At 40.6% G+C, this 72,089-nt stretch overlaps 1 long non-coding RNA gene across 2 annotated transcripts; it reads left to right on the plus strand.

Annotated features, from left to right (window-relative positions):
- Positions 1 to 19,689: 19,689 nt before the first annotated feature.
- LOC133561455 (uncharacterized) lies at positions 19,690 to 52,317 on the plus strand. 2 transcript variants are annotated; one of them, XR_009808703.1, is made up of 4 exons: positions 19,690 to 19,748; positions 21,524 to 21,621; positions 50,094 to 50,305; positions 52,083 to 52,317. It is a non-coding gene; the product is annotated as an uncharacterized LOC133561455 (long non-coding RNA). The 2 variants fall into 2 exon arrangements; XR_009808704.1 differs by lacking the exons at positions 50,094 to 50,305; positions 52,083 to 52,317 and adding an exon at positions 24,360 to 26,002.
- The last annotated feature ends 19,772 nt before the right edge of the window (positions 52,318 to 72,089 follow it).

Consider the following 72,089-nt stretch of genomic DNA (forward strand, 5'->3'; position numbering starts at 1 on the left):
ATCTGGTCCTTACGGGCGACCTGGTGCCCGCGGGCACCGCCTTGGTGACCCCTGGGCTAGAGTATACAAATGTGTTTTAAGATGAGACTTAAATGCTTCTACTGAAGTAGCATCTCTAACTGTTACCGGGAGGGCATTCCATAGTACTGGAGCCCGAATAGAAAACGCTCTACAGCCCGCAGACTTTTTTTTTTCCTATCTTTATTTGTCGTTATTTATATTTTCTGAATGAATTATGTGATAATGTTCAACAGTCAACTCATTGGTGTTAATTTTCAACCTGTAAAGATAACATAAATTATATCAAAATCCAATTACAGTATGTTATTAATGTAGGTTGATCATATTCCTCGACTGATGTAGAAGCATTTAAGTCTCACCTTAAAACTCATCTGTATACTCTAGCCTTTAAATAGACCTCCTTTTTAGACCAGTTGATCTGCCGCTTCTTTTCTTTCTCCTATTTCCCCCCCTCCCTTGTGGAGGGGGTCCGGTCCGATGACCATGGATGAAGTACTGGCTGTCCAAAGTCGAGACCCAGGATGGACCGCTCGCCTGTATCGATTGGGGACATCTCTACGCTGCTGATCCGCCTCCGCTTGAGATGGTCTCCTGTGGACGGGACTCTCGCTGCTGTCTTGGATCCGCTTTGAACTGAACTCTCGCGGCTGTGTTGGAGCCACTATGGATTGAACTTTCACAGTATCATGTTAGACCCGCTCGACATCCATTGCTTTCGGTCCCCTAGAGGGGGGGGGGGGAGGGGGGGGTTGCCCACATCTGAGGTCCTCTCCAAGGTTTCTCCCTCAGTAAGCATTGTCACTGGCGTCCCACTGGATGTGAATTCTCCCTGCCCACTGGGTGTGAGTTTTCCTTGCCCTTTTGTGGGTTCTTCCGAGGATGTCGTAGTCGTAATGATTTGTGCAGTCCTTTGAGACATTTGTGATTTGGGGCTATATAAATAAACATTGATTGATTGATTGATGTACTAACATCAGGTGGTTTATTTTGTACACATGTAGCATCATCTACAAAGTTACAAATAATTGCTATTGTGACATCTAGTGGACAATTTTAGAACAGTTGTTTCTTTCATTCAAAAACTTCGGTTTAATTTGTATACTTGGCTAACTCAAACCGCGGGCCGGACAAAACCTGTTGCGGGCCTGATCCGGCCCTCGGGCCGTATGTTTGACACCCCTGATGAAGACATTTTTTTTAAGAATTGTGTTGATCTTTTGAAAGGAGCAAACAGTCTAAATGTGCTGTCTTTACCTTCGCGCTTTATAATATGCACCAGCAACAAGACTAAAGCTGACCTATACAAAAATTTACTTTTGTTTTCCAACTTTACGTATGATAACCACAGAAATGTTCTATCCAGGAACTTATTAACCTGAAACTAAAATCATGACCACGTCCTTAATTGAACATGTGGGCATAAATACTGTATTTACAGTGTAGACCTCAGGGAGCTCTTGAAGTGCGCTTGTTGACAAAAATGTTTTTTTCTCTTTTTGTTATTTTCTGCTGATTTTTGACTCCCTTAGTTCCTGTTGTTGTGCACGCTTGAGTTTGTTTAGTTACCATGGCTACTTATTATTTTCACCTGCCTCTGATTGGTGTTCGGGAAACAGGTGAGCGTCCCGAACAACAATCAGAGGCAGGTGAAAATAATATGAGGCCATGGTAACTTAACAATCTCAAAGGTGCACAACAACAGGAACTAAGGGATTCTAAAATCAGCAGAAAGTAAAATCATGACCCAGGCCACATTATCTGCTTTAATTTTGTAAAGTTAATTTACATAACAAGCCTGGAAAATGCATTTATTTAGCAATGGTATGTTTAGCATTGTACTTTACAGAAAATAAACAAAACGTATTTAAACTGGGGCTGTCAATGTTAATCAGATAAAACTATAACATCTTTTAAAACGGCGATAATTTATTTGACACGCAATTAGTGCGCATCGGTCCATTCTGTAGACCAGGGGTCACCAACGCGGTGCCCGCGGGCACCAGGTCACCCGTAAGGACCAGATGAGTAGCCCGCTGGCCTGTTCTAAAAATAGCTCAAATAACAGCACTTACCAGTGAGCTGCCTCTATTTTCTAAATTCTATTTATTTACTAGCAAGCTGGTATCGCTTTGGTCGACATTTTTAATTCTAAGAGAGACACAACTTAAACACAACTTGAAAATCCAAGAAAATATTTTAATGACTTGGTCTTCACTAGTTTAAATACATTCATTTTTTTTTTTTTTACTTTGCTTCTTATAACTTTCAGAAAGACAATTTTGGAGAAAAAATACAACTTTAAAAATGATTTTAGGATTTTTAAACACATATACCTTTTTACCTTTTAAATTCCTTCCTCTTATTTCCTGACAATTTAAATCAATGTTGAAGTAATTTATATATTTTTTTATTGTAAAGAATAATAAATACATTTTAATTAAATTTTTCATTAGAGCTTCTTTTTTTTTGACATGGACTATTTGTGAAATATCTCTTCAAACTTATTATGATTAAAATTCAAAAAAATTAGTCCGGCAAATCTAGAAAATCTGTAGAATCAAATTTAAATCTTATTTCAAAGTCTTTTGAATTTCTTTAAAAATGTTTTTTCTGGAAAATCTAGGAGAAATAATGATTTGTCTTTGTTAGACATATAGCTTGGTCCAATTTGTTATATATTCTAACAAAGTGCAGATTGGATTTTAACCTATTTAAAGCATGTCATCAAAATTCTAAAATGTATCTTAATCAGGAAAAATGACTAATGATGTTCCATAAATTCTTTTTCAAAATTTTTCAAAAAGATTCGAATTAGCTTGTTGTTCCTTTCATTTTTTTCGGTTGAATTTTGAATTTTAAAGAGTCGAAATTGAAGATAAACTATGTTTCAAAATTTAAAATATAATTTTCATTTTTTTCCTGTTTTCTCTTCTTTTAAACCATTCAATTAAGTGTTTTTTTCATCATTTATTCTCTACAAAAAACTTTCCGTAAAAGGAAAAAATGGAATGACGGACAGAAATACCCATTTTTATGTATATATAATATATAGATTTATTTATTGAAGATAAATTGAGAAAATTGGGTAGTTTGTGCAATTTTTTTAAGTGTGTATCAAACTGGTAGTCCTTCGCATTAATCAGTACCCAAGAAGTAGCTCTTGGTTTCAAAAAGGTTGGTGACCCTTGCTGTAGAGTGAGAAAATGTAATGTAGTTGAGTTACTATTGAGCCACAAGCGGGAAAATAGCGAGCAGAAAGGCACAAATGAAAGGGTAGTTATTGGAAATCTCAGATCCAAAGCAATGGCAACTCGATCTACCAACATGGAAAGACTATTCTATCTTTGTGAGACGACATCATTGGAGCGACTGAGTGCTGGTGCCGCTTGTAGAGAGTAAGAGCTTTTTTACTTCTGTTTTTGGATTACGGTTGAGGGCATTTAGGGCATAAAGTGTGGATTGTTACCGTGATTGGTTTTGTAAAACAGGGTTAAAGTTTTGCAGAAAGGAAAGACAGAGGCAGGAAGTCTTCAATATTTCTTTTTGTCACGACGAGGAAGTCTTTAATATTTATTTATTTTTTGTTTGTCCAGACGCTTCACAATAATAGCGCTACGCGTCACATCCGGTCTAACTACCATGACAAAATTGAAAATTGTCTTAGATTCCAATAGTGCTTTGATAGTCGGGATATTTTGTGGTTTAATCCGTAATATTTCTACCAAAATAAATGTTAGTACACAAGTTGAGAATAATAAAGGCAGACATTTTGTGGCAGATTGAAATAAAGTGTATATTCATTTATAACATGCTCTGGTTGATAGTCCTCAGTTACAGAATGCTTAGCAGACTGAATATTTTACACTTTATTAAAACCTTGTCATGGAGTGCTATGAACATAATTAACTTGTACAACAGGAGCATTTAATCAGGTAGAAAAATCACGGATTAAATTATCAAACATCCTTGATATTCAAAGCACTGTATAAACAAACAACATTTTGTGTTATTAATGCATCAAACTGATATCTAAACATGGTGTAGCTCCTACTATGAGTGCACGTGCTTCTAGAGCAGAAATACAGAATCGTACAAAATACAAAATCTGGCAAGTAATCAACAAACTGCAGGTATTTAAAAAAAAACATTTTAATTAAAAGTGTGTTTATGTCCATTTTGTGTTGAACTGTTTAAAAATTATAATGTTTAATATACAGTAAAGGCCAAAAGTTTGGACACACCTTCTCATTCAATGTGTTTTCTTTATTTTCATGACTATTTACATCAGGGGTCTCAAACTCAATTCACCTGGGGGCCATTGGATGCAGAGTCTGGGTGAGGCTGGGCCGCTAGAAAAGAAAATATTGCAGCGTCCCGGAAGAGTTAGTGCTGCAACATGTTCTGGGTATTTGTTCTGTTGTGTTTATGTTGTGTTACGGTGCTGATGTTCTCCCGAAATGTGTGTGTCATTCTTGTTTGGTGTGGGTTCACAGTGTGGTGCATATTTGTAACAGTATTAAAGTTGTGTATAAGGCCACCCTCAGTGTGACCTGTATGGCTGTTGACCAAGTATGTTTTGCATTCACTTACGTGTGTGAAAAGCCGTAGATATTATGTGACTGGGCCGGCATGCAAAGGCAGTGCCTTTAAGGTTAATTGCCGCTCTGTACTTCTCCCTACGTCCGTGTTCACAGCGGTGTTTTGAAAAGTCATAAATTGTACTTTTTGAAACTGATACCAGAGGGGGGGGGTTGCCCACATCTGAGGTCCTCTCCAAGGTTTCTCATAGTCAGCATTGTCACTGGCGTCCCACTGGATGTGAATTCTCCCTGCCCACTGGGTGTGAGTTTTCCTTGCCCTTTTGTGGGTTCTTCCGAGGATGTTGTAGTCGTAATGATTTGTGCAGTCCTTTGAGACATTTGTGATTTGGGGCTATATAAATAAACATTGATTGACATTGATTGATACCGATAATTTACGATATTACATTTTAAAGCATTTATCGGTCGATAATATCGGCAGTCCGATATAGTCGGACATCTCTACAAATAACGTTTTGAATTGGTCCAGGTTATCGGGGACTGTTATTACTGACGGACAGGTGTCGCGGTGTGACTGCAGTCGGGCACGTAAGAAAACCTCTATCTCCATGGCAACATCTCTGTCGCTTCCACTGATTTTCCGCTTTTCCACTAATGCAGGGGTAGGCAACCCAGAACGTTGAAAGGGCCATTTTGGAGTCAAATAACACAACGTTGTCATGCGCCATTCATATAAAATTCGTGGGCCGCACTAACATGAGACTTTCATATTAAGGTGGGGGCCGCAAAATACCATCTAGCGGGCCGCGTGTCTCAGACCCCTGATTTACATTGCAGGTCGACACTGAAGGCATAAAAACTATGACTGAACACATGTGGAGTTATGTACTTAACAGAAAAATGTGAAACAACTGAAAACATGTTTTATATTCTAGTTTCTTCAAAATAGCCACCCTTTGCTCTGATTACTGCTTTGCACACTCTTTCCATTCTGTCGATGAGCTTCAATAGGAAAGGTTTTTCACTTCACAGGTGTATTCGTTTTGATGCCTTCAGTGACAATCTACAATGTAAATAGTCATGAAAATAAAGAAAACACATTGAAATTCGAAGGTGTGTCCAAACTTTTGGCCCGTACTGTATATGTCATTAGAGCAAACTAATGGTCCAGTCATGTTAATATGAACGTGAAAATCCTCTGTCTGGGGTACACTTATCAATGAAGAAAAATCTATTTGCGATTAATCATGATTAATTTTGAGTTAACTATGAACAAACTGTGTTGGACAGCCCTAATTCAAACACATGAAGCATACACGGTGATACCTCTGTTTGTACGCCCCGCTTTATGTATTTGTAGAATTACATTTGTAAATCAAGGTTCCTGCGTACCTACATTTCCTACAATTCTTTTCTGACCTTTTGGAATGAATTTGTTATAATCCGTTGCCCGGATCGTAATTTATTTGCGTTTTTGATTGACTTGTTGTTTAAGTTCTGTTTCAGCACCCCGGTTTTGTGTCTCCTTGGTTGCAATGGCTATTCATTGTTATCAACTGCCTCTGATTATTGTTCGGGACACTTACCTGTTCCCGGGCACTAATCAGAGAGTTATTTTGTCCAGCCTTTCCCCGTCACTCAGTCTGGTGCTTGTGTTTGCTCTATGCAACTGTTATGTGTATCCCCTTTGTTTCTTGTGCTAAGTTCCGCCTTAGCTTTCCCTGTGAGCTCCCCTGTTAGCTTCCCCTGTGTTAGGCACACTTGTTTTGTTTGTTTACTGTCTTTTTGTTTGATTTATATACTAAATCAGTTTTCTTACCCGCAAGCTGCTCCCTTTTGTTCCGCCGCATCGTATAAGGACGACTCCCGGCATTGTCATGCCACGACCACGTCACAGGATTCCTAATAAAAACTGAAGTACAGTACTACTGCGCTAAACTCGTAAAATATGTATCAAACAAATGGACTCACACGGCCCCAGAAACATTCAGCTTGATTTGTTGCCTCGAACACTCGCTGTCGCTTGTGTGCGTTTTTCTAAAGTTGTTACTGAAATGCAGGGTCCAAAACAATCGACTTTATGTGTAACAGTACCAATCATTTGGTACCGGTACTACAATTTTTTTGGTACTTTTCATTACTTTTCTATATGAAAGGGACCACAAAAATGTCAGTTTTTAGCTTTATTTTTACCAAAAATGTTATGGTACATTAAACATATGTTTATTATTGCAGCTAAGTCCATAAATGAAATAGTGAACATACAAAACAACTTGTCTTTTAGTAGTAAGTAAGCTAACAAAGGCTCCTAATTTAGTCTGCTGATGTATGAAATAACATATTGTTTTATTTATCATTCTATTATTTTGTCAACATGACTAAGGACAAGTGGTAGAAAATGAAATATTAATCTACTTGTTCATTTACTGTTAAAATCTGCCCACTTTCTCTTTTAACATGTTCTATCTACACTTCTGTCAAAATGTAATAATCACCTATTCTTTTGTTGTTTGATACTTTACACTAGTTTTGGATGATACCACAAATTTGGGTATCAATCCAATACCAAATCGTTACGGGATCATACATTGGTCATATTCAAAGTCCTCATCCATCCATAGACATATTTACTGAGTTTATAAACATAAAAACAAAAAAAATGTTGTGATAACAAAAAATATCAACATAATCATAGTAGTATTTACTAAATACTTGATATCATTATAGTGGATGTCAGGTATCGATCCACCAATGGCATTTGTTTACATTTTGATGGTGTTGAGCTACGGTGTGTAGTGAAGCATGTTTAACTATTCCTCGTCCTGCTGGGATGATACTTGTAAGAAACGTACTTTATTTGTCGGCATGTAGGCGAGGATTAGTGGTTTAGAAGTAAATTAAACAATGCCGACGGCAGATGGACGTTAGCTGCTAGCCAGCTAGCCATGTCTTAAAGCACTTCTTCCTGAGGGCGTTTCAGTGTTATAACTTTACCTTTATCATCAGTTTTTAAGCCAAAATGTGTCCGTTCTCCCTTTTCTGTCTACACACTGTGTCTGCTTGTAAGTACTCCTTGATTGTGCGCTGCCGAACACGCTCCTCTGCTCGTAAATCAGGAATGACACGACGTGGGGGGATTTTTTTTTTGGGGGGGGACGACAACGATACTTTTCAGAGGCGGTATACTACCGAATATGATTCATTAGCATCGCGGTACTATAATAATACCGGTATACCGTACAACCCTAATATACACTAAATGCTTATTGGATTTTGAACATTTCAACCATTAAGCAAAAATGTAAATTCACCTTTATCGTTAGTTTTTAAGGCAAAATGCGTCCGTCCTCCCTTTTCTGTCTACGCACTATGTCTGCTTGTAAGTACTCCATGATTGTGTGCCGCCGGACATGCTTGTCTGCTCGCAAACCAGCAATGTCACGATGCGAGGGGGGAGCGGGACTGGTACTTTTCAGAGACGGTATTGTACCGAAAATGATTCATTAGTACCGCGGTACAATACTAATACCGGTATACCGTACAACCCTATGTGGGATACTACAATGGATTTGCTGATGATGTCAACGATTATTCCAAATGGTGACAAAGCTATAGCAGGTCTCATTACCCCTGCCACCGGTGCAGAATTGTCACTTTCATACGAGTTAAAAACATTGAACCCTACACATAAGTTAAACTGTGGGTCCCAGAAGAAAAACAGAACCAATCTCCTTTGCCACTCGGTGTTGTAATCAAGCCCACAGCTGGCAGTTCCCATTACGCCATCAGAGCAAGCAGGCCAACCCGGCTCGTGGTACCACAAGCCCTCCGCCTCACCTCCCTACGACGCCTTTCCCTCTCCTTGGCACCTGTACATTGTAAAGGAGCGCCGTGTCGGCCAAAACAAGCCCGTAGCGAACATTCTGATGGCAATGAGAGTGTTTGTTGCGAAAAAACTTTGGCATTAACACATCATCATCCCCCCTCCTCTGTGTACATTTTCCCATTCGCCGACTGTTTTTGCCAAGTCCAGGTGGGGGGGGGGGGGGGCCACACGTGGCTCTGGGTTGAGTAAAATTCACTCCGGCCTTTTATACCTAACAGGAAACGACATGGAAATGTGGCATAATAGAGAACAGGCAAGTGGTCGGGACAATTGCTCATGGGGGCGACAAAGCGTTAAAGCCTAAATCTTTGTCCGCCTTCCCTCTCACGTCACGGGACAAGAGCGTCATGTTCGCGCAAGAATTTTAATGTTGTGCCGTTTTTGAGTTTGCCCATACCACACCCAAGTCAGGCCGGTCCCTGAAGGCTGACGCTCTCCTGGCCAAGATCAGCTGTCTGACCACAGAGCAGCTTGCTGTAAACACTGGCCAGGTTACCACACACGCACACACACACACACGCACACGCACACACACACATACGGACACAAACCGGTTATTATTTGGAATGGGGAGCAAGTTTTTGATCATCACTTGTGGGGACCACCCTTTCTACAGGTTGTGGAGGCATGAAAAAAATTTGGTAAAATGGCCACTGCCCAGTTAGCTCATACACGTCTTTAAATCTCTGGATTGATGAAGTAATGTGCTGATCATTCTTACTGGGGACCCTGGGGGGAAAAAAAGAGTTAATATGGTTCACAAGGACCAAAGTTAAATAATTTTGCATAATTCACTCACATTTGTACGTGACTAGTGAGGACCATTTAAAGGAGAACGTTATCACAATTTCAGAAGGGTTAAAACCAATAAAAATATGTTCCTAGTGGCTTATTTTATTTTTCAATTTTTTTTTCAAAATTTTACCCGTCCCGGATTATCCCTAAAAAAAAGCTTTAAAGTGCTTGATTTTCGCTATTTGCTTAAGCCACTGTCCATTTCCCTGTGACGTCACATAGCGATTCCAATACAAACAATGGCGAATAGCACAGCAAGATATAGCGACATTAGCTCGGATTCAGACTTGGATTTCAGCGGTTTAAGCGATTCAACAGATTACGCATGTATTGAAAGAGATGGTTGGAGTATGGAGGCAGATAACGAAAACGAAATTGAAGAAGAAACTGAAGCTATTGAGCGAGTAACTATTGACGCTATTCGGCCATCTTTGCGTTAGCATCGCCGGTAAAATATGCAGACCAATCGATCAGGACTTTCGCATTGACACTGGATCAACTTAAATCCGTCGATTGGTAAGTGTTTGTTTCGCATTAAATGTGGGTGGAAGGAAACGCTGGATGTAAATATAGTTTCAAATGTACATACAAGTAGCCTAAATAGCATGTTAGCATCGATTAGCTGGCAGTCATGCCGTGACCAAATATGTCTGATTAGCACATAAGTCAATAACAACAACAACACTCACCTTTGTGATTTCGTTGACTTTATCGTTGGGAATGCATCTGCTTTGAGTGTCGCAGGATATCCAGACATTTTTTCCATCTCTGTGCCATCTCTGTCGTAGCATCGCCGGTAAAAACCAAACGGGGGACTTTTGCATCCCTTGACACTGGAGCAACTTAAATCCGTCGATTGCTAAGTGTTTGTTTGGCATTAAATGTGGGTGGAGGGAAAGGCTAGATGTAAATAATGCTACAAATGAGGCATAATGCTGCAATATGTACACACAGTTAGCCTGAATAGCATGTTAGCATCGATTAGCACGCCGTGCTAATCGATGCATATTCTACGTAAATCAACTTGAATCCGTGCCTGATCGTGTTGTTACACCCTCCGACAACACACCGACGAGGCATTATGTCTCCAAGGTATCGGAAAACAGTCGAAAAAATGGAAAATAACAGAGCTGATTTGACTCGATGCGTCTGATGTGTAGGGAAAAATGGCGTTGAGTACCGATGTGACGTCACGTTCTGACGTCGTCGCTCAGACAGGCATAAAAAGAAAGGCGTTTAATTCGCCAAAATTCACCCATTTAGATTTCGGAAATTGGTTAAAAAAATATATGGTCTTTTTTCTGCAACATCAAAGTATATATTGACGCTTACATAGGTCTAGTGATAATGTTCCCCTTTAACCTTCCTCTTGTGTTAAATTATAATGTTAACGGGTCATTTTTCAAGCGGGAATATGTAGAACAGACAACCGTAATTTGTCAAGTGTGGTGCTAAAAAGTTGCTACCAAAAGTAACATTACTGCTAATATGTAGCATCAATTGCTCGAGAAAGAAGAGTGCGTACTCTGCATGTCAACATCTCCTATAGCCCTATTTGCCCACATAATCATGAACAAAAGTGGACTTTGTTTGTTTTACACTATTGTAGTGGCGTTCGGTGCAAAAAGTGCACTTTAATTTAGTGTTGTTTTGATATTTCATCTTAGGGACATCTTGCACAAAAGTGCACTAATAGCTTGTTTTAAAATTTCTCTGACAATCTTGCACTTTCTGTTTTGGAAATGACATGAATGTTTGTGCCACTGCTTGATAACTGTTTAATAAATACACTTTTGGTCAATTGACTTAATTGTGGTTTCCCTCTCTGTGTCAAGACGTGGACTTTCATGTGATTGGTTTTCCCATGGTGCAAAGCGACTGGATTGGACATGGCGTGAAGGTAAAAACGTGATTTTAATCTTAACTCGAAAAAAAGGGACAAACGAAAGGCGCTCTCAGCAGAGGTTCAAAACTTGGCTAAGAAAACAAAACTACCACAAAGGCAAAACTATGGGCATAAAACAAAACTTGCAAACTATGGCATGAATAAAGAAAACTTACTTGGAATGACAAAAGAGCATGAAAAAGAGCAGCATGGATCATCAACATGAATAACAAGGGTGTATAGAGGGTGGTGTCGCCAGGGTGACTGCCTGGCAACTGCAGGCTTAAATAGAGGTGACGTGATTAACAACGGGTGCGCGAGTCCAAATGAATCAGGTGCGTGACATGAGGACAGGTGAAAACTAATGGGTTGTCATGGAAACAAAGCAGGGAGTGAAAAAACAGGAATCGACAGAGCGCAAAAAACAAACAGAACAAGAATGTTTCATGTAGACACAGACTCATAATACTGCTGTGGTTATATGTATGAAGTGTTCTTTCAAGGCAAAATATCGAGACACAGTGGGGCAAAAAAGTATTTAGTCAGCCACCGATTGTGCAAGTTCTCCCACTTAAAATGATGACAGAGGTCTGTAATTTTCATCATAGGTACACTTCAACTGTGAGAGACAGAATGTGAAAAAAAATATCCAGGAATTCACATTGTAGGAATTTTAAAGAATTTATTTGTAAATTATGGTGGAAAATACGTATTTGGTCAACCATTCAAAACTGTCACTGATGGAAGGAGGTTTTGGCTCAAAATCTCACGATACATGGCCCCATTCATTCTTTCCTTAACACGGATCAATCGTCCTGTCCCCTTAGCAGAAAAACAGCCCCAAAGCATGATGTTTCCACCCCATGCTTAACAGTAGGTGTGGTGTTCTTGGGATGCAACTCAGTATTCTTCTTCCTCCAAACATGACGAGTTGAGTTTATACCAAAAAGTTCTATTTTGGTTTCATCTGACCACATGACATTCTCCCAATCCTCTGCTGTATCATCCATGTATCCATTAAAGTATAAACTCAACTCGTCGTGTTTGGAGGAAGAAGAATACTGAGTTGCATCCCAAGAACACCACACCTACTGTGAAGCATGAGGGTGGAAACATCATGCTTTGGGGCTGTTTTTCTGCTAAGGGGACAGGACGATTGATCCGTGTTAAGGAAAGAATGAATGGAGCCATGTATCGTGAGATTTTGAGCCAAAACCTCCTTCCATCAGTGAGAGCTTTGAATGGTTGACCAAATACTTATTTTCCACCATAATTTACAAATGAATTATTTAAAATTCCTACAATGTGAATTCCTGGATTTTTTTTCACATTCTGTCTCTCACAGTTGAAGTGTACCTATGATGAAAATTACAGACCTCTGTCATTATTTTTAAGTGGGAGAACTTCCGCAATCGCTGGCTGACTAAATACTTTTTTGCCCCACTGTTTATATCGTGTATCACGATATGGCCTAAAAATATTGAGATATTAAAAAAAAGGCCATATCTCCCAGCCCTAGGCCAAAGCTTAAAAAATGACTTAGGATCTGACTATCATTTAAAAAGGTTTCCCTTTAGGGAACTTGTTTTTTGTCCCCATACCGTCAGAGGTCCCCTGAAGGTGACTGTGTAAACAGAGCGATGTCCCTATTAAGTAAGCATTGCCAGAACACACACACACACACACACACACACACACACACACACACACACACACACACACACACACACACACACACACCGAGCATGATCAACGAAATACCTCGCCTCCAGATGCATGCTTGCGGACTTTATTGAGGCATTTAGAAAGCTTGAAACAAGATCAAATAAAAACAGTCATTGCTGGCCAAGTCCGTTTCAATCAAGCCAGCACTAAAGGTCGAGGCAGCCCCGTTCTCCCAGAATCCCCTTAATCCCATTGAGGGAGTAAAAAGCGAAGCACAACACACGTTCACTATGTTTATTGATTGGCCTAAAATGTCCCTCAACCTTAGGTTTTATCGGCCCTTCTTTGAAAAAACGGCCCAGTAGGATGTGTGTAATCCTGCAAGCAAGACTCAGTCATGAAAGCGTCGCCTCATGAGAAGAAGTAAATATGGGAAGTGTGAGGTAACGCTCGGTAGAAAAACACACGTTTGGCGATTTGCTATGAACGAGAGGTTCCAACTTTTCCCGTCGCAGCCCCTGCAGGTGCTGTGAATACACCGAGAGCTGTAAAAAAAAGGAGCCAAACATGCACCCAGGTCACGGTTGTTATTGCTCCAAGTGGCGCTGTCAGACGTAAAAATGACCCCGGGATTTTGTTGCTCCGTCACTCTTTGTTCGAGCGTGTTTGTGTAAGAGTTGCTGTCAAAACACAGCAAAAAAAGATAAATGGAGCTAATTAAACGAGGTTTTTTTCTGTCGTTGCTGTAATAGAAACCTCAATGTGGGGTGAAATTGGGTCCCATCAACCCTGGGGTGTCAAACTCATTTTAGATCGGGGGCCACATGGAGAAAAATCTACTCCTAAGTGGGCCGGGACTGGTAAAATCACGGCACGATAACTTAAAAATAATGACAACTTCAAATGATTTTCTTTGTTTACAAATAGAACAAGTGTCAGGACTAGGACTTGGGCGAGGATTGTTTTCCCGTGGTGCAAAGTGAATGGAGTGGAAACGGCGTGAAGGTAGAGACATCTTTTTATTTTGACACTATAACTAAAACAACAGAGCTTCACGGTGGAAGAGGGGTTAGTGCGTCTGCCTCACAATACGAAGGTCCTGCAGTCCTGGGTTCAAATCCAGGCTTGGGATCTTTCTGTGTGGAGTTTGCATGTTCTCCCCTTGAATGCGTGAGTTCCCTCCGGGTACTCCGGCTTCCTCCCACTTCCAAAGACATGCACCTGGGGATAGGTTGATTGGCAACACTAAATTGGCTTTAGTGTGTGAATGTTGTCTGTCTATCTGTGTTGGCCCTGCGATGAGGTGGCGACTTGTCCAGGGTGTACCCCGCCTTCCGCCCGATTGTAGCTGAGATAGGCGCCAGCTTATTCCCGAAAGGGAATAAGCGGTAGGAAATGGATGGATGGAACTAAAACAACAGGGAAAAACAAAAGGCGCGCACAATGGCGGAGAACAAACTTGACTGATGAAAAACAAAAGACGAGCACAAAAACAATTAACTATAAACAAAAACTTACTTGACACGGGACTGTGAACGGGACATGGATCAGTGCAAGGTGCGTAGCAGGTGGTAGACGTGTGAAGGTAGTGATAATCCCAGGACGAGCACAGAAACCGACAGGCTTAAATAGCAGTGACATTATAAGTGAAAACAGGTGTGAGACGTGAGGACAGGTGAAAACTAATGAGATGCTATGTCAACAAAACAAACCAGGAAGTACAAAAACGGGAACTGAGTGTGCAAAAAACAAAACCGAACATGACTAAAACAAAACATGTTCACATAGACATGACAACAAGCACATTCTGAAATTGTACAAATCATAATGCTTTTTTTTTTTTTTACCATGTTTTGTAATCCGACCAATGTCAAGGTTGAACTGTTTGTCTGTCCTAACAACACTAAAATAATCTTGGACGTCATCATGACATTATGATTGTGAAGAGCAAACTAAAAACACACACAAATTCCTCTATAAACCGTTTTATCCACATGTGCACTAAAATAGACAATCTACAACAGGGATGTCAAGGGATGTCATTTTCATTTTCCTGAGGCAACGCAATAAAGGACTATCTATCTATCTATCTATCTATCTATCTATCTATCTATCTATCTATCTATCTATCTATCTATCTATCTATCTATCTATCTATCCATCTATCTATCTATCTATCTATTTATCTATCTATCTATCTATCTATCTAACTAATTTTAGATGGGGGGGCCACATGGAGAAAAATGTACTCCCAAGTGGGCCGGACTGGTAAAATCACGGCACGATAACTTAAAAGTAAAGACAACTTCAGATTATTTTGTTGGTTAAAAATAAAACAAGCACATTCTGAAATTGTACAAATCATAAGGTTGTTGTTGTTTTTTTTTTACCTTTGCATGTTGAGTTTAATACTTTTCTATCTTTATTTGTCGTTATTTATATTTTCTGAATGAATTATGTGATAATGTTCATCAGTCAACTCATTGGTGGTAATTTTCAATCCATCAAGATAAAAAAAAAATATTAAAATATATATATAAAAATGAAATTACAGTATATTATTTATGTATTAATGTTATTTATGTACCTGCGCAGTGGCCTAGTGGTTAGAGTGCCGTAAGTTCAACCCCGGCCGAGTCATAACAAAGACTATACAAATAGGACCCATTACCTCCCTGCTTAGCACTCAGCATCAAGAGTTGGAATTAGGGGCTAAATCACCAAAAATGATTCCTGGGCGGGGGCACCGCTACTGCTCACTGCTCCCCTTACCTCCCTAGAGGGTGATGGGTCAAATGCAGAAGATAATCTCACCGCACGTAGTGTGTATGTAACAATCATTGGTACTTTAACTTCTTTTTTGAACTTAAGTTTGATCATTTTCCTTGACTGATGTACTAACATTGTGTGGTTTATTTTGTACATATACAAAGAATTGCAATTGCGCCATCCAGTGGACACATTTAGAACAGTTTTTTTTTCATGTAAAAATGAAAAGGCCTACTGAAACCCACTACTACCGACAACGCAGTCTGATAGTTTCTATATTAATGATGAAATATTAACATTGCAACACATGCCAATACGGCCGGTTTAGTTTACTAAATTGCAATTTTAAATTTCCCACGGAGTTTCTTGTTAAAAACATCTCGGAATGATGACGCGTGCGCGTGACGTCACGGACTGTCAGGAAATATTAGCGCAGCACTATTTGCGGCTAAAAGTCGTCTCTTTTCATTGTGCAATTAAACAGTATTCTGGACATCCGTGTTGCTGAATCTTTTGCAATTTGTTCAATTAATAATGGAGAAGTCAAAGTAGAAAGATGGAGTAGGGAAGCTTTAGCCTTTAGCCACACAAACACACGGTGATTCCTTGTTTAAAATTCCCGGAGGTGAAGCTTTACTATGGATCAGAGCGGTCAAGCGAACATGGTTCCCAACCACTTGTCAACCGGCAGGTTTCGGTGAGAAAATTGTGTTAAAAAGTCGCCCATTACCGGAGATCTGTGGAGTTTGCGCCGTCCTTGTATCTGCCGTCGACTTCCCTCAGACACTGGCCTCAAGACACCCGTGGACACACCCGTCTGACTATCAGGTACTATTTAACTCACTAAAACACTAGCAACACAATAGAAAGATAAGGGATTTCCCAGAATTATCCTAGTCAATGTGTCTAAAAACATCTGAATCCGTCCCAATGCAATTGCCTTTTATTTTTTTTAACTTTATTTTATTATTATTTTTTTTTTCTAGTCCTTCGCTATCAATATCATCATCCACAAATTTTTCATCCTCGCTCGAATTAATGGGGAAATTGTCGTTTTCTCGGTCCGAATAGCTTTTGCTGCTGGAGGCTCCCATTATAAACAATGTGAGGACATGAGGAGCCCTCACCCTTGTGACGTCATCGTCTGCGACTTCCGGTAAAACAAAGGCTTTTTTATCAGCAACAAAAGTTACGAACTTTATCGTCGACGTTCTCTACTAAATCCTTTCTGCAAAAATATGGTAATATCGCGAAATGATCATGTATGACCAGAGGTGGGTAGTAACGCGCTACATTTACTCCGTTACATCTACTTGAGTAACTTTTGGGATAAATTGTACTTCTACGAGTAGTTTTTATGCAACATACTTTTACTTTTACTTGAGTATATTTATAAAGAAACGCTACTTTTATTCCGTTCCATTTATCTACAATCAGCTCGTTACTCGCTACTTTTTTTTTATCGATCTGTTAATGCACGTTTTGTTTGTTTTGATTTTGTCAGACACGCATTCAAAGTAGAATCTACGCATGGCTGCGTTTCACCAATCAAATACAGTCACTGGTGACGTTGGACCAATCGAACAAAACCAGGCGGTCACGTGACCGTCACACGTCAAATCCGACCTAAAAAAGTTGAAAAACGTATTGGGGTGTTACCATTTAGTGGTCAATTGTACGGAATATGTACTGTACTGTGCAATCTACTAATAACAGTTTCAATCAATCAATCAAAAGTGTAAAGGAAAAAAGACACTTTTTATTTCAACCGTACTTCCCGTCAAAAGCCTAAAGACTAATCGCACAGTTCCTGTCTTCACAATAAAAGTGCCGCTCCATCGCGCCTGCGCTAACAAAATAAGAGTCTCCCAAAGCCAGCACTAACAAGCTAGCAAGCTACAGAGTTTGCCGCCAATGTATTTCTTGTAAAGTGTATAAAAACGAATATGGAAGCTGGACAAATAAGATGCCAAAAACCAACGACTTTCATGTGGTATTAGACAGAAAAGAGGAACTTTTTTTCTCCTCCATTTGAAAACGTGGACGTCTGATTCCAATCAATAAAAGTCATCAGAATCAGGTAATACACCAACTTATATTCTTGTCTTCATGAAAGATAGGAATCTATATGTTAAACATGCATGTATATTCATTAAAACACCTTTAACATGTCAACAAAAACGGCAAAATAAAAAACTATAAATTATATACTGTATATATATAAATATATATATATATATATATATATATATATATATATATATATATATATATATATATGTGTGTGTATGTATATATGAGGTAGATCACCTCGACTTGGTCATTTATTAAGTAATTGATTAACGTTGAAAAACTTATTCGGGTGTTACCATTTAGTGGTCAATTGTACGGAATATGTACTGTACTGTGCAATCTACTAACAAAAGTTTCAATCAATCAATCAATCAATCAATCAATCAATGCCTACTGAGCCTATGGTGCTGTTAAGTTATTGTGGCTCAATTTGCCTTATTTTTTTTATTTTAATGTATTATTATTTAATATATATTATTGTTTTAGTTGCTTAAGAGATATTCCTGGCTATGAATTTGCTCATTGCTATTTTTATGTTTTTGTGCATTATTTGTTGCTGTAATTATTAAACGAACAGGTGACTCACCAGTTACTCAGTACTTGAGTAGTTTTTTCACAACATACTTTTTACTTTTACTCAAGTAAATATTTGGATGACTACTTCTTACTTTTACTTGAGTAATGAATCTCTAAAGTAACAGTACTCTTACTTGAGTACAATTTCTGGCTACTCTACCCACCTCTGTGTATGACACATAGAATGGACCTGCTATCCCCGTTTAAATAAGAAAATCTCATTTCAGTAGGCCTTTACGGTTAATTTCTGTACTTAGCAAACTCATCCCTCGGGGCGGATAAAACCTGTTAGCGGGCCTGATCCGACCCTCGGGCCGTACGTTTGACACCCTGCATCAACCAATCACAGTACTTGAGTCGACTTAATGTGACTCTTGAACATTTTCGAAACTACTTTTTTAAAAGTCTACCGTCACATTACCAACATGAAATCATGCACTCGGGTGACACATCAGACGTGCGGAAAAGGCAGAACTCCACACTCTGAATTGAGAGGCTGATGGAAAGACTGAGTCCCCGTGAGTCATGGCCCTGTAATAAATTGGGGGGAGCCCGTGTGACCCCGTGTGAGTGTGAGCACACCTGCTGTACCTTGGTGCCGGTCGCTGAATTTCCGCCGCGAGCGTGATTCCGGCCCTGCCGTGTCAAAATGCAACATGTTCCACCTGACTGCAATTAAACGGTAAACTGGAAATACTTACCGTTGATTTAGCTGTGCATAAATTATTCCGTACTGATGAGGCACTTACCTCACCGCCTCGCCACCCCGAGAGGACGCACGAACACTTTTATGTCTCCTTACACCTGCGGAATGATTAATTTTGAGATACACTTCATACGCACCGGACTAGACGTCGATCAGGTGACACCAACCTTTGAAAAATTGCTGAGTAATACTTCAAATAATCTTCATTTTAAAGTGTTCCATGAGTTTGCCAAGTATAAAAATGAGCCAAAATGTTTTAATGACAAAAACTGCTGTTCTAAATGTGTCCACTAGATGTAAAAATAGCAAATATTTGTATCTTTGTAGATGATGCTACATATGTCAAAACTAAATAAACCTCATGATGTTAGTACATCAGTCGAGGAAAATGATCAAACTACATAAATGTAATAGTGTGATGTTGTTGCACTATATTATGAACGAGACAGAGTGTTATGTTTTATTTTGAAGTATTGGTTTTATTTTGAAGAACCGGATGTCCAGTGCAGGAAGTGACTCTGCGGTTTTTTCGGATAATTACTTCCTCTTCTATCGGACTTTTGCTGATGAGGTAATAGTTCTTCATTGCTATGTGTTCCTTGTGTAAATATTATTTCCAAACTTTCTTAATACTTTAAAAGTTAAAACATTAATGTTGTAGGCATAAGCGATGTGTTGTTTTAAGTATTTTTGTATGCCCAATTTTGTTAAGTAAGGATTAGAGCGTCGAATGTTTGAAATGTTTGGTCATATTAACACATGGTATTTACGCAGGTATCACTCCGCCAGAAAAGTAGAGACCTGTTCATGTGTTTCGTGTTTCCAAAACAGGTATGTGTGTATTTGTGTATTATTATTATTTTATTTGTGATTAAACGGTTTTGTTATGTAATTTAAATTATTATTTTTGTATGAATGAATGATGTTTATTTCCTTTTCTATCGGACTTTTGCTGATGAGGTATCACTCCGCCAGAAAAGTAGAGACCTATGTATGTGTTTCATGTTTCCAACAAAGGTGGCCAATAAATGATGAAACGACGGAATGCTGGAGTGTCTCTTACTTAAAAAAAAACTACACAACGCATAATAAGACTCACTACATAAATAACATCCTGTAATTTGATTTTGAGATTATGTTTTCATCTTGACAGATTTAAAATGAACATCAATGAGTTGACTGATGAACATTAACACATAATTTGTTCAGAAAGTATAAGTAATGTTATCAACCACAAACTGTAAGTGTAAAAAAACAACAACAACATAATATTTTCAGAATGTACTTGTTCTATTTTTAAAGCGAGAAAACAATCCAAAGTTGTCTCTATTTTTTTTAACATATATATTTTCTGAATAAATTATGTAATAATGTTCATCAGTTGTGTTGATTTTCAATCCATCAAGATAAAACAATTGTAAAAAATCATATAAAATTCAAATTACAGTATGTATTTTATGTATTTATGTACCTACTCAATGGCCTAGTGGTAAGTGTCGTAAGTTCAAACCCCTGTCGAGTCATACCAAAGATTATGAAAAGGGGACCCATCCATCCATCCATCATCTTCCGCTTATCCGAGGTCGGGTCGCGGGGGCAGCAGCCTAAGCAGGGAAGCCCAGACTTCACTATCTCCAGCCACTTCGTCTAGCTCTTCCCGGGGGATCCCGAGGCGTTCCCAGGCCAGCTGGGAGACATAGTCTTCCCAACGTGTCCTGGGTCTTCCCCGTGGCCTCCTACCAGCTGGACGTGCCCTAAACACCTCCCTAGGGAGGCGTTCGGTTGGCATCCTGACCAGATGCCCGAACCACCTCATCTGGCTCCTCTCGATGTGGAGGAGCAGCGGCTTTACGTTGAGCTCCCCCCGGATGGCAGAGCTTCTCACCCTATCTCTAAGGGAGAGCCCCGCCACCCGGCGGAGGAAACTCATTTCGGCCGCTTGTACCCGTGATCTTATCCTTTCGGTCATGACCCAAAGCTCATGACCATAGGTGAGGATGGGAACGTAGATCGACCGGTAAATTGAGAGCTTTGCCTTCCGGCTCAGCTCCTTCTTCACCACAACGGATCGATACAATGTCCAAGATAAAACAATTGTAAAAAATTATATAAAATTCAAATTACAGTATGTATTTTATGTATTTATGTACCTACTCAATGGCCTAGTGGTTAGTGTCGTAAGTTCAAACCCCTGTCGAGTCATACCAACGATTATAAAAAGGGGACCCATTAGTGTTAATTTTCAATCTATCAAGATATGAAAATGATATCAAAATTAAATTACAGTATTTTATTTATGTAGTTTGATCATTTTCCTCGACTGATGTACTAACATCATGTGGTTTATTTTGTACATATGCTATGCCCCTACTTCTCCTGCCAAAGCCTACGGTCTTCAGGCCAGGGTGTTATGATCCGATGTCCGGATCATACCCATATTCTTGTTTTTCTTCCATTGTGGTATCACTCTGTTGTTTGACGTCCTTTTTTCCTGTTTGCTTTCTCACCATGGTTTATTAGTTCCACCTGCTACTCTTGGTTCCCGCACACCTGTTAATATTGATTGCTACCTTATTTAACCTCGCCCCTTTTTGTTGTTCTGCCAGGGTTCCTAAGTAGCCTTCGTGCAACTGTGATGACTGTGTGGCATAACGATGCCGGATTTGTTCCTCCATGGATGCGTCGGGCAAGAATACAGCAAAAGGTAAGCAATGAAGGATTTATTAATGTAATATAACAAGCTAGAAACAAAACACTGGTGCTAAACAGAAAAGGTAAACACAAAGCGCTAGCATGGATGCTAGGAAAACAAACGGAAACACAAACACTAGGCACGAGAAGGGAAAATAAAACATTTAGGATCAAAGCTAGGAATAAAAAAAGGCATAGCGTGTAAGCTAGCGAGAATATAAATATAAATCAGTCCTCATTGTAGCACGAAGGCAAATTAGGAACCCAGGCAGAACAACGAAAAGGGGCGAACTTAAATAAGGTAGCAATCAATAGTAACAGGTGTGCAGGTTCCGAGAGTAGCAGGTGGAACTAATAAACAACCATGGTGACAAAGCAAACAGGAAATAAGGACATCAAACAACAGAGTGATACCAAAATGGAACAAAAACAAGAATATGGGTATGATCCTGACATCGGATCATAACACAGGGTCTTCTAAAGATCCCAAAAACTTGTTTTAAAACCCGTGGAGACCTGGCATTCCGGGCTATAGCTCCCAGACTCTGGAAAAAATTGCACCAGTCCCTCTGTGATATTGACTGTGTTGAAACTCAAGAAACATTTCAAAACTTCTCTTTTTAGTAAAGCTTTTAGTTAATGCACCTTTTTCATTTTGAATCCGTTTTGTATCCTATTTATGACGTTGCCCCTGTTTTAATTGAATTGTTGTTTTACTTCACCTATGTTTTGTACAGCGCTTTGTTTTTATCTGTGAAAAGCGCTTTTATAAATAAAATGTACTGACTTACTTACATAGCATCGTCTACAACAGACCTGGGCAAATTAAGGCAGGGGGGCCACATGCGCCCCGTTAAGCTTTTCAATCTGGCCCGCCGGACCTCCCCCAAATTTTTTTTAGATCTGTAAGATGGAAACTGTAGCTGCCATTATGATGTGTAGTGACGTTTTCAAATCACCGTAAGTCTTGAACAATACAAAGTATTTCAATGGTCGGAATCTGCGCTTTTGCATTATATACTAGTTACTATGGTAATCGAATTAGTTATTATTGTAATGTAATTAGTTACTATGGTAATCTAAGTCACAGCAGATCAGACGAGGCACCAAGCAGTGTGGGTAGGGAGCGTTTCCACAGTGTTTCCAGAGCGGCCAGCCTGAAATGCGGGTGTCATGGACAGACGCGGAAGGAGATTTTTACAACACAGTTCTAAAGCTTAGTGATATATCAGATATATCAGATCATAGGTGGTTTATTTTGACCCTTCGTGTTCTCATTTTGCTGTATTTGTTGCATTGTTGTTGCGTTTTGCTGGATTGTAAAATATGTCGATGGAGAGGAGGGGTTCATATGCTGTCAATATTCAGTGTTTTATTGTTCAAAGTTAATATCGTAAATCCCACATTCTTTATTTTCATGTACATTCTGGGTGTCTCATTCAATAAAAAAAAGTAAAATTCCATTTCGTTTTTTAAGGCGGTCTGTTGGAATGTTTTTAGTTTTCAATCAGACTTTATTGTGAGGTTTTGTATTAGTATTCCTAAAAATCGAGTCAAAATAAGTGCCCTGGCCTGGTCTACAAAGATACAATTAATTGCTATTGCGACATCTAGTGGACACATTCAGAACAGCTGTTTCTGGCATTCAAAAATTTCAAGTTAATTTTTGTACTTAGTAAACTCATCCCGCAGGCCAAATAAAACCTGTTCGCGGGCCTGATCCGGCCCTAGGGCCATACGTTTGCAACACCTGATCTACAACATTTCAGAGTATGCATTTGTCCATAACCTTGCAAACTAACAAAGTCTATTTCAAAAAGTTTTCAAGTCGGTTCGGGAGCCTTGGTTCCATCCCCCTTCTTCTTATTTATTATTTGACCCAGTAAAACATCATAAATCCTTTGTATGGGACATAGGCTGACGAGTCCGTGAGAGATTTATATACTTTGCCTTGTTTCAAATCCAATATCTCAACTTTGTGAGCAATCCTTAAAAATGTTTTGGCTGTGAATATGGTGAAGAGGCTCTCCTCAGGGGTAAGGACACACTTACACGCACACACACTGAGTGACCAGAGCAACAACAGGAATGTAGCAAGTTGCACCACATCCCAGCTGGATCGACAGTGAGAGCTGGCGGTGTCCTCCTCCACCGGAGAGGATGAAAGGACATCAACTCATTTAGGGAGCAGAAGGAACGCCTGGAATTAAGAGAAGGGGAAGCTCTCCAACAGGGGCTTGCCTGAGAAATGACCTCGGTTCACTGCAAACATAAAGACGGTGGAAAAAGAGTAGAGCGAGGACTTCAAAAACAGTCCCGACGCTGCACCTGCGATCACTTATGGTCTGCAAAATTAAAGAGTTGCTGACAAAACCCCGGCCTGTAATACTTCATAATTATAAAAGGAACATGGAGGGAACAGATTCAGACTCGAATGGAGTGTGTGCGCGTGTTTGTGTGTTTTTATGGCGTATTTAGCCATCCTACCTGAGGCTGCTGAACACTGACAAAGGGTTTATTTACGTTTGGCAAGTGTGAGCGCCCCTTCTTTGCCATGACTGGAAAAGGTGGACCGGGGCACAGCACAATTTCACATGACTCTTCAAAAACTGCGGCTCACATTTTTACTAAAAAATGCTCTTTGTAAAGCATATTCTACGTATTTTTGGTCTAAATTAAGGGTTAAATGAAGTTGACTTAATGTCTTATATGTGAACTTCTGGATATGCCTCCATTGGCCATGGACACCAGCTGCTGGGTCTCTGCCACACCAGAGTCCGTTTGGAGAGACTGTAGGAGATGCGGATGAAGAGACAGGGCTGCGGAGCTGGCGCCGAGAGCCGGGACAGACAAGCTTCACAGTGTCTTGGCTGAATGAGCAGGTATCGGACACCTCCGACTCCTTGGACGCATCCTCGCTCATCAATGCGGACTGGACACAGGCTGAGAATTTGTAGGTGGCTGAGGGTGGAGTCGGTTCTTTTGGTTGCTTTGTTGGGTCTGCTCCTGTCTCTGGCCATGTTCGTCCCACCCCAGCAGACGATGGCGTGGAACACCGCAGAGGCCACCGCAGTGTATTTGTTTTTAATTTTTTTATTTTTTACTTTTGGAGCTGTATGTAGAAATGGCTGGTTGCATCAGCTCCGTTCTTTAATGTCTTTAATGTTCTTTGTGTTCTTCGATGTTTGTTTGTTGTTTCTAGGGCTGTGAATCTTTGGGTGTCCCACGATTCGATTTAATATCGATTCTTGGGGTCACGATTCGATTATAAATCGATTTTTTTCGATTCAACGCAATTCTCGATTCAACAACGATATTTTTCCGATTCAAAACGGTTCTGTATTCATTCAATACATAGGATTTCAGCAGGATCTACCCCGGTCTGCTGACATGCTGGCAGAATTGTAGATTTAAGAAAAAAAAAAGCTTTTATAATTGTGAAGGACAATGTTTTATCAACTGTTTGCAATAATGTAAATTAGTTTTAACTATTAAACAAACCAAAAATATGACTTATTTTATCTTTGTGAAAACATTGGACACAGTGTTGTCAAGCTTATGAGATGTGATGCAAGTGTAAGCCACTGTGAGACTTGTTCTTTTTTTTTATTTTTATAAATGTCTAATGATGATGTCAATGAGGGATTTTTAATCACTGCTATGCTGAAATTATAACTGATATTGATACTGTTGTTGATAACATTCATTTTTGTTTCACTACTTTTGGTTTGTTCTGTGTCGTGTTTGTGTCCTTTCAATTGCTCTGTTTATTGCAGTTCTGAGTGTTACTGGGTCAGGTTTGGTTTTGGAATTGGACTGCATTGTTATGGTATTGCTGTGTATTGTTTTGTTGGATTGATTAAAAAAAAATAAAAAATGTATTTAAAAAAAAAAAGAGAATCGATTCTGAATCGCACAACATGAGAATCGCGATTTGTATTCTAATCGATTTTTTCCAACACCCCTAGTTGTTTCCCTCTTACACACATGCTTATGTGTGCTATGGCTATGAAGTGTTTTTTTTCCTTGGCATCAGTCTAGGCCCAGGCTTAAACTGAATATTTGTTTTCTTTCCTTCCCCAGCGTTTATTTGTTTCTCACCTTTTTTTGTAAGGGGCGCCGGAAGTTGGCACACCCGTCAGCAATCTCTAGCTTTTAACACTACGTGAGTTGTGATGTCCTCTGTTGCCCTGTGTGTTTTAAAATTTCGATTTCTATTTATTTTTTTAATTGGTTTCACCCTTAGAATCGTTTTAATCATATTTATTTTATATTTTTTTCTTATTTTTTTTTCCCAGTCATTGGTGGAGGTCAGGATAGTATTTGAATGTTGTTTTTAATATTGTTGTGCAGCACTTTGGAAACATTTTGTTGTTTAAATGTGCTATATAAATAAAGTGGATTGGATTGGATTGTTCTGTCTCCCTGTAATGTTTGTCTGATCTTGAATGTATTTGTGCTGAAAATGTTCATTTTCACCCGGGGATTACTAAAGTATTTCTGATTCTGATTATATGTATTAAGGCAGTGGTCCCCAACCTTTTTGTATCCGCGGACCGGTCAATGCTTAATAATTTGTCCCGCGGCCCGGGGAGCGGTGGCGGTTGGGGGATCCTTTTTTTTTTTCATGAAAAAGGGAGGTTTTTGTGGTTGGTGCACTAATTGTAAGTGTATATTGTGTTTTTATGTTGATTTAATAAAAAAACATATTTAAAAATAAATAAATAAAAAATTATTCTGCGGCCCGGTGGTTGGGAACCACTGTATTAAGGTACAGTATTTGTCATATTTTCTATTATTATGTTGTGGCAATCCATAAACATCATTATCAAGCAGGACCTCTGTTTCCGGGTTAAGGCTATCTATTTATCCATTCATCATTTTTCATGATGATGAGCACACAATGGCCACCTACGGGGAAAACAGCCCGATTTAGTGAGAATCACCACACTAAAATCACGATAAAATGTGATATATTATCTTTACAACCACCTTTTAGGGTTGGACAGACAGCTCTTATCTTAACAAGGGATTAACAGTGATAAATGTGCACACCCCTGCGATGATCATTACAACGATTTTTAAGAGCAACCATAAAAAAACTAAGTCGTTGCAAAGTCTAAGAAGTAAGGGAGAACGGGGGTTGGTTGTCACTCTTTCAGCAGTCATTCCTACAAAAAAAACAAGCTTAAAGGCCTATTGAAACCCACTACTACCGACCACGCAGTCTGATAGTTTATATATCAATGATGAAATATTAATATTGCGACACATGCCAATACGGCCGGTTTAGTTTACAAAATTACAATTTTACATTTCCCGCGGAGTTTCCTGTTGAAAACGTCACGTATGATGACGCGTGTTTGTGACGTTATTGGTTGGAGGGGACATAGTAGCCCAGCACCACTTACGGCTAAAAGTCGTCTCTTTTCATCGCATAATTACTCAGTATTTTGGACATCTGTGTTGCTGAATCTTTTGCAATTTGTTCAACTAATAACGGAGACGTCAAATAAGAATGTTGGTGGAAAGCGGTGGATTGCAGCTGCCTTTAGCACCGAAACACAGCTGGTGTTTCTTTGTTTGTTGTGAAGCTTTAACACAGAGCGGTTAAGCGAAAATGTTTCTCTACGTCAACCAGCAAGTTTTTGGATGGGAAAATTGTGATATTAAGTCGGCTATTACCGGAGACTTGAGTGGATTAAGCGACCTCATCCTGCAGCTCAAAAAGGCAGCTGTGATCTTGGCTCCTCGGCTTCTCTCAGAGACACCAGCGTTCACCGCAGCCATCCAACTTTCAGGTATGACTTTATAATCTCACTAAAACACTATTAACACAATAAGCAGATAAGGGATTATCCAGAATTATCCTAGTAAATGTGTCTAATTACATCTGAAACTCTCCCACTGGAGCCGTTGCCTTTTCATTATTTTTTTGTTTTTAGTGCTTCACTCTAACTTTCCTCATCCACAAATCTTTCATCCTCGCTCAAATTAATGGTGACATCGTTGCTTTCTCGTCCGAATTTCTCTTAACTGCTGGTGGCTAACATTATAAACAATGTGAGGAGCGCTCACACGGGTGACATCACGCGCACATCATCTGCTACTTCTGGTACAGGCAAGACTTTTTATTAGCGACCAAAAGTTGCGAACTTCATCGTCGATGTTCTCTACTAAATCCTATCAGCAAAAATATGGCAATATCGCGAAATGATTAAGTATGACACATAGAATGGACCTGCTATCCCCGTTTAAATAAGAATATTTATTTTCTAGTAGGCCTTGAAAGTGTCGACTTGTGTTGTCATTTTCCAACTGACACATTGACACATTGTGACAACCAACCCATCACAATAAAAGCATTCTTAAAAAGGAAAGTAAACACCTTACCTAATGCATCTTAACCCAAAAGCAAGACACATGAACAGGAAACACATCTTTGGTTCTTAACCTTTCAGACCTTGGGAACTTACTTTTCCACCACAGAATGGCCTGCGGTGTACTCAAATATTAACACAGAATTAGTCATCTTACTCTTGATTGTAACCATATTCAAAATTGATATCTAACCTATTTACAGTTTAACATGATAAACCTTGTCAAATGATATGAAACCATGTGTTAATCACAAAGATTTCTATTAAGGCTTAGGTCAGGCTGATTACAAAAATAAATACGAATCAATATACTGCAAAAGAAAGGACTCAGAAAAACTATGAAAAATACATTTACATACGAGTACGCAGTGCTGAAATTAAAAAAAAAAACTAATTTAATAATAAATGATAATAATGTATGTTTCCTAAATAAACTGTCAATAAAGTGCGGTTAAAAATACAGCTTAATCACTTTAGTCATATTTTTTGCACTGCACAAATGGTGGAAACATATATAACAACTGAGTACTGCTGTGGCCTGTACAGCTGGGAAACCGATCTTATTTTGGGAGTGCTCTATGGGGCATTCACAGCCCAACAATGGGCCCCGGGCAGTATGTGATACATACGATATGAATATATGAGAATACTTTGACAACCAAAGAGGATGTGACGAGCCACCCAAACTGGATGTGTTTGCTAGCATCAAGGCTCCAGTAACTAACATGAAACAACAAGGTTGGTCGCTAATACAAATTTAAAACTACAAACCTTGTTTCCATTTGAGTTGGGAAATTGTGTTAGATGTAAATATAAACGGAATACAATGATTTGCAAATACTTTTCAACCCATATTCAGTTGAATATGCTACAAAGACAACATATTTCATGTTCAAACTGATAAACATTTTTTTTGTGCAAATAATCATTAACTTTAGAATTTGATGCCAGCAACACGCGACAAAAAAGTTGGGAAAGGTGGCAATAAATACTGATAAAGTTGAGGAATGCTCATCAAACACCTATATGTTCCCACAGGTGTGCTGGCTAATTGGGAACAGTTGGGTGCCATGATTGGGTATAAAAGCAGCTTCATTGAAAGGCTAAGTAATTCACAAACAAGGATGGGGCGAGGTCACCACTTTGTAAGCAAATTGTCAAACAGTTTTAGAACAACATTTCTCAACGAGCTATTGCAGGAATTTAGGGATTTTACCATCTACGGTCCGTAAAATCATCAAAAAGTTCAGAGAACCTGGAGAAATCACTGCATGTAAGCGATGATATTACAGACTTTTGATCCCTCAGGCGGTACTGCATCAAAAACCGACATCAGTGTCTAAAGGATATCACCACATGGGCTCAGGAACACTTCATAAAACCACTGTCAGTAACTACAGTTGGTCGCTACATTTGTAAGTGCAAGTTAAAACTCTACTATGCAAAGCCAAACCTATTTATCAACAATATCCTAAAACGCCGCCGGTTTGGCTGGGCCCGAGCTCACCTAAGATGGACTGATGCAAAGTGGAAAGGTGTTCTGTGGTCTGACGAGTCCACATTTCAAATTATATTTGGAAACAGAGGATGTGGTGTCCTCCAGAACAAAGAGGAAAATAACCATTCGGATTGTTATAGGCGCAAAGTTCAAAAGCCAGCATCTGTGATGGTATGGGGGTGTATTAGTGCCCAAAGCATGGGTAACTTACACATCTGTGAAGGCACCATTAATGCTGAAAGGTCCATACAGGTTTTGGAGCAACATATGTTGTCATCCAAGCAAGGTTATCACGGATGCCCCTGCTTATTTCAGCAAGACAAGTGTTACAACAGCGTGGTTTCATAAAAAAAGAGTGCGGGTACTTTCCTGGCCTGCCTGCAGTTCAGGCCTGTCTCCCATGGAAAATGTGTGGTGCATTATGAAGCGTAAAAATACGACAGCAGAGACCCCGGACTGTTGAACGACTGAAGCTCTACATAAAACAAGAATACGAAAACAATTCCACTTTCAAATCTTCAACAATTAGTTTCCTCAGTTCCAAAATTTGTATTGAGTGTTGTTAAAAGAAAAGGTGATGTAACACAGTGGTGAACATGCCCTTTCCCAACTACTTTCGCACGTGTTGCAGCCATGAAATTCAAAGTTAATTATTATTTGCAAAAAAAAAAAATTAAGTTTATGAGTTTGAACATCAAATATCTTGTCTTCGTAGTGCATTCAACTGAATATGGGTTGAAAAGGATTTGCAAATCATTGTATTCTGTTTATATTTACATTTAACACAATTTCCCAACTCATTTGGAAATGGGGTTTGTATATCTTCTCCTTCATACTTTAAGGGTGAAAACTGTTTGTGGTCAAAAAAAAAAAAAAAAGACACTGTTAGTTGTTATGTACTGAGAAGGGAAGGAGGCGACAACCAAGGCAGAACTACGGTTTCACAAGGTTTATTTAAACCTTTGATGATTACGTGGCGTGTGTATGCTACTCTAAGTGAATGGGTGTAGACTATGTGTAATATTAATAATGTAGATGTTACCAGGGGTTGTTGTCAGTGAGTGTTGGTTGAATCCTTTATCGTCTCAAAAGGGGCAAGGCGAAGAGGCAGTTCGTGGACAGGCAAGAGGTCAAGGGCAGGAGCGAGGCAACGTGGTCTGGGTCCGAGCATAGAGATCGTGGATCGAGGAAGGCAGTCAGGAATCCGGAAGGATGTCGAGAGACAAGTCATGATCACGGAAGACAGGGGAGTCACTGTGGTAGAGACAAAGGACATGAACCAGGGAGACACAGAGAGAGAAAGAAAAACAAAGGTGAGAAAAGCACGGGGAAAGGGAATGCTAGACGTGATGCTTACTGGAAGGTTAGCGACGTTCTGGCAAAGGTTCCTCTGATCCGCTGGTCTTTATGTCGCTCGCCCCTCATCAAAACCAGGTGCGCTGATCAGTGATTGTCTGCAAGCTTGTTGCTGTGTGAGCTTGTTGCGCTCAGCCCGGGCAGGGGCGTGTCTGAGCGCGCCGCCAGCTGAGGTGCCAGCGGAGTTGCCAGCTGCTTCAGCTGCAGAGGAAACGTGGGTTCGACTCCGCGTAATGACATTAGTGGCCACATTCGTGGACAGCATCTTTTAGCTCTTTGTTCCAAAATTGTGAAATACTGCAGAACTGCAACGGGTTCGGGACTAACAGTGCTCGAATTATAAACATCCAAATGTAATTAGCAGCAAGATGGACAGCCGTCAACGTTGCTGCTGGCTCGCTGACTAGCGAGCTCGTTTCGGTTCTCCTGCTCGTCTCCTCCACCTGTGTTGCTCTTAGGCAAAGGGGAACAACAAATACCTGCGGCTAGGCGAGCGTTCAACAAATGTTGCTTGGATCGTACTTATATTGATATGTATTTGAAAACATCCTTTCGGGGTCGCGGGGGGCGCTGGCGCCTATCTCAGCTACAATCGGGCGGAAGGCAGTGTACACCCTGGACAAGTCGCCACCTCATCACAGGGCCAACACAGATAGACAGACAACATTCACACTCACATTCACACACTAGGGCCAATTTAGTGTAGCCAATCAACCTATCCCCAGGTGCATGTCTTTGCAAGTGGGAGGAAGCCGGAGTACCCGGAGGGAACCCACGCATTCACGGGGAGAACATGCAAACTCCACACAGAAAGATCCCGAGCCTGGATTTGAACCCAGGACTGCAGGAACTTCGTATTGTGAGGCAGACGCACTAACCCCTCTTCCACCGTGAAGCCCTATTTGAAAACATTTGAAATTAGTTTTTATTTTTGCAAACAGCTTGACTCAAGCCTTCATAAGAATTTTTCAGATCAATGCATGTGAAATTTTAATCATTCATTTTTGCAACAAGCTGGTTGCAAAAATAAAAACTAATAAAAAAAAGTGCAAAAGAAAGGACTCATAAAAACTAATGAAACATTACACGGTGCTGAAATAAATACATTGTAACTAAATTAATAATAAATAATATGTATATGTTTCTTAAAGGCCTACTGAAATGAGATTTTCTTATTTAAATGGGGATAGCAGGTCCATTCTATGTGTCATACTTGATCATTTCGCGATATTGCCATATTTTTGCTGAAAAGATTTAGTAGAGAACATCGACGATAAAGTTCGCAACTTTTGGTCACTAACAGAAAAGCCTTGCCTTTACCGGAAGTCGCAGACAATGACGTCACCCATGTGAGGGCTCCTCACATATTCACAATGTTTTTAATGGGAGTCTCCAACAAAAAGAGCTATTCGGACCGAAAAAAACGACAATTTCCCCATTAATTTGAGCGAGGATGAAAGATTTGTGTTAGAGGATATTGATAGCGAAGGACTAGAAAATAAAAATAAAAAATCAAGTTAAAAAAAAAAAAAGGCGATTGCATTGGGATGGATTCAGATGTTTTTAGACACATTTACTAGGATAATTCTGGGAAATCCCGTATCTTTCTATTGTGTTGCTAGTGTTTTAGTGAGTTTAATATTACCTGATAGTCTTAGGGGTGTGTCCAAGGGTGTCTTGAGGCCAGTGTCGGAGGGAAGTCGACGGCAGCTGTATGGACGGCACAAACTCAGCTGATCTCCGGTAAGTGGCGACTTTTTACTACAACTTTCTCACCGAAAACTGCTGGTTGACATTTGGTCGGGATCCATGTTCGCTTGACCGCTCTGATCCATAGGAAAGCTTCACCTCCGGGAATTTTAAACAAGGAATCATCGTGTGTTTGTGCGGCTAAAGGCTAAAGCTTCCCAATGCCATCTTTGTACTTTGACTTTTCCGTTATTAATTGAACAAATTGCAAAAGATTCAGCAACACAGATGTCCAAAATACTGTGTAATTATGCGGTTAAAGCAGACAACTTTTAGCTGTGTGTGTGCGCAGCGCTAATATTTCCTTACAGTCCGTGACGTCACGCGTACACGTCATCATTCCCCGACGTTTTCAACAAGAAACTCCCGGGAAATTTAAAATTGCAATTTAGTAAACTAAAAAGGCCGTATTGGCATGTGTTGCAATGTTAATATTTCATCATTGATGTATAAACTATCAGACTGTGTGGTCCGTAGTAGTGGGTTTCAGTAGGCCTTTAAATAAACTGCCAACAAATGTTAAATGCAAAGGAAAATACAACTCACCACTTTAGTCATATTTTTTGCGCTTAAAAGAATGTATTTACGACTTTAGCGCCGGACTTAATCTCTTTGTTTGATATTGTCATTACTGCCACAACTGGTGGAATTGTGTATTGCAGCTGACCACCGCAGTGGCCAATATGGACCACAGCTGAGAACCAATTATTTTTCAGTGGCCCTCTAAGGGGCGCTGGTGGCCTAAAAATGAAGAAACAATGGTTTAATACAATAATGAAAATCACAAAACGACTGTATTGTGAAAAATCTGGGATGTGGCCACTTTTATCCACGAGCAACCTAAATTTAAACTCTGTACAGGTTTGCTGTACCTGAGAGTGGGAAGTTATGCAAAAGGGGGTAAGTTTGCCTCAACAATTTGCCTGCAGGGCTGCCAGGGTGAGGCCCGAGAGTTGTGGACCCGATTAGCAGGAGGCCCAATCCGTCTCCCAAAAAACCTTCAGTGGTAGCATGATTCTCATTAAGCTAACAGCTTGCCGTCAGCTCACAGACAGGAAGTCAGTCTGTTGTGTCATGATGAATGCTCTGGTAAGCACTGCATGTCACGGTGGAGGTTATATTGTGACTGCACATACCTTCTCACCCCTCAGTTGGAAGAGACATTTAGACAATGGAGGGAGAGTCTCTCTCAAACCGACTTTGCATTTGCTTGCAATATTGTCTGATAGAGATGTCATTTAGAATGGCGATATCAATTCAAATGTACAGATTATTACTGTCACGCCTATGGATCATGTTTTGTTTTGGTCATGTTCGATTTTGTTTTTTGGACACTCAGTTCCTGTTTGGCACTTCCTGGTTTGTTTTCGTAACCATGCCAACTCATTAGATTTTCAACTTGCCCTCAAATCACGCCCCTGTCCTCAGCTCTCACACCTGTTGTTCATTTCATAGCTATTATTTAAACCACAGTTACCAGGTAGTCGGCCTGGCAACTTCCTACATACATACCCATATTCCTCATCGGCTTCGTGCCATGTTACGCTGTTCGTTTCGTCCACGACACGTAAGTTTTGTTGTTCATGCCATAACGCAAGTGTTTTTGTTCATGTTTATAGTGTGTGGCCTTTTTACTAGTCTTTTGTTTTTTCTTAGCCCATTGTTTGTACCTCCTTGTGAGCGCCCTTTGTTTGCCTTTTTTTTTTTAGTTATAGTGTAAAAAATTAATATGTACACACATTCACGTCTCGCTCATGCCAACTATCCTTTGCGTCGGAGAAACAACCCACGTCCAAGTCCATGTTTGACAATTACATGTATTTGAAAACAGTGGCTTAACATCCACTAATATAAGTACACTCACAAGGATTAATAGAACCTAAATCAATTGATGTTAATTATTGGCACGATAAGAAATTGTCATCCTGTCTTATTTACTATATGTTTAAAATCAGTACAACCAGCTTTTTAAACAAAACCACTTTATAACACATGCAATGGCCAATGCAACTGTGGAATACTTATATAATTTGTGTAACACTTTAGTATAGGGAACATATTCTAAGTAACAAAGACTTAAAGGCCTACTGAAATGAGATTTTCTTATTTAAAAGGGGATAGCAGGTCCATTCTATGTGTCATACTTGATCATTTCGCGATATTGCCATATTTTTGCTGAAAGGATTTAGTAGAGAACATCCACGATAAAGTTTGCAACTTTTGGTGCTGACAAAAGAGCCCTGCCTTTACCGGAAGTCGCAGACGATGACGTCACATGTTTGATAGTTCCTCACGTATTCACATTGATTTTAATGAGAGCCTCCAACCAAAAGTGCTATTCGGACCGAGAAAACGACAGTTTCCCCGTTAATTTGAGCAAGGATGAAAGATTCGTGTTTGAGGATATTGATAGTGACGGACTAGAAGAAAAAAAAAAGGCAATTGCATTGGGACGGATTCAGATGTTTTTAGACACATTTACTAGGATAATTCTGGGAAATCCCTTATCTTTCTATTGTGTTGCTAGTGTTTTAGTGAGTTTAATATTACCTGATAGTCGGAGGTGTGTCTCCACGGGTGTCTTGACGCCAGTGTCTCAGGGGAGTCGACGGCAGCTATGGACGGCACAAGTTCAGCTGCGACTTTTTACCACAATTTTCTCACCGAAACCTGCTGGTTGACATTCCGTCGTGATTCATGTTCGCTTGACCGCGCTCTGATCCATAGTAAAGTTTCACCTCCAGGAATTTTAAACAAGGAATCACCTTGTGTTTGTGTGGCTAAAGCTTCCCAACTCCATCTTTCTACTTTGACTTCTCCAATATTAATTGAACAAATTGCAAAAGATTCAGCAACACGGATCTCCAAAATACTGTGTAATTATGCGGTCAAAGCAGACGACTTTTAGCTGTGTGTGTGTGCAGCGCTCATATTTCCCAAAAACCTGTGACGTCTTGCGTCTAAGTCATCATTACACGACGTTTTCAAGATGAAACTCCCGGGAAATTTAAAATTGCAATTTAGTAAACTAAAAAGGCCGTATTGGCATGTGTTGCAATGTTAATATTTCATCATTGATATATAAACTATTAGACTGCGTGGTGGGTAGTAGTGGGTTTCAGTAGGCCTTTAAATAAACTTCCAACAAATGTTAAATGCAAAGGAAAATACAGCTCTGCACTTTAGTCATATTTTTTGCGCTTAAAACGTATCTACGACTTTAGCGCCGGACTTCTTCTCTTTTTGTTGCAATGTTAATATTTCATCATTGATATATAAACTATTAGACCGCGTGGTGGGTAGTAGTGGGTTTCAGTAGGCCTTTAATTTTAAAGTTTTTTGGACAGTTAGGGTTGGGATAGGGTTAGAGGTATTTTGGACACAAGGGTAACATATTCTAAATAACAAAGACTTAGTTTTGAGTTATTTGCATAGAAAATGTTAGGATAGGGTTAGGGTTAGAGTTATTTGGACACCAGGGTAACATATTCTATGTAACAAAGATTAATTTAGAGTTACTTGGACACTATTAACATATGTAGTTTTGTGTTTTGTCATGTAAGAACAGGTTGTAAGTGGTATTAAAGGAATAATCATATACAACAACTTCCCTACTTAGTACTAAAAAGCAATACGTCTAATGTTACTGAGGGAAGACTCTTAGTTAATGGCTAACTGGTTGTATAATAAGGCCAGGCAGAAAAAGGCATTAATAAGTAATTAATGACTAATCAAGAGCGTTATTAAGCAACTAGTTAATGGTGAATATGTTCCCCATACTAAAGTGTTACCATAACTTGTTTAAAAAATAAAAAAAAGTCATAAAAATATGAATCTGGGCCAACAAGTACCTCGGTCGTTTTCTTTTAAAATCCCAAAAACATTTTATGTTTTCTATCGTAGATGATTTATACATCGGCTGCGGTCGACCACAAATTCTCAGAGTACACAGCAATGCAGAAACTGAAACAGTCATCCCTAAGACAAACAATACGGTTGAAGATATTTCTACTCCGTTTGGTCATAAATACGTTGGAATATAATGACGTCTATTTCATGGCAAAATAAATGGCTGATAATGAAACTCGCTTTGTTGCTGTTTTTTTATGTTCAGTGGTCCACAGGCAGAATGTATGTACTTTAATCACCTAGAAGCAAATCATATATCTTGCCCTTTTGAACCCAAACGTATAGGCGTGTTGGAGAATAAAAACTCTTTGGTTACTCTTTGGCCCAAGTCCTGATACTTTGCCCCGATCGATTCAATGTTAACCCTGTAGACCAACACTGTTCAACTGGCGGTCCGGTGCCCAAATCTGGCCCAGGAATGACGTCAGAGTGGTGACAGTTCAGTTAAAAACTAATGAGAGAAAATTTTTGCTGCAAATTCCCATAAAAAACACTAGAATGCTCCTGTTGTATAAAGGAACTCTAACCAGTGTAAACTAGTGTTGTCCCGATACCAGTATTTTCGTACCGGTACTGGTAGTGAACACTTGAATATTACATAACAGGGCTATTTTTTTAATTCTGAAATGTCTGACCCTTGAGAAAGAAATAGACCAAAAGCAAATGTCCACTAAAGAGGATGCTGGTTCTAAGAAATAATACGAATAATAAAGTCCTTAGCTTTCTGGAAATGTGGCCCCTCGAACAATCCCTGCTGTAGATTATTTGGTCTTCTAATACGGTGTTTTTCAACCACTAGTGTGCTGTGAAATACAGTCTGGTGTGCCGTGGGAGATTATGTAATTTCACCTATCTGGGTTAAAAATATTTTTCGCAAACCAGTAATTATAGTCTGCAAATAATGTGCCGTTGTTGAGTTTCGGTGATGTCTAGAGCTCGGCAGAGTAACCGTGTAATACTATTCCATATCAGCAGGTGGCAACCGATAGCTAATAGCTTTTAGATGTCGGGAACAGCGGGAGGCAGTTTGCAGGTAAAAATATATCTAATGCCTAAACCAATAATAAACAAAAGGTGAGTGCTCATAAGAAAAGGAATTGAAACTTTGGGATGGTTATGCAGAACGAAACAAAAACCGAACTGGCTACAAAGTAAACAAAACAGCAAAGACTTAATGTGGAGCAGAGACGGCGTCCACAAAGTACATCCGTACATGACATGACAATCAATGTCCACACAGAGAAGGATAAAAACAACATAAATAGTATTGATTGCTAAAACAAAGTAGATGCGGGAAAAAATCAAACAAAGGAAGACATGAAACTGCTACAGGAAAAATACCAAATTGAGAGGAAAAAGCCACCAAATTGGAAGCACAAGACCAGAACTAAACACTACACAATTGAAAACAGCAAAAAATTTCAAATCAGTCACGTGGTGATGTGACAGGTTGTGACAGTACACCTACTTTGAGACAAGAGCTATAGTGATGCATGCTTGGTTATGGTTTTAAGTCATAACTAACAATTGTGACAACAACTTTTTCCGTCAACTGAGTTTCGTATTTTAACGATTTCTGCTGATAGTTTTCCTCTGTATTTTATCAACGCAAAAAATGTGCCATTGCTCAAAAAAGGTTGAAAAACACTAATACATAACCAATGACCTGCCCCTAAAATTGGGGTAATATCAGACTGACTTGATGTTAGAATGTAAACATCAATACCAGTGTAACCTATTTTTATGGTTTTGCCTGTTTTTGTTGTTTTTGGGACATATCCTGTTATTGTGTTGAAACGAGGATGTTTCTTTTTGTAGGAGGGGAGGTATGTCACCTATTTTTATGGTTCTCCTCTTTGTTATGTTTAGTTCCTGTTATACAGTATATGCCTTGAGCTCTTATTTTGAAGGTAGATAGAACGGAAATGATGTCATCTTAGAGTGGAGCGGAGGTTTTTGAAAGGAGCGAAAATAAAGAGGTCCTCGTGTTAATTCCACATAAATCAGAAGACCGCAGCCATATGAAAGAAGTCTGTGTGCTTTCTGACCAGACGAAGCTTCACCGTTGCTAGCTGCGGCTAACTGAGATAAAGCTAGCTGACTCTCCGGACTTTACGGTAATTAGATGTCTTTCTTTCGCGGGACCGACATCCCAACGCTGCCACCGATGTAACCGAGGGTTTATATGAGTCGCCTAAACTGTATCACACTACAAAATAACAAACACGGAGGCTCCAGTTTCACACGAGGACCACTTCATTTTCGTTCCTTTCAAAAACCTCAGCTCCACTCTAAGATGACATCATTTCCGTTCAAAATAAGAGCTTAAGGAATATACTGTATAACAGGAACTAAACATAACAAAGAGGCAAACCATAAAAATAGGTTACACCAGTAACAAAATACCCATCCATCCATCCATTTTTCTACCGCTTATTCCCTTTCGGGGTCGCGGGGGGCGCTGGCGCCTATCTCAGCTACAATCGGGCGGAAGGCAGGGTACACCCTGGACAAGTCGCCACCTCATCGCAGGGCCAACACAGATAGACAGACAACATTCACACTCACATTCACACACTAAGGCCAATTTAGTGTTGCCAATCAACCTATCCACAGGTGCATGTCTTTGGAAGTGGGAGGAAGCCGGAGTACCCGGAGGGAACCCACGCATTCACGGGGAGAACATGCAAACTCCACACAGAGAGGTCCCGAGCCTGGATTTGAACCCAGGACTGCAGGAACTTCGTATTGTGAGGCAGACGCACTAACCCCTCTGCCACCGTGAACAAAATACCGAAATTCCCAATAAATTCCAAAACGTTGCACCCCCACATAATGGACAGTCCCCTCCTGACTCCCCCATCCCCAATCTAGCTTTGTTCAGTCGGCATCCTTCCCAAACCCGGCCCGTCTGTGGGAACCTCCCAGCGTGCTCTCTGTTCCACCACCAACCACAGGAAATGAGTCCTGGAGAGCGCTGAGGTTTAATAAAAAAATTAATGAAGAGGGTGTCTCAGGGTGAATGAAGTCGGTGCCCTAAAGTGGTGGGTAATTGGAAGTATAAGGTTTACATCTAATAAAGTTTGCCTTTCTCTGCACGGACAAATCAAAGAAAGTAAAACCAGCTGTGATCAAGAACGGCAATGTAGATCATCTCCCGGATTAAATTTAACCACCTTTATTTATCCTTCCTTGCAATGATTTGTGGGCACTGAGGCTACAAACCCCAACAGGAATTTCCTTTGCACGTGTGTACGGGCGTGCGCGCTTTCTTGTGTGCACAGAGATAGCTGCACGAACGTCTTACCTCCCTCTCCTGACACAATAACTCTCATGCTCTGAATAGAGGGACAAACATTCCAGAAATGCCACATGTCGGGGCTGCTGGCGAATCATTAAACTTTGGAAGAGAAACTGCAGGATACCCTCTTTTTCTCCTGTGTCCTCCATAATTACCCTTATGTTGTTAATTGACGTCGAACATGAAACCGGTTTTAACTCAAAGACGGGGGAAGGGGGGGCATGGGAAACTGTGTGGCATTTGTAAATAAGTGACGACGAGGGTACGAGATAAATATTTGGGAGGGTGTTATCTCTCTTAGAAAACCCACCCTTTGTCACGAGCAAAAGTTTACATACACTTGTAAAGAACATAATGTCATGGCTGTCTTGAGTCTACAATAATTTCTACAACTCTTATTTTTTTGTGATAGAGTGATTGGAGTACGTACTTGTTGGTCACAAAAAACATTCATGAAGTTTGCTTCGTTTATGAATTTATTATGGGTCCACTCAAAATGTGACCAAATCTGCTGTGTCAAAATTGTACATACAGCAATGTTAATATTTAGTTATATGTCCCTTGGCAAGTTTCACTGCAATAAGGCGCTTCTGGCAAGCTTCTGGTTGAATTTTTGACCACTCCTCTTGACAAAATTGCTGCAGTTCAGCTAAATGTTTTGGTTTTCTGACAGTGACTTGTTTCTTCAGCATTGCCCACACGTTTAAGTCAGGACTTTGGGAAGGCCATTCTAAAACCTTAATCCTAGTCTAATTTAGCCATTCCTTTACCACTTTTGACGTGTGGTCGGGATCATTGTCCTGTTGGAGCCCCCAACTGCGCCCAAGACCCAACCTCTGGGCTGATAATTTTAGGTTGTCCTAAAGAATTTGGAGGTAATCCTCCTTTTTAATTGTCCCATTTACTCTCTGTAAAGCACCAGTTCCATTGGCAGAAAAACACACCCAGAGCATAATACTACCACCACCATGATTGACGGTAGGAATGGTTTTCCTGGGATTAAAGGCGTTACCTTTCCTTCTTCAAACATAATACTGGGTATCGTGACCAAACAGCTCAATTTTTGTTTCATCTCTTTGATTCATCGATTGAAACTTTTATTAGTAGATTGCACGGTTCAGTACATATTCCGTACAATTGACCACTAAATGGTAACACCCGAATAAGTTTTTCAACTTGTTTAAGTCGGGGTCCAAGTTAATCAATTCGTGGTACAAATATACACTATCAGCATAATACAGTCATCACACAAGTTAATCATCATAGTATATACATTGAATTATTTACATTATTTACAATCCGGGGGGTGGGCTGAGGAGCTTTGTTTGATATCAGTACTTCAGTCATCAACAATTGCATCAACAGAGAAATGTGGACATTGAAACAGTGTAGGTCTTATTTAGTAGGATATGTACAGCCAGCAGAGAACATAGTGAGTTCAGATAGCATATGAACAAGTTTATACATTAGAAATACATTTGATTATTTACATTAGGTTATTTACAATCCGGGGAGATGGGATGTGAAGGACATGGACAAAGATGAGACCTTCTGGAAGAAAGTTCTGTGGTCAGATGAAACAAAAATTGAGCTGTTTGGCCAGAATACCCAGCATTATGTTTGAGGAACAAAAGGTAACGCCTTTAATCCCAGGAAAACCATTCCTACCGTTAAGCATGGTGGTGGTAGTATTATGCGTCGTGCCTATTTCGCTGCTAATGGGACTGGTGCTTTAAATGGGACAATTAAAAAGGAAGTTTGCCTCCAAAATCTTCAGGACAACCTTAAATCATCACCCCGGAGGCTCGGTTTTGGCCGCAGTTGGGTGTTCAAAAAGGACAATGACCCCAAACACACATCAGAAGTGGTAAAGGAATAGCTGGAATTAAGGTTTTAGAACAGGGGTGTCAAACTCAAATACAGAGTGGGCCAACATTTTAAACTGAACAAAGCCGCGGGCCAAGGTTGAACAAATTAATCTTTTAATAGAGACCCAAACAAGTTTTGCATTGAATATTGAACAAGCAAGGCTTGTATAACTTTATAGTGACATGAAAAATCGATTTTCAAATAATAATAATAATAATCATTTAAAAATATCAATGGTATCCATCCATCCATTTTCTACCGCTTATTCCCTTTCGGGATCGCGGGGGGCGCTGGCGCCTATCTCAGCTACAATCGGGCGGAAGGCAGGGTACACCCTGGACAGGTCGCCACCTCATCGCAGGGCCAACACAGATAGACAGACAACATTCACACTCACATTCACACACTAGGGCCAATTTAGTGTTGCCAATCAACCTATCCCCAGGTGCATGTCTTTGGAAGTGGGAGGAAGCCGGAGTACCCGGAGGGAACCCACGCATTCACGGGGAGAACATGCAAACTCCACACAGAAAGATCCCGAGCCTGGACTCGAACCCAGGACTGCAGGAACTTCGTATTGTGAGACAGACGCACTAACCCCTCTTCCACCGATATATTATGGTATTATGGTATATTAAATAAGATTTAAATACAAATATTTAATGCCTCTTTCCTATTTGCAGCTTTCTGATGTAAATATCAACATTAACTTGGCGGGGTTTGGTGGTAGCGGGGTGTGTATATTGTAGCATCCCGGAAGAGTTAGTGCTGCAAGGGATTCTGGGTATTTGTTCTGCTGTGTTTATGTTGTGTTACGGTGCGGATGTTCTCCCTAAATGTGGTTGTCATTCTTGTTTGGTGTGGGTTCACAATGTGGCGCTTATTTGGAACAGTGTTAAAGTTGTTTATACGGCCACCCTCAGTATGACCTGTATGGCGGTTGACCAAGTATGCCTTACATTCACTTGTTTGTGTGTAAAGTCCACATATATACTATGTGACTGGGCCGGCACAATGTTTGTATGGAGAAAAAGCGGACAGGATGACAGGTTGTACAGGACGTTGAATGCAGTGCATTTAAGGCATGTCCCCAATGAGGTTGTTTGGGTGGAAATCGAGAGAAATTCGGGAGAATGGTTGCCCCGGGTGATTTTCGACAAGGGCACTGAAATTCGGGAGTCTCCCGGGAAAATAGGGAGGGTTTGGTAAGTATGAGTATTAGTGGTGAATGCGGTGTTATAATACCGGCGGTTCAGCTCTAATGTTAATTTGATATTGCCTCAAGGGCCAAATTAAATTACACAGTGGGCCAAATTTGGCCCGTGGGCCAGAGTTTGACACCCATGTTTTAGAAGATAGATAGATAGATGATTAGTACATTATAGATTCCTTCAGGAGAGTTCCTTCAGGAAAATTAAAATGGTCTTCCCAAAGTGTGGTCAATGCTGAAGAAACAAGTCCATGTCAGAAAACCAACACATTTAGCTGAACTGCACCATCCATCCATCCATCCATTTCTACCGCTTATTCCCCTTTGGGGTCGCGGGGGGCGCTGGCGCCTATCTCAGCTACAATCGGGCGGAAGGCGGGGTACACCCTGGACAAGTCACCACCTCATCGCAGGGCCAACACAGATAAACAGACAACATTCACGCTCACATCCACACACTAGGGCCAATTTAGTGTTGCCAATCAACCTATCCCCAGGTGCATGTCTTTGGAACTGCACCAATTTTTTTCAAAAGGAGTGGTCAAAAATTCAACCAGAAACTTGCAGAAGCTTGTGGATGGCTACCAAAAGTGCCATATAGCAGTGAAATTTGCCAAGGGACATGTAACCAAATATCAACATTGCTGTATGTATACTTTTGACCCAGCAGTGTTGGTCACATTCTCAGAAAACCCATAATAAACTCATAAAAATAACCAAACTTCATAAATGTTTTTTGTGACCAACAAGTATGTGCTCCAATCACTCTATCACAAAAAAATAAGAGTTGTAGAAAGTATGAGAAACTCAAGACAGCCATGACATTATGTTCTTTACAAGTGTATGTAAACGATCACGACGGTATGTGCCTCCAAGCCAAACAGGAACAAAAAAAAAAAAAAACACTTCAAAGATCAAACAAAAAAGAGCTTAGTTTAACAAAAAAGCAGTTAAAATCAGAAAAATTATTTGAAATGCTTATTTTTGTATATCTCAGAGCTCGCATGCCCTGGGGCGGCCCCCTCCCCTTTGAAAACACGGCCACCTAAGTGCCTGAGGTGTAACACCAAGCAGCCTATTGAGAGGCAGGTGAGGGGGCAGAACAAAGGGAGGATTCAGCACCTCCGTGACACAGTGGGAAAGAGATGAGGGATTATTAGCCCCGCCGACAGACCATTTAAAGTCCGCTTCCTTTGATTGTGACAGTGTAATTGTTTCACAGATACAATCACGTTGAGCACTTTACCTGGGGCGGGGGAAACTGGACTTTCATTAAAGTGCGGGATCGTCTCCAGGCTGCTCTGTAATTGGACCCGTTGTCTTGTTTGCTGACGTTGTCGCGTTCTCTCCCCTTTACTCCATCTTTAGGTCCGTGTGAACGTGTGTGACGACGTGAATGCGGAGGGATTTTTTTTACTTCAGGCCATTTTGAGTCTGCAAAGCCACACATACAGTATATAGCAGGGGTAGGGAACCTACGGCTCTAGAGCCAGATGTGGCTCTTTTGATGACTGCATCTGGCTCTCGGATAAATCTGAGCTGACATTGCTTAACAGGATAAGTAATGAATAATTCCACTTGTAATCATAGTGTTAAAAATAACATTCAAAATATAAAACATCATCATGCATTTTTATGTTCAAGAAGTTGCGTTAATGGTAAGAAGTAATTTGTTTATTATTGGTTCGTGTTGGGCTTGCCCTTCTGGGGGTTCTTCAGACCACCAAGCACCGACAGGCTGTTTAAGGGTAAAATATTGTTGTTTTTTTTCAATTAGTCTCTCAGTTGCTTTCCAGCAATTGTCTTTTTCTCTTTCGTCCTCACTCGCGCTCTGGCTCCAGCCCCAAACCCTGTTTCTCCTCCTGGCTGCTGCTTATAACAGAGTGACAGGTGATTAGATAAAAAGGCCCAGGTGGGCCTACTACGCACCTGTCGCTGATTTCGAGGCCGGTCCTGGCAACATCCCGCTTTGCTGCAGGCCACGCCCCCTCCACAGTTTGCTTCAGAATAACAATGTTATTACAAAGAATAAGAGATCTATTATACTCTGGAAATGTTGGTCTTACTTAAAAATACACGCGTTTAGTTGTGTTCAGTGTTAAAAAAAATATTATACGGCTCTTAAGGAAATACATTTTAAAATATTTGGCTTCATGGCTCCCTCAGCCAAAAAGGTTCCCGACCCCAGGTATATAGCATACATGTCTTTTGATTAGGGTTGTACAGTATACCGGTATTAGTATAGTACCGCAATACTAATGAATCATAGTCAGTACTATATTGCCTCTGAAACGTACCAATCCCGCAGCCCTGCGTCATCGAGCAGAGGAGCATATTCGGCAGCACACAATCACAGAGTACTCACAAACAAACACTGTGTGTAGACAGAAAAGGTAGAACGGACGCATTTTGGCTTGAATATCAAAGATAAAAGTAAAGTTGTCATCATTGTCACCGACGTCCCACTGGGTGTGAGTTTTCCTTGCCCTTATGTGGGCCTACCGAGGATGTCGTAGTGGTTTGTGTTGTGGTTTGTGCAGCCCTTTGAGACACTAGTGATTTAGGGCTATATAAATGAACATTGATTGATTGATTGATGATTGAAGTTATAACACTGAAACGCCCTTCAGGAAGAGGTGCTTTAAGACATGGTTAGCTAGCTAGCGGCTAACGTCCAGCTTCCGTCGGCAGTGTACTAACTAGTTTTAAATCACTAATCCTGGTCTCCATGGCGACAAATAAAGTAAGTTTCTTACAAGTATCATCCCTGCAGGACGAGGAATAGCTAAGCATGCTTCACTACACACCGTAGCTTACCAATGTCAAAATTTAAACAAATGCCACTGGTGGATCCACACATCGACCTTAATGATATCAAGTACAGGCACGTATCTAGTCGATACTATTATGATTACGTCAGTATTTTTTTTGGCATCACAACATTTTTGTTCGTTTTTTTTAAATGTATATTATGTTTTTAAACTCAGGAAATATGTCCCTGGACACTTGAAGACTTTGAATATGACCAATGTATGATCGTGTAACTACTTGGTATCGGATCAATATCCAAATTCGTGGTATCATCCAAAACTAATGTAAAGCATCCAAACAACAGAAGAATACGTGATTATTACATTTTAACAGAAGTGTAGATAGAACATGTTAAAAGAGAAAGAAAACAGATATTAACAGTAAATGAAGAAGTAGATTAATCATTCATTTTCTACCACTTGTCCTTAATAATGTTGACAAAATAATTGAATGATAAATGACACAATATTTTACTGAATATGTCAGCAGACTAAATTAGGAGCTTTTATTTGCTTACTTACTACTAAAAGACAAGTTGTCTGGTATGTTCACTCTTTTATTTAAGGACTTAACTGCAATACGAGATATATGTTTGATGTACCCGAAGGTTTTTTGTTAAAATAAAGCCAATAATGCAATTTTTTTTGTGGTCCCCTTTATTTAGAAAAATACCGAAAAGTATCAAAATAATTATGAGAATCAGCACCTCCAAGTCCGGGTCCATGGTTCTCGCCCGGTAAAGGGTGGAGTGCCATCTCCGGGTTGTGGAGGAGACCCTGCCCCAAGTGGAGGAGTTCAAGTACCTAGGAGTCTTGTTCATGAGTGTGGGAAGAGTGGAACCCTGAGATCGACAGGCGGATCGGTGCGGCGTCTCCAGTAATGCGGACGTTGTACCGATCCGTTGTGGTGAAGAAGGAGCTGAGCCGGAAGGCAAAGCTCTCAATTTACCGGTCAATCTACGTTCCCATCCTCACCTATAGTCATGAGCTTTGGGTCATGACCGAAAGGATAAGATCACGGGTACAAGCGGCCGAAATGAGTTTCCTCCGCCATGTGGCGGGGCTCTCCCTTAGAGATAGGGTGAGAAGCTCTGTCATCCGGGAGGAACTCAAAGTAAAGCCGCTGCTCCTCCACATCGAGAGGAGCCAGGTGAGGTGGTTCGGGCATCTGGTCAGGATGCCACCCGAACGCCTCCCTAGGGAGGTGTTTAGGGCACGTCCAACCGGTAGGAGGCCACGGGGAAGACCCAGGACACGTTGGGAAGACTATGTCTCCCGGCTGGCCTGGGAACGCCTCGGGATCCCCCGGGAAGAGCTAGACGAAGTGGCTGGGGAAAGGGAAGTCTGGGTTTCCCTGCTTAGGTTGTTGCCCCCGCGACCCGACCTCGGATAAGCGGAAGAAGATGGATGGATCAAAATAATTTTAGTACCGGTACCAAAATATTGGTTACACCACTACTCGGTATGCAGAAAAAGAAGTGTTTGTACAAGGTTGATTCCATAGATTTTTTATTAATCAAGGAAAGCCCATAAAAGTATAGAAACAGTGATAAAAATGTGAACGTGAATCCATCCATCCATCCATTTTCTACCACTTGTCCCTTTTTATGGTCGCGGAGGGTGCTGGAGCCTATCTCAACTGCATTCAGGCGGAATGCTAGGTACACCCCGGATAAGTGAATCCATTTTTTTAAAGCAAAACAAATAACAGAGCTGGGATCTATCTGTTTAATTTTGACCTCCCTCCCTTCAAAACATGTGAACGAGTTCTGTTTGTTGTTGATTCAGCAGGCTGAGATGACACAGTCTGTTGGGTACTCTATTGGCCATGCAGTGCGGGTCCAATGAGTGTGGCTGTGTGTCCGCGGTCTGAGCTGATTAGATAATAAACCGAGAGATGAAGAAAAACGACAAGGAGGGCAAGAAGGATCACTTATTTTCTTTTTTTGTCTGTTTAAATTCAACACATTAAGATCAGGCTGTGCCCGTTTGTTCAAGAGCACAGGTGTCGAACTCAAAGCCTGGGTGCCGGATCTGATCCGCCATTTCATTTTATATGGCCTGCGAAAGCCTTCTTAATACGCTTCTACACTAAGGTTATGTAGGGTGAATACCACCTAACCTTATCGGTGTCCACACACACACACACACACGCACACACACACACACACACACACACACACACACAATGGACCGCCTCGCCCCTCCGTCTGCCGGCGTAACACGTCCTAATACGCATGTGCGAATAAAATGCTCGCATCTTACTCACCTCTGACCTGGAAGTGTATCCTTACCCTGCGTTTCAATGTAGACCAGGGGTCACCAACCTTTTTGAAACCAAGAGCTACTTCTTGGGTACTGAATAATGGGAAGGGCTACCAGTTTGATACACACTTAAATAAATTGCCAGAAATAGCCAATTTGTTCAATTGACCTTTAATAAATAAATCTATATATATATATAAAAAAAATTGGTATTTCTCTCTGTCATTCCGTCATTTTTTTTCCTTTTACGGAAGTTTTTTTTTTTTGTAGAGAATAAATGATGAAAAAAACACTTAATTGAACGGTTTAAAAGAGGAGAAAACACGAAAAAAAAGAAAATTAAATTTCGAAACATAGTTTATCTTCAATTTCGACTCTTTAAAATTCAAAATTCAACCGAAAAAAATGAAGGGAAAAACTAGCTAATTCGAATCTTTTTGAAACAATTTAAAAAAAGAATTTATAGAAAATTATTAGTAATTTTTCCTGATTAAGATTCATTTTAGAATTTTGATGACATGTTTTAAAAAGGTTAAAATCCAATCTGCACTTTCTTAGAATATACAACAAGTTGGACCAAGCTATATTTCTAACAAAGACAAATCATTATTTCTTGTAGATTTTCCAGAACAAAAATTTTAAAATAATTTCAAAATAATTTGAAATAAGATTTAAATTCGATTCTACAGATTTTCTAGATTTGCCAGAATATTTTTATTTTATTTTAATCAGAATATGGGACGGCGTGGCGCAGTGGAAGAGTGGCCGTGCGTAACCCGAGGGTCCCTGGTTCAAATCCCACCTAGTACCAACCTCGTCACGTCCGTTGTGTCCTGAGCAAGACACTTCACCCTTGCTCCTGATGGGTGCTGGTTGGCGCCTTGCATGGCAGCTCCCTCCATCAGTGTGTGAATGTGTGTGTGAATGGGTAAATGTGGAAGTAGTGTCAAAGCGCTTTGAGTACCCTGAAGGTAGAAAAGCGCTATACAAGTACAACCCATTTATTTATAAGTTTGAAGAAATATTTCACAAAAATTCTTCTTCGGAAAAACAGAAGCTAAAATCAACAATTAATTAAAATGTATTTATATTCTTTGCAATAAAAAAAATAAAATACTTGAACATGATTTAAATTGTCAGGAAAGAAGAGGAAGAATTTTAAAAGGTAAAAAGGTATATATGTTTGAAAATCCTGAAATCATTTTTAAGGTTGTAATTTTTCTCTAAAATTGTCTTTCTGAAAGTTATAAGAAGCAAGGTAAAAAAATAAATGCAGTTATTTAAACAAGTAAAGACCCAGTCTTTAAAATATTTTCTTGGATTTTCAAATTCTATTTGAGTTTTGTCTCTCTTACAATTAAAAATGTCGAGCAAAGCGAGACCAGTTTGCTAGTAAATAAATACAATTTATAAAATAGAGGCAGCTCACTGGTAAGTGCTGCTATTTGAGCTATTTTTAGAATAGGCCAGCGGGCGACTCATCTGGTCCTTACGGGCTACCTGGTAGACTATTGCCACATTTCTTTGAAAAGTAAACCTTGCTTGCCTCACCACCAGCAGCTGTTAGACACATGTAGTGAATCACACCTGAGCCATCATACATTAATCATGTCTTTAATGGACATTTGAAAGTAAATGTGATAAAGAACATTTTACAACAATCATAGATATCTGGTCAGGACACTGTGATTGGAGGCTGAAATTGGCGGTCGTACTTGACGGCCGCAAACACTTCATGGCTTCAGAATGGAATACAAAACTAGATGTTGAGTAATCGCTCTACTGGTCACACTTATCATTACACCTTGCACCAATTAAAATTGCACACCGGGTTGCTTATAAGGCGCACTGTCGAGTTTTGAGGGAAAAAAATATTTTAAGTGCGCCTTATAGTCTGGAAAATATCGTATTATATTTTTACAAACAGACTGATTGATAACTTGCTTTGAAATTTTAAGTCAAGGTGACAAGCAGATAATACTTTTTTTTTTTTTTTTTGATAATCAAAAAAACGCTTGGAACATCTTGTTTTGCAATCAGATAATATTTAAGTATAAAGCATATGCATGTACAACATTTTTTCGAAAGAATTGAAAGAAAAAAATAGACCTAACCACAAAGTGCTTTTTTGTTTCCAGCCTTTCGCAGGCCACATAGTTGACGTCGCGAGCCACGTCAAATAAAGAAATGACACGGAGGGCCACTTTCATTTGATTTGGCCACAAATGAAAACGCCGCAACACATCAACACAAAAAAAAAACGACACAAGTGACAGACACGATGAAAGTGCCTGTCGACCAAGTGGCTGAGGGGAAAGTTGAAGGAGTCTCAAAGAACCAAGATGGAAAAGTAAGTCTTGTGATAATAATTTTAATGTTGTGTCGTGGCTTTCTATTGTTGTGTTGTGGCCTTTGAATTTGTTGTGGCTTTTTGTGACCAAAAGTTATTAAAGGCCTACTGAAACCCACTACTACCGACCACGCAGTCTGATAGTTTATATATCAATGATGAAATATTAACATTGCAACACATGCCAATATGGCCTTTTTAGTTTACTAAATTGCAATTTTAAATTTCCCGTGAAGTGTCCTGTTGAAAACGTCGCGGTATGATGACGCGTGCGTTTGAAGTCACCGGTTGTAGCGGACATTTTTTCCCAGCCCGATCCAAGGTATAAGTAGTCTGCTTTAATCGCATAATTACACAGTATTCCGGACATCTGTGTTTCTGAATCTTTTGCAATTTGTTCAATTAATAATGGAGAAGTCAAAGAAGAAAGATGTAGGTGGGAAGCGGTATATTGCAGCTGCCTTTAGCAACACAAACACAGCCGGTGTTTCCTTGTTTAAAATTCCCAAAGTTGAAGCTTTACTATGGAACAGAGCGGTCAAGCGAACATGGTTCCCAACCACATGTCAACCGGCAGGTTTCGGTGAGAAAATTGTGCTAATAAGTCGGCTCTTACCGTAGACATGAGCGGAGCTCGCGTCCTCCTGCAGCTGCGGACTATTACCTCCTCCCACCGGACACACTGGCGGTCAACACACCCGTGGCCACACCTCTCCGACTTTCAGGTACTATATAATCTCACTAAAACACTAGTAACACAATAAGCAGATAAGGGATTTTCCAGAATTATCCTAGTAAATGTGTCTAATAACATCTGAATCGCTCTCACTGCAATCGCCTTTTTTTTTTTATAGTCCTCATCCACGAATCTTTCATCCTCGCTCAAATTAATGGGGAAATTGTTGCTTTCTCGGTCCGAATCGCTCTAGCTGCTGGTGGCTATGATTGTAAACAATGTGAGGATGTGAGGAGCCCTACAACCCGTGACGTCACGCGCACATGGTATGCTACTTCCGGTAAAGGCAAGGCTTTTTTATTAGCGACCAAAAGTTGCAAACTTTATCGTGGATGTTCTCTACTAAATCCTTTCAGCAAAAATATGGCAATATCGCGAAATGATCAAGTATGACACATAGAATGGACCTGCTATCCCCGTTTAAATAAGAACATCTCATTTCAGTAGGCTTTTAAGTTTGGGCGTTTGCATTTGCTGTGACCTTTTTTCAAACTCTGTACTGTATTGCACCAAAAATTTCCAGCAAAACGATTCTTATATTCAAACTTTAAAAAATCTTATTTGTATAATGTCAATAATGTCTTTATTCTGGTTTGTGAACACTGCATGCATGTTTATCCCTTTAGTTTTCCCAGGAAAATACAGTGCATGCCACGGATAATTTGCAACCCTATAAATAAAATGAATGGCTTACAGCTGCTTTGATAGTTGAGCATATATTTGATTCGAGAACATTAGTTGTGTAATCAGACCCCCGCACTTATATTTGCCAAGAAGGAATACATCTGAGAGATCTGCGCAAGAGCTCTCCCTTGGCTGTAAATTCCCTCTTGTCCAAATGCAGCGTGAAGTATTTTTTCTTATAAGAAAAAATAAATACAAAGTGTTACTGTTGTTTGGGTCAGTTATGTTTCCCCTCAGCTTGTAACATAAAGTTGGCGCCCTTGTTCTCAGTTTTGTGTTCATAGACTAATTTACATGATGTATTTTTGTTGTCTAACTAGAGTTTTTGTGTCTTCTCCCCCACCTTCTTTTCCCAAGTGAAGGGGAAAAGAACTTTAGCATGGATCAGAGCCCAAACACTAGCCAAACAAATATGGAGTGTGAGCCCAAACATGACAAGCACTGCCAAGTGTTTATATGTCAGCCCTCAATCATGTCTAAAAACTAGGGGTGCAACGATTTTTTTTCTGACGATTCGAATCGATATTTTTTTGAACGATACAGTACGATTTAGTGAGTGGAAATCGATTCAGTAACTTTTTAGCAAAACAAATAAAGCAGCAAGACTATAAAATATAAAATACTTTTATGTACAGAATTTATAGGCGCAGTCATGGGGTTCCGGTTTGGTGACCGCAGGATTAGGTCTCTGCTTTTTGCAGATGATGTGGTCCTGATGGCTTCATCTGACCGGGATCTTCAGCTCTCACTGGATCAGTTTGCAGCCGAGTGTGAAGCGACCGGAATGAGAATCAGAACCTCCAAGTCCGAGTCCATGGTTCTCGCCCGGAAAAGGGTGGAGTGCCATCTCCGGGTTGGGGAGGAGACCCTGCCCTGAGTGGAGGAGTTCAAGTACCTAGGAGTCTTGTTCACGAGTGAGGGAACAGTGGATCGTGAGATCGACAGGCGGATCGGTGCGGCGTCTTCAGTAATGCGGACGTTGTACCGATCCGTTGTGGTGAAGAAGGAGCTGAGCCGGAAGGCAAAGCTCTCAATTTACCGGTCGATCTACGTTCCCATCCTCACCTATGGTCATGAGCTTTGGGTCATGACCGAAAGGATAAGATCACGGGTACAAGCGGCCGAAATGAGTTTCCTCCGCCGTGTGGCGGGGCTCTCCCTTAGAGATAGGGTGAGAAGCTCTGCCATCCGGGAGGAACTCAAAGTAAAGCCGCTGCTCCTTCACATCGAGAGGAGCCAGATGAGGTGGTTCGGGCATCTGGTCAGGATGCCACCCGAACGCCTCCCTAGGGAGGTGTTTAGGGCACGTCCAACCGGTAGGAGGCCACGGGGAAGACCCAGTACACGTTGGGAAGACTATGTCTCCCGGCTGGCCTGGGAACGCCTCGGGATCCCCCGGGAAGAGCTAGACGAAGTGGCTGGGGAAAGGGAAGTCTGGGTTTCCCTGCTTAGGCTGTTGCCCCCGCGACCCGACCTCGGATAAGCGGAAGAAGATGGATGGATGGATGGATGGGTACTGGACACAGCAGGTGAAGAATCCTTTATTCCTGTTACTTTTTGGAATGAAATTATGTATAAATCAATTAGAGTACAAACAAGCACGTAAACAACAATAAATGGCCAATGCATTCATTTGTTATTTGAAAAAAGTGCCGGCGCACCGCGACCTAGTACGCATGCGCGAAAAGAAAGACCTGGAACTGTATTCTTACTAGAGATGCGCGGTTTGCGGTCTCATCCGTGGAGTCCGCGAATAAACCTCGGGTCGGGCTGGTGACAGGATGGAAAAATAGATTTTAATTAGATTCGGGCGGGTGGCGGTTGAACCATTCGGAAATATTTGATATACATGGTTCTGGGATCGGTATCCTTTATCATTCAAAGAGCCATTTAGGACCCGTGTCACTAAGCGAAAAAGACAATAGGAGACGCAAACATTCTCTAGAATGACTTCCGGCAGTCACCCAATTAATAAGTATTAAATTGTGCTATGAAGCCATTGGCTTTGTTACCTTCTACAGCATGTACGATCTACTTGACAGTCCAGCAACATGTTGTGTGTGGCTTCCGCAGACACACGCACACGACTGCAAGGCATACTGGGTGACACAGAGTACACAAATGGTTGTGATATAAAAAATGTTAACACTCTTAGTAATTTGCGCCACGCTGTAAAGCCACACCAAACAAGAATGACAAACACATTTCGGGAAAACATCCTCCCAGTAATACAATATAAACGCAACACAACAAATACCCAGAATCCTTTGCATCCATGACAAGCCTGACTATTTTATACACCCCGCTAGCACCACTTTAAAGCCTTTTTTCGGGATATTCTACGATGGGTAACATTTTTAAAAAAACTTCGAAAAATAAAATAAGCCACTGGGAACTGATTTTTATTGGTTTTAACCCTTCTGAAATTGTGATAATGTTCCCCTTTGACGGCCGCAACCATTTCATGGCTTCACTATAGTTATGGAATACAAAACTAGACGTTGAGTAATCGCTCAAAATACATCGCGGACAATAACTGACGGTCTGCTTTGCAAGTCCAAGTGCATTCGCTGTTTTTCGTAGTCTTACCTTGTCCACGGGAGCTCGCATTCTCGTTGTCTCTCCGTCGACAAGTGAACAAAGTTTTTCACTAAGTAGAATCACAGCTGACCTGGACATTCAAAAGTTCTCGTTCCTCTGACACAACACAATCGCTGACACACATATCCCACCGTCTGAGATGTGTTGTATCCCAAATAGCTGCAATCGCCCATTTCCTTCTCTTAAGGTATACATATGTGATTTCCAAAAGCGCCTGTACATGTACAAGAAGGAGAAACACGGGCACGTCTGGATGACTCGTCTCCATATTTCTAGTGGTTACCGCCGAGTTAAGAAACTGGTTGTAATGAAGCTGGCTGTGGCGCCTTCTTTCTTATGTCACTTCATGTGTGGGGCGCGGTCTTTTTGGCGTCACTTCCTCTCCGAACTTAGTTTGTAAACGATCAATGAGTCCATATAACGCTAATAGCCGGAGATTCAAGAGATAGACGGCGCACTTACCCGTGTAAAAAATTGATCCGATGATTTAGTGTGGCTGAAACGAGGCTTAGGCCAAATAATTATTAGTTTAAGGGGTTATCCGGCTTAGTGTAGATATACCTTGATACCATACCATACCATACCATGATACCAAACGGTATCTGTTCTCCACCCTCGTGTTCCAGGTGTGCGGTAGCATGTCTGCCCCCTCAGTCCTGTTGAGGGTGTTGGCACCTTGCTTCCAGATTTCCATAGCCTCCTTCCTCCATCTCGTATATTTGTATTCTTCCTCATCAAATAACATTTCCTAGGCTGTTAGTTATCATCGCTTCATGTTGTGTTCCGGAAGTTAGTGCGTCGTTCAACTTGCTCCGCTGTCACTTACGTTTTGTCCGTCGCGTCTTTTGTGCCTTACAGTTAAGTTGAGTCTTTATACCAGGGGTGCCCATTACGTCGATCGCGAGCTACCAGTCGACCGCGGGGGGTGTGTCAGTCGATCTCCAGCCAGGCTTTTAAAAAAAATAGACCTAAAAATTAGTGATCATCAATCTTCACCAAGACGTCACTTAAATGACATTCACGGTACCGGAGGGTCTTGTGAGATGACGCTGGCTGCTGCAAGATCATTGTTATGAAAATATGACCGAGAGGAAGGCGAGAAACACTTTTTATTTCAACAGACTCTCGCGCCGTACCTTCCGTCAAAACTCTAAAGGCCGACTGCACATTTCCTATCTTTACAATAAAAGCCCTGCTTCATGCTGCCTGCGCTAACTAAATACAGAGTCCCGGAAAACTGGCGTGCACAAGCGATCCCTCAGAAAGCTGGCGTGCACATCACTTGTGCACGCCAGCTGTCCGAGACTCTTATTTTGTTAGTGCAGGCAGCATGAAGCAGGGCTTTTATTGTGAAGATAGGAAATGTGCAGTCGGCCTTTAGAGTGTACATGTATGTCATCTTTTTTGTAAGGGGCGCTGGAAGCCGGCAGACCCGTCAGCGATCCTGTTCTGTCTCCCTGTAATGTTTGTCTGATCTTGAATGGGATTGTGCTGAAAATTGTAATTTTCCTGAAGGAACTCTCCTGACGGAATAAATAAAGTACTATCTAATCTAATCTAATCTAATCTTACGTGAACTCGAGCCCAGCCAAGCCGGCGGCGTTTCAGGATATTGTTGATAAACGGATTTGGCTTTGCATAGTAGAGAAACATTTTTAACTTGCACTTACAGATGTAGCAACCAACTGTAGTTACTGACAGTGGTTTTATGAAGTGTTCCTAAGCCCATGTGGTGATGTCCTTTACACACTAATGTCGGTTTTTGATGCAGTACCGCCTGAGGGATCAAAAGTCCGTAATATCATCTCTTACATGCAGTGATTTCTCCAGATTCTTTGAACTTTTTGATGATTTTACGGACCGTAGATGGTAAAATCCTTTAATTCCTTGCAATATCTCGTTGAGAAATGTTGTTCTAAAACTGTTCGACAATTTGCTTACAAAGTGGTGACCCCCGCCTCATCCTTGTTTGTGAATTACTTAGCATTTCATGGAAGCTGCTTTTATACCCAATCATGGCATCCAACTGTTCCCAATTAGTCTGCACACCTGTGGGATGTCCCATATAAGTGTTTGATGAGCATTCCTCAACTTTATCAGTATTTATTGCCACCTTTCCCAACTTCTTTGTCACGTGTTGCTGGCATCAAATTCTAAAGTTAATGATTATTTCCAACAACAAAAAACGTTAATCAGTTTGAACATGAAATATGTTGTCTTTGTAGCATATTCAACTGAAAAAAATATTTGTAAATCATTGTATTCCGTTTATATTTACTTCTAACACAATTTCCCAACTCATATGGAAACGGGATTTGTACATATTATATATCTTACATAATATATACTGATATATTGTATTATTGTAGTATAGATTTATATAATATACACAATATATAACACATCCCAATTAACATGTACAATACTACAGTATACTGTATCTAACAGCTGCAGCAAAAATAAAAGGGAAGCATAAAATAGAGAGTAGATCTAGCAGAAACTATACATTATACACAAAGAGAGGTAGCTAAAATAAAAATATTAGGTATTGAGTTTATTTATGATTATTATTATTATTATGTTAATTATGTCCCCCCCTCCCTTGTGGAGGGGGTCCGGTCCGATGACCATGGATGAAGTACTGACTGTCCAGAGTCGAGACCCAGGATGGACCGCTCGTCGGGACCCAGGATGGACCGCTCGCCTGTGTATCGGTTGGGGACATCTCTACGCTGCTGATCCGCCTCCGCTTGAGATGGTTTCCTGTGGACGGGACTCTCGCTGCTGTCTTGTATCCGCTTGAACTGAACTCTCGCGGCTGTGTTGGAGCCACTATGGATTGAACTTTCACAGTATCATGTTAGACCCGCTCGACATCCATTGCTTTCGGTCCCCTAGAGGGGGGGGGGGGTTGCCCACATCTGAGGTCCTCTCCAAGGTTTCTCATAGTCAGCATTGTCACTGGCGTCCCACTGGATGTGAATCCTCCCTGCCCACTGGGTGTGAGTTTTCCTTGCCCTTTTGTGGGTTCTTCCGAGGATGTTGTAGTCGTAATGATTTGTGCAGTCCTTTGAGACATTTGTGATTTGGGGCTATATAAATAAACATTGATTGATTGATTGATTGATTTAGTTTAGGCAAACTTGTCTTAAGCGAAACATACTTTTTGGCACTGTGGCACATTCATTAGTGTGGCATGTATACAATAAATTATTTTCATGTACCCTCATGCCTTTCATGATAGACTCAGAGCAAATATTAACATTTTTCCTCTCAGATCCCTCTTAGTCAGACCCTTCAGTCATGGCCCCAGCACCTCATCCGTCTTGGCTGCAGCTTATACACTCGACTTTTAACTCGCTTCACTCCCTCCCGCTCTAAGCCCAGTAGTCCCAGCAAAGCAGCCCCGCTCCCTGATAGATACAGGTGGGCAGTGATGTGGAGCTACCGGGAGTACTTGTTCATGAGCTGCCCTCAATGCAAAACATGTCAGGGAGTTTATCCCACAGTCCCAACATGTGATCGGGTGGAGGAGGAGAGGAGGTTGCACACATTCCAGTTGTGCGTTAAGAAAGACAACTAAGCTTGCAAAGTTGCACATAGGATACGTATTCTAATACTTTGAACTCATTGTTTGTGCCGCAACAAATTGGTGTCTGGTAGGTGATGTGTGTGTGCGTGTTCTTGTATTTATAAATACTAAAGTCCGTGAACATTGCTCCAAAGTCAGGATTTTTTTGTTGCTGTAATGTACATGCAAAAGTAAACATTGACAGGTGCAAAAGCAGCAATGTATGATAAAACAAGACAGCAGCTAAAGAAAGACTTTTCTATACATCCCCGAAAAAAACGGCCAGGTGAACCGTAGGATGAATAAATAGACTACAGTACTGCCACTATAGTGGTCATTAACAGTTAGCTTATACAGCCGTGACTCGTTTGTCGTCAGCCTTAAGCACATTACAAAAGACAAAAATAGAGATCTTATTTGCTCACTTTGTGGTGAAATCGATCAAAATTAGGGTGGTCCCAAAAAGGAGGGATTTTTCAAATTGACTGTGTCGGTTTTATAAGCGCTCCCCTCTGGTCAACATATGTAATAACAAGTGTGTCTAAGAAATAAAATAAAAATATATCTATATAGACACAAAGTGTAATGTCTTGAAGTGGGACGGCGTGGCGCAGTGGAAGAGTGGCCGTGCGCAACCCGAGGGTCCCTGGTTCAAATCCCACCTAGTACCAACCTCGTCATGTCCGTTGTGTCCTGAGCAAGACACTTCACCCTTGCTCCTGATGGGTGCTGGTTAGCTCCCCCCATCGGTGTGTGAATGTGTGTGTGAATGGGTAAATGTGGAAGTAGTGTCAAAGCGCTTTGAGTACCTTGAAGGTAGAAAAGCGCTATATAAGTACAACCCATTTATTTATTTATTTAAGTAAATAATGAAGATTAAAAAACAATTACTATTTTTTTTTAAGTTAAAAAAATACCTTTTTATTTTAGCATATATTGTATGTATTCTCAAAGTTGTAAATACCCATTTTTTATGTATCTAGAAAGGGTAAAGAGGTAAGCATTTTTTCAGAGGTCTCAGAAGCTAAGAAATACAAGAATGTTTGCGTGTGTGTGTGTGTGTGTGTGTGTGTGTGTGTGTGTGTGTGTGTGTGTGTGTGTGTGTGTGTGTGTGTGTGTGTGTGTAGTGCCACAGATGCACAAAATAGAGTCTGAATGCTAGGATGTTTTCTTTCAGAAAAGGGAAAAAAGCAGTAAAAATTCCAGTGGGGGGAGGACCAAATGCAGCCCCTCGACAAGGACAACATACCATTACTGTCTGTGACAGGGAGGTGAGTGTTGATGTGGCTCTACAGAAGCTACACGGCAGAAGTATAAGTATATAACCTAATGTACAACTTTCCTCCAAACACGAGGAAAAATGCTCAGCTTGATTGTTTATTAAACGAAACATTAGCTAGAGACATGCCCTTTCTCTGGCTTTTTAACATTTCTTTTAAATTGGTTACCTTGTACAAAAAGAGGAAAAACACAGTGGAAAAAAAATAAATAAAAGGCAGTGAAACAATAATAATGATAAATAAAGACCATAATATATGCTCAAACAGGGATCTTTCTGCACAGGATAAATGATTGTTTCAACAGAAGTCACAGTGGCAAAATAACAATAACCTGCACTTTTTGGGAATTTTGCATATTGTTCACGGTCATTATTAAAGACATGACGACAGATGGAGTTTTTTTTAACTTGTAAATAAATGTGAAAAAAAGTCTGCTTACAGCACAGCCAATGGGAGGTCCTTTATCCCGCCCATAAAACCCAATAAATAACCATCCAAAAAGCCCCAAAATACTCCATTTCCATGTTGTGACGAATATTAACCAAGTATTAGTGATATTGTTGTTAAAAGCGCTAATGCAGACAAACTATTTATAGTGGTAACGTAATCACCAGTTTATGCTGCTATGTTTACTTCGAGTGGTCAGCTGTTTCCTCGCTTCCCTGATCTTTTCGGAAGTTTATTGTACATCATAAGAAGAAGGCTGACGCAAATTCCAACAAGTTGGTACATTTTGACTCCCAATTTAGACCCGGCAGTGGCGAGAATGACACAAAAAGACGTTTCGCTCCACCTCCTTTCCTTCCTGAGGATTATGAGACATTCTTCACCTAAATGAGAATACATGAACATCCCAGCAGTTGGGCATCCCAATGACAGCAGATGTTGTACAGCAGGGGTGCCCACACTTTTTCTGCAGGCGAGCTACTTTTCAATTGACCAACTCGAGGGGATCTACCTCATTTATATATATCATTTATATTTATTTATTTATGAAAGAGACATTTTTGTAAACAACTTAAATGTGTTTAATGATAATACAAGCATGTGTAACACATATAGATGTCTTTCTTTCACGAAGACAAGAATATAAGTTGGTGTATTACCTGATTCTGATGACTTGCATTGATTGGAATCAGACAGTAATGATGATAACGCCCACATTTTCAAATGGAGGAGAAAAAAAGTTGTCCTTTCTGTACAATACCACATGAAAGTGGTTGGTTTTTGGCATCTAATTCATCCAGCTTCCATACATTTTACAAGAAAAACATTGGCGGCAAATTCCGTAGCTTGCTTGATTGACATTCAGGGGCACCCGAGGGTCTTGTGAGATGACGCTGGCTGCTGCCAGTTCATTATTATGAAAAAATGACAGAGAGGAAGGCGAGAAACACTTTTTATTTCAACAGACTTTTGCGCCGTCCCTTCCGTCAAAACTCTAAAGGCCGACTGCACATTTCCTATCTTCACAATAAAAGCCCTGCTTCATGCTGCCTGTGCTAACAAAATAAGAGTCTCGGAAAGCTAGCGTGCACAAGTGATGTGCACGCCAGCTTTCTGAGGGATCGCTTGTGCACGCCAGTTTTCCGGGACTCTGTATTTAGTTAGCGCAGGCAGCATGAAGCAGGGCTTTTATTGTGAAGATAGGAAATGTTCAGTCGGCCTTTAGAGTTTTGACGGAAGGTACGGCGCGAGAGTCTGTTGAAATAAAGTGTTTCTCGCCTTCCTCTCGGTCATATTTTCATAATAATGATCTTGCAGCAGCCAGCGTCATCTCACAAGACCCTCCGGTACCGTGAATGTCATTTAAGTGACGTCTTGGTGAAAATTGATGATCACTAATTTTTAGGTCTATTTTTTTTAAAAGCCTGGCTGGAGATCGACTGACACACCCCCCGCGGTCGACTGGTAGCTCGCGATCGACGTAATGGGCACCCCTGTTGTACAGTGTGTGACATTTTATTACGGTTGTTGGTTCTCATGAAGTCTGCCGTGAGTAATAATCACTGATGAAGAAAAAAAACAAAAGCAAACGTTGTGATGCGTTTTTTAATTAATGCGCAATGTATGCTTAAAATGATCAAAACATGTCAATATTACATATATACTTACGTCATGTACACTGTTTATAAAACCTTATTGAATGTGTTAACATGTTGTTTTAAGGCCTTTATAGGCAGAATAAAACAGCTCCTCTAGGCTCCATAGTAGGCAGACTTTTGATCGTTTGTATTCAATATTTAGAATACATTTAAAAAATCAATCCATCGTCATATCTTTCATAATGATTGTGAACGATAGGCAAAATTCCCCAAAAAGTGCACTTCCCCTTTAACAAACTCCATATTCACATGAATGCAAATCAATAAAACTGAATGTATTTAAAGTAAACATATTTTCCTGACTGTGGAACAGAGTCACACAAAATGAAATTCCTCCCCAAGTTCTACATTTTAAGCTCTTGTATAGTTAATATTGTAAATGTAACTGAGAGTGTACATATGTAACCAAATAATTATAATAATTCATTTAAAAGTTAAAGTTAAAGTAGCAATGATTGTCACACATACACTAGGTGTGGTGACATTTTTCCTCTGCATTTGGCCCATCCCCTTGTTCACCCCTTGGGAAGTGAGGGGAGCAGTGGGCAGCAGCGGTGGCCGCGCCCGGGAATCCTTTATGGTGATTTAACCCCCAATTCCAAACCTTGAAGCTGAGTGCCAAGCAGGGAGGTAATAGGTCCCATTTTTATAGTCTTTGATATGACTCGGCCGGGGTTTGAACTCAAAACCTACCAATCTCAGGGCAGACACTCTAACCACTAGGCCACCGAGTAGGTGTAAACAAAAAAAAAATGTAAAAATGTTTTTATTAACTATTATTATTATTCTTATTTACTTATGTATTCATTTATTTATTTTTTTTTACAAAAAAGGAGCCAACAAATTCAATATAAATGCAATATTACAAATAGGTCACGTTTCCCTTTATTTTAGACTGCTAAGTAAAATTAGCTGATACACATATGATCAGTATTACTGGATAATACCAATCATAATAATAGCTGACTGATATAACAATTGTATTATTATTAATGCATTTCCGACAGGGGTTGAGTTTCCCCCTGTCTTTATCACAAAGCAACGCCTTTGTTTCTCACGCTTATTTGCAAAGAGATGTAAAAAAATATCATTTTAGACATTTTTCTCCTATGCTGCCACAGATATATTTATTATATCTTACATTTCTTATATCACCTCATCCATGTTCTAAAATATTGGTGCCGAATGTGATTGCTCAAACGTGAGCTTTGATGACCACATACTGATATAGAAGAGTGTAAGAAAGTTTGATCACATTACGCCTGTACTGGCTCACCTGCACTGGCTTCCTGTGCACTTAAGATGTGACTTTAAGGTTTTACTACTTACGTATAAAATACTACACGGCCTAGCCCCATCCTATTTTGCTGATTGTATTCAAAGAACTCCGGCTTATTAGTGATTCCCAGAGCCCAAAAAAAGTCTGCTGGCTATAGAGCGTTTTCTATTCGGGCTTCAGTACTCTGGAATGCCCTCCTGGTAACAGTTACAGATGCCACCTCAGTAGAAGTCTCATCTTAAAACTCATTTGTATACTCTAGCCTTTAAATAGACCCCCCCTTTTAGACCAGTTGATCTGCCGTTTCTTTTTTGCTTTGCCCGCCTCTCCCTCGTGGGCAGAGGTTCGGTGGCCGGGGTGGACCGCTCGCCCGTGCATCGGTTGGGGACATCTCTGCGCTGCTGACCTGTCTCCGCTCGGGATGGTCTCCTGCTGGTCCACTATGGACTGGACTCTGACTATTATGTTAGATCCACTATGGACTGGACTCTCACAATTTTATGCTAGATCAGTGGTTCTTAACCTTGTTGGAGGTCCCGAACCCCACCAGTTTCATAAGTGCATTCACCGAACAAAACTTTAGTGAAAAATAAAATGTTGTTTTTTTTTAGATTCAAGAAAAAGTCATGTTTTTTTTTTACTTATGCACAAAATGAACCATGCATGAACGTCACCTTGTTCAAAGAACCAAACCAACACAGTGCATAAACTCACAACAAATTACACACCTTGCACACATTACCATGAATTGATTCACTTGGACCCCGACTTAAACAAGTTGAAAAACTTATTCGGGTGTTACCATTTAGTGGTCGATTGTACAAATATGTACTCTACTGTGTAAACTGCACTGTTTCATATAATGTATTCTCTTCCTTTGCAATCTGCTAGTAAAAGTTTCAATCAATCAATCAAAAAACCTGCAAATCAGATGGAAAATTAGAGGGAATATTGTTTGGGGGTATCCATAATACGCTGACAGGGAGAAGTTTTTATTTACACGATAAGTCGGATGTGTCTTTACCTCCGTGGCGGAGACTCCGCCGAACCCTTGAGCCTGACTCACCGAACCCCTAGAGTTCGATCGAACCCAGGTTAAGAACCACTGTGCTACATCCACTCGACGTCCATTGCACCGTTCGCCCTAGGGGGCGGGGGTCCCCACATCTGCGGTCCTCTCAAAGGTTTCTCATTGTTCCATGCCCTGATGTGGGAACTGAACCGAGGATGCCGTTGTGGCTTGTGCAGCCCTTTGAGACACCCGTGATTTAGGGCTATATAGGGGACAGCGTGGCAAAGTTGGTAGAATGGCTGTGCCAGCAGTCTGAGGGTTGTTGCTGGTTCAATCCCCACCTTCTACCATCCTAGTCACGTCCGTTGTGTCCTTGGGCAAGACACTTCACCCTTGCTCCTGATGGGTCCTGGTGAGCGCTTTGAATGGCAGCTCCCGCCATCAGTGTGTGAATAGGCGAATGTGGAAATACTGTCAAAGCTCTTTGGGGTTCTTAAAAAGGGGTAGAAAAGCGCTATACAAGTACAACCTATTTAACATATTAATAAACATTGATTGATATTACACGGTTACTTTGCAGAGCTCTGGAAAGCACAGACACTCAACAACGGCACATTATTGGCAAACTATAATTACTGGTTTTGCAAAAAAATGTTTTTAATCCAATGAGGTGAAATGACATGGTCTCCCGGGCTTCACGGTGGCAGAGCGGTTAGTGCGTCTGCCTCACAATACGAAGGTCCTGCAGTCTTGGGTTCAAATCCAGGCTTGGGATCTTTCTGTGTGGAGTTTGCATGTTCTCCCCGTGAACGCGTGGGTTCCCTCCGGGTACTCCGGCTTCCTCCCACTTCCAAAGACATGCACAGTGGAAGAGTGGCCGTGCGCAACCCGAGGGTCCCTGGTTCAAATCCCACCTAGTACCAACCTCGTCACGTCCGTTGTGTCCTGAATAAGACACTTCACCCTTGCTCCTGATGGGTGCTGGTTGGTGCCTTGCATAGCAGCTCCCTCCATCAGTGTGTGAATGTGTGTGTGAATGGGTAAATGTGGAAGTAGTGTCAACGCGCTTTGAGTACCTTGAAGGTAGAAAAGCGCTATACAAGTACAACCCATTTATCATTTACCTGGGGATAGGTTGATTGGCAACACTAAATTGGCCCTAGTGTGTGAATGTGAGTGTGAATGTTGTCTGTCTATCTGTGTTGGCCCTGCAAGGAGGTGGCGACTTGTCCAGGGTGTACCCCGCCTTCTGCCCGATTGTAGCTGAGATAGGCGCCAGCGCCCCCCGCGACCCTGAAAGGGAATAAGCGGTAGTAAATGGATGGATGGATGGACATGGTCTCCCACTGCACACCAGACTGTATCTCACTGATGTAAACAAACTACGATGAGTTCAGGGATCGCTGAAATTAGTAGGACAAAACGGTGCTTGCCAAATACTCTCATCAGTGAAGCATGTGTAACATAAACAGTGGGATATCTAGCAATTAAGGAGGTATGTGTCATGTTTGTTCTCCTACAGAAAATATATTTAATAAATAAAAAAATATTTTCATAGTTTTCTGAAAGAGATACAGGGAGCCACTAGGGCGGCGCTAAAGAGCCGCATGGGTTGCCGACCCCTGCTTTAGATTCATAACGGAGAGCATTGTTCTGCGTGACAGGAATGACAAGAACTATCACCGTAAACCCCAATCATACATTGAGAAGCAAGTATTTTTACAACCTGCAAGCATCAGTGACCAAATCTAAAAGATTGTGTGATTCGCTGTTGACCTGATTAGCAGCCGGCGGACGTGTCTGCGAGAGGCAGCCAGGCCTTTTCAACTCAGCAAGGTGCCGGAGAAAGAGAGTAATGAGCTTTAAGCTGCAACGCTATGCCTCTTCCTGCCTCCGCTTTGCCACCTTTCAAGTCCCAGCTTATTTTGAAGAGGAGGCTCCGAGCAATAAAAACCCTCATAGCACGGCCTGCCAAGGCGACTCTGAGAGAACTATTTAACGTTCGGTGCCTCGTGGGAATTCTTTTCACTCTCGCCATGTTTTAAGAAGGAAATCTTTGGTTGTTGTTTTTGAATCCTGTCAGAGCGCAGAGAAACAGCAGCATAAAAATCGGGTTGAAACAGGTCATGTGACTTCCATTTAGTTATTACCTTTTGGTAATTTTGCCCACGCCGGTGCCAAAAGTAGGTGTGTGTGAGGCAGTGTGTTTACCCATGTGTTTTATGCATATGCGTGTGTATAACAGAACTGGCTAAAATCATAAACAGAGCGTTGCCCTCTTGCACGCCAAATGGATTCCACGGAGCCGGTAATACAATTGGGTTCAGCAGAAAGTGTCGCTCCGAATTGACCCGAAAACAATTAAGTCATAGGGGCCATTAACTATGTATAACCATCATAAAACATGCTCCTGCACTAAAGAAAGACGAGGTAAAACCGTGGTCAAAGGAAATGAGGTAATAAGGATTGCACAGCTAGTCAACCTGTCTTGCCGCTGCACCGCCTCACTGACCTGAGGGGAGCCAGATGAACTTTTTGGGGAGGGAAATGGAAGCGAAGGGCGGTCAGGAGGGGTTGCGGAGGCGGCGGGTCATCGGGTGAGGTTTCGAGGAGGAGGGGTGTTGCGCTTGCACGGGGATTTGAGAGAAGCATGCTACCTAATCTTGCAGTCAGCCAAGCGATCTCATGATGCGGAGGGCTTAGCCACCGTAGTGAAACCAATCTAATGGCCAATGAGTAATCAACACTATTGCTTGTCTTGATTAATTTCCCTGCAGCCTAGTCCACTCAAGCGCCAAAAAGGGAAAGGGGAGGGGGCGGTCATGAAGGGACAAAAACACATAGAACACACAAACATATGCAAAAAGTAAGTATTTGATTTAGTTTTGGATGCAACAGCAAGCCTTCTCTCATTAAAGCAGTGGTTCTTAACCTTGTTGGAGGTACCGAACCCCACCAGTTTCTTATGCACATTCATCGAACCCTTCTTTAGTAAAAAAAATAAAACGTTTTTTTTTTTTTTTTTTTCAAATTCAATACAAAAGTTATATGTTTTGTTTTCTGCGATGAGGTGGCGACTTGTCCAGGGTGTACCCCTCCTTCCGCCCGAATGTACAGTTGTGATCAAAATTATTCAACCCCCACACAATTTTGGTGTTTTATCAAGTACAAAAAAATGATTCCGTATTTTATTTATAGTCATATCAAATAAAGATGCATTAAATAAACAAATGCAACTTGAATTCCAACATCATATTTTGTAACATACCAAACAGCGTCATTTCTCTTAATAGCTTATTGACAAAATGATTCAACCCCTTGAAGATCATAACTCTTAAGAACAGAATTTGAATAAGGTATTTTCAATCAGGTGTTGAAAACACCTGTAGATGTGATTAGAACCATAACGAGCAACAATTAAACTGACTGAAAAAGACTGTGACGCTCAGCTTCTTGTAGATGGTCAACGGTGTATTTGCAACGTGGTGAAGTCCAGGGAGTGGTCAAAAAAGTCAAGAGAGGAGGTCATTTCTCTTCGTAAGAAAGGATATGGATATAAGAAAATAGCAAAGACATTACACATTCCAAGAGACACAGTTGGGAGCATAATTTGCAAGTTTAAAGCTAAAGGCACAGTGGAAACACTACCTGGGCGTGGTAGAAAGAGGATGCTGTGTGCAACTGCTGTCCGGAATTTGAAGCATACAGTGGTGACAGCTGAGGAACTACAACAGGACATTGCAGAGGGGGGAACGCAGGTTTCGTCCCAGACAATAAGGCGTGCACTACGAGATGAAGGCCTCCATGCCAGAACTCCCAGGCGCACCCCACTTCTGACTACCAGGCACAGGAAAAATAGACTCCAGTATGCCAAAAATCATCTGGACAAACCCCAAAGGTTTTGGGAAACTGTTCTATGGAGTGATGAGACAAAACTGGAACTCTTTGGGCCTATGAATCAACGTTATGTCTGGAGGAGAAAAAATGAAGGTTACAAAGAGAAGAACACCTTGCCTACTGTTAAGCATGGTGGGGGGTCAATCATGCTCTGGGGCTGTTTCTCTGCCTCAGGTACCGGGAATCTCCAGCGCGTTCAAGGCATTATGAATTCTATTTCCTACCAGGATATATTAGCTGCAAATGTCATGAAGTCAGTGACGAAGCTGAGGCTTGGGAGACGTTGGACCTTCCAACAGGACAACAATCCCAAGCATACCTCCAAATCAACATCAGAGTGGTTGCAGAAGGACTGGAAGACTCTGGAGTGGCCTTCACAGTCGCCAGACCTAAATCCTATAGAAAACCTGTGGTGGGACTTGAAGAAGGCAGTTGCAGCACGCAAGCCCAATAATATGAATGAACTGGAGGCCTTTGCCCAAGAGGAATGGGCTAAAATACCTGTAGATGGTTGCAAGAAGCTTCTGTCCGGTTATGTATCACGTTTGAAGGATGTAATTACTGCCAAACGGTGTTCTACTAAGTACTAAAGATGTATGTAACTAGGGGGTTGAATCATTTTGTCAATGAGATATTAAAAAACATGTCCTTTTTTGGTATTTTATAAAATACAGTGTTACAATTTAAGTTGCATTTGTCTATTTGACACTTCTTTATTTGATATGACTATAAACAAAATACGGAATAAATGTCCAACTTGCTAAAACAGCAAAATTGTGTGGGGGTTGAATAATTTTGATCACATCTGTAGCTGAGATAGGCACCAGTGCCCCCCGCGACGCCAAAGGGAATAAGCGGTAGAAAATGGATGCATGGATGTTTTTTTTTTTTTACTAATGCACAACATGAACATCACATTGTTCAAAGAACAAAACCAACACAGTGCATGAACTCACAACAAATTACACACCTGCAAATTAGATGGAAAATTAGAGGGAACATTGTTTGGGGGGTATCCATAATACTTAGACTTAGACTTCCTTTTTTTTTGTCATTCAAACGTTAACTTTACAGTACACATACGCCGATTGGGAGATGTTTTTATTTACTCGATTGATTGATTGATTGATTGATTGATTGATTGGATGCAACTTTTATTAGTAGATTGCACAGTACATTACATATTCCGTACAATTGACCACTAAACGATAACCCCTGAATACGTTTTTCAACTTGTTTAATTAAGTCGGGGTCCACGTTAATCAATTCATAAGTCTGGTCTGTCTTGACCACTGCGGCGGAGGCTCTGCCGAGCCCCTGAGGCAGACTCACCGAACCCCTAGGGTTCGATCAAACCCAGGTTAAGAACCACTGCATTAAAGTGACATTAGTTTGGGAGAAGGAGAATAATTAAAATTCTGCCCCATAGAGCAAGAATGTTTTGCATACTTTCAGGCCTTCTGTTCACTTCCTTCAAAAATGTCATCACAAACTCTCTGACAATAATCAAGGGATCAAGAAAGGGACACCAGAAACTTAATTTTTCATGTCCAATCCTGGTTTTAAAGGCCTACTGAAATGATATTTTCTTATTTAAACGGGGATAGCAGGTCCATTCTATGTGTCAAACTTGATCATTTCCCGATATTGCCATATTTTTGCTGAAAGGATTTAGTAGAGAACATCGATGATAAAGTTCGCAACTTTTGGTCGCTAATAAAAAATCCTTGCCTTTACCGGAACTAGCAGACGATGTGCGTGTGATGTCACGGGTTGTAGGGCTCCTCACATCCTCACATTGTTTACAATCATAGCCAGCAGCAGCTAGAGCTATTTGGACCGAGAAAGCGACAATTTCCCCATTAATTTGAGCGAAGATGAAAAATTTGTGGATGACGAAATTTAGAGTGAAGGACTAGAAAAAATAAAAAAAGGCGAGGGCAGTGGGAGCGATTTAGATGTTATTAGACACATTTACTAGGATAATTCTGGAAAATCCCTTATCTGCCTATTGTGTTGCTAGTGTTTTAGTGAGATTAAATAGTACCTGAAAGTCGGAGAGGTGTGGCCACGGGTGTGTTGACGCCAGAGTCTCTGAGGGAAGTCACGGCAGCTGCAGCAGGACAGATGCTCCGCTGATGTCTCTGGTAGGGGGCGACTTATTACCACAATTTTCTCACCGAAAACTGCCGGTTGACATGTAGTCGGGATCCATGTTTGCTTGACCGCTCTGATCCATAGTAAAGCTTCATCTTCGGGAATTTCAAACACGGAAACACCCGTTGTCTTTTTGTGGCTAAAGGCTAAAAGCTTCCCAACTCCATCTTCCTACTTTGACTTCTCCATTATTAATTGAACAAATTGCAAAAGATTCGGCAACACAGATGTCCAAAATACTGTGTAATTATGCGATTAAAGCAGACTACTTATAGGTTGGATCGGGCTGGAAAATAATGTCCGCTACAACCCGAAACGTCAAACGCACGCAATGTCATACGCGTCATCGTACCGTGACGTTTTCACACGACACTTTGTGGGAAATTTAAAAGTGCAATTTAGTAAACTAAAAAAGCCGTATTGGCATGTGTTGCAATGTTAATATTTCATCATTGATATATAAACTATCAGACTGCGTCGTCACTAGTTTGGGTTTCAGTAGGCCTTTAAAAGAGATATTCACTAATAAAGATTATAATTTTATTTTTCTATTTATAAATGTGCGCCCTTTTCATCAAGCTTTTTACTGATCCCTTTAAACTCTTCTGAGGTTCTATTCAGTATTTTTCTATTTTACATATCGCTATTATTACTAATATTTTTATCACTATTTTATGTTTTGATTAATTTACAATCTACCGTATTTTTCGGACTATAAGTCGCAGTTTTTTTCATAGTTTGGCCGGGGGTGCGACTTATACTCAGGAGCGACTTATGTTTGAAATTATTAACACATTACCGTAAATGATCAAATATTAATATTTAGCTCATTCATGTAAGAGAGTCGACGTATAAGATTTCATGGGATTTAGCAATTAGGAGTGACAGATTGTTTGGTAAACGTATAGCATGTTCAATATGTTATAGTTATTTGAATGACTCTTACCATAATAAGTTACGTTAACATACCAGGCACCTTCTCAGTTGGTTATTTATGCGTCATATAACGTACACTTATTCAGCCTGTTGTTCACTATTCTTTATTTATTTTAAATTGCATTTCAAATGTCTATTCTTGGTGTTGGGTTTTATCAAATATATTTCCCCCAAAAATGAGACTTATACTCCAGTGCGACTTATATATGTTTTCCCTTCTTTATTATGCAGTTTCAGCAGGTGCGACTCATACTCTTATACGGTATATTTTATTTTTACATGCATTCGATATAATTTTTTTAGATGACATTAACTTTAGTTATTGTCTCAGTGCCATGCTGTGTTCTGTTATTGTCAATATAGCTGTGTGTTTGTGTGTGTGTGTGTGTGTGTGTGTATGTGTGTGTGTGTGTGTGTGCCTTTATTCTCCTGTTCTTACTCATGTAAAGCACTTTGTGTTGCAAATATTCTGGGCATGAAAAGTGATGTGTAAATAAAGTTTGATTAATTGATATAGGGGAAATGTTAAAATAATGAGAGAAAAAAATCTCCACATAGAACATTGAAAATAATACATTATGATGATGGATGATAAGTCGCAAACAAAAGCAGGAGACATTGCATAAACCGTAACTGGTAGCAGCATAATGATCGGTTGGCGACATGATCAAAGTATCAGTATGAGAAGTGAAGAACAACACAAATTTAAATTTATCCGTTATACAGTGCTCAATACTGGGGTAGAGTGTGATATATTTTAGGTCAGGAAAAAACACAAGAGGCTATATCATTCCTACAAGCCTGTTCCGCAGGTTTCCCTGCTCGTCAGGGGATTTTATTAAAATAAATGACAAAATAAAATAAAATCCCCCGATGAGCAGGGAAACCTGCTATTTTTTGAGAAGTGAAGAACAAAATATATATATATAAATGATAATAAATGGGTTGTACTTGTATAGCGCTTTTCTACCTTCAAGGTACTCAAAGCGCTTTGACACTACTTCCACATTTACCCATTCACACACACATTCACACACTGATGGAGGGAGCTGCCATGCAAGGCGCCAACCAGCACCCATCAGGAGCAAGGGTGAAGTGTCTTGCTCAGGACACAACGGACGTGACGAGGTTGGTACTAGGTGGGAATTGAACCAGGGACGCTCGGGTTGCGCACGGCCACTCTCCCCACTGCGCCACGCCGTCCCTAAATATATATATATCGCATTGTGCTCACGCCGCAGTGTCGGGCAAGCAAGTGTATGCTCTTTCAGTCAATTAGTGCGTGGAAGAAAAAAAAAATACTAACAAAAAAAAAAGAATATATACATATACATCTATAGGCGAGTTTTCTGTGGTTTATCCGTTATACAGTGTCCAATACAGGGGTAGAGCGTAATATACGTTAGGCAAAGAAAAAACACAAGAGGCTGTATCATCCCTACAAGCCTGTTTCGCAGGTTTCCCTATTAAAACAAATGACAAAATAAAATAAAATCCCCCAATGAGCAGGGAAACCTGCTATTTTT

This window comes from Nerophis ophidion, linkage group LG11 (genome assembly GCF_033978795.1).
Source record: "Nerophis ophidion isolate RoL-2023_Sa linkage group LG11, RoL_Noph_v1.0, whole genome shotgun sequence".
Classification (NCBI taxonomy): Eukaryota; Metazoa; Chordata; class Actinopteri; order Syngnathiformes; family Syngnathidae; genus Nerophis; species Nerophis ophidion.